Genomic DNA, 72,089 nt, shown 5'->3' on the forward strand with positions numbered 1-72,089 from the left:
CATAAATGTTTAATACAAATTACAATTAGTTTTTCAAACCATGAAAATTTAATTTTGTAATGCATTCATGCTGAAATAGAAAACTACTGTTCAACAGAATGCTTCTTTTAAAATCTTGTTATAAATCCACATTTACTCTTAATAGAAATGTACGTTATTATTTAAAATTGGTCAGAAAGTCAGATTTGTAGTAGGTAAATGTAAACATGGAATATTCAGATAATTAACCATCGGTACCTTCAATTGAAGACCATCTTAGTTCTAGCTTAAAACATTCCTTCTTGGAAATGAGAGACAGACTGGTGCTCCAGATTTTGAACTTGGAACAAATGGCATAGGGGGTTTAATAGCACATGACTATCACCTCATTCCTGTCATAATTCAGATGAAGTCATTCGGATTACAATGTTTCTCATGTTTTAGATAATGTTATGTTTACTTTGAAAACTGAATGAGTTAACAAGTTTGTTTTGCCTAATTAAACTACCTACCAGAAAATTGACATCATGTGTGTTTAACAGCATTCAATATTTGTTCATCTGTGCTCAAAAGTGATAATTTAGCCATCATTTGACATCCCAGGTAGTGATCAGCAGATTTTGTCAGCTGACATCAAATGAAATCACATAGCACTTAAACATAATTTGCAATCATTTAGCATCATTTAATTACCTTCAGTGCTCAGAAACATTCAACTGACATCAAAAGTGATCATAGTGTTTGTTTGTGTGGAAACTCCCTAAGTTATAGTGATCAAGGCAAAATTTGACTAAGTTTCCACATCAGTTGACATCAATGATATTGTGCCATGGATTTTTCTAAAGTTCCAGCTGATGCAATATGTAGATTGTTTAACATAGTGCACAAATCACATTGTGGGGGTGCAAACACTCTTCCCTTCTCATTTTCCAATTCCTATATATAAGTGACCACATGTACATATAGCTTATAATACCTCATTCCACTCGACAGAGAGAAAAATGCACTAGAAATAAATAGTTATGCACTTGGAGTTAATTTACAAGTACATGTTCCTATGGTTTTAGTTACTGTCACAAGCAGTTTGGTTATAAAGTGAATACTTAAATCTAGGTCTGATGTACAGATGAACTTACACAATTCAGCATTGTTGGGGGATAGACTATTTTGGCCAAGTTCCAGGAAGGCCGATTTGTACGGAGAAATTGGTTTACAATACGTCAGGTAATCAGCATTGAGCCAAATTGAGCTAATTGACTGCGGAGGTGGTGGCCTGGTTGTATTGTTACTGGACTCATAAACCAGAGGCCCTAGTTAATGCGTTGGGGACACAGGTTCAAATCCCACTATGGCAGCTGGTGGAATTTAATTAGTGATTGCAAATCACTAATGATTTGTGAAGTGAGAAAAAACTTTTTCACACAAGTGGTTTGGGTCTAGAATTCACTGCCTGGAAGTGTGGTGGAGGCAGGTTCAATGCAGGCATTCAAGAGGGCATTAGATGATTATTTGAATAGAAACAATGTGCAAGGGTACAGGGAAAAAGCAGGTTAATGGCACTAGGTCATAATGCATATTTGGAGAGCTGGTGCAGACACGATGGACTGAATGGCCTCCTGTGCAGTTAAAATTGTGAGATTCTGGTGGGTTACAAGATGCCAAATTGTCCAAGTTCATCTGTAGTATGATATCCTGTTTTTTGGGACTCGTATACACCCTCAATAATCTGCAAGGCAACAATTCTTCAAAGTAGATGTTTCATAGTTGGGCAGAATTTGGTGATGCCAATGCTGCCTTAATATATTTTCAATCAACTCCAACATGGGGGCAATAAATATAAATTCAAGATCAGACGCGTTGCCCCTGGTCTTACCAACACTGATGTACACACAAACAATTTTTATGGAACTTATAGGAATTGCTGCAGGCTGATCAGATTTCCTTTGCACTAAACATATCTAAAGTCTAATTCCTGTTAATGCACCATTGCAGAGTTCAACTTCCACACACCAAGCAACAGCTAATCTTCTTACCACAGCAACATATACACAGCCGCATTCACATTCTTAGGCATCAACACAAGCAGCTTACGCATCTCAAAAAATACTTCTACCCAGGCAAAGTTGCCATCTTCTAAAAAAAACTGATGATATTTTACTCTTGTAGTGTGGAACACCAAAGACACAATCAAATCATGAATCTTGGCATGGAGACAAGAGGGGTTTTTGGAGCCAACCCTGCATTTCCACAGCAGATAATGCCTAATCAGTTACTGGTGTCATGCACATAGATGTGCTCTGCAATAGCAGTTTCGCTTAGATGCTTGGTTCCTTGATTTAGCAAGTGATTGTAGAAGCTAGCAACCTTGGAATCAAAAAGCAATTTCATACTATATTTAGGAATTCTAAGCATAGAGGTGGTAGCATTTGCTTTCTGCACGACAGGTTTGTTTACACCACGGACAAGTTTCAGTAAATTTGCACTGAGCCCTTCAAAAGAAAAGCGGCTGTAGACCCAAAGTGGTCCCAAAGCCTGAATGACATCAACCTAATGAAGTAATTGATGCACATTTACTTTCATGTGTCAGTGTACAAGGCTCCAAAATTTGTACAGTAGTGAATGATCACCTGTCTACAGTGCATTTTCTATTCTGTCCTTGCATAGTATATAAACAGCTTCAACTAAAAGGTGGTAGTGTTGGTCGAAATCATTAGGTAGAATGCCATATATCACAGCGACAGTGCAGTATAAAAGCCATTCCCTGCATTCATTCACTTTCCAGTATACCATATCCTGGGTGATAGACCATGGAAGGCAAGTGATGAAGTTTGGTGGCTTTATACGGAGTAACCTCTTACAAGTATGTCAACATATTTATTAATGCTGAATGTGTTCAGGTGACATTTTGACTCAAAGCAGAGCCCAAGTAACTGCCTGACAACTCCTAGAAGGATACCATGCATGTAGTCAATGACAGTTCTTTGTATCAAGTCAGTTTTCCAAAGTTGAAACTCTGAAGGACCCTGTATTCCTTGCGCTGTCTTTCCAGTTGCTTCGGCTTCAATTGCATATTGCACAGTTTCTCTATGATTCCTGTGAGGTCCAACTTTCTTGGGGTCAAAAGGAAATACCCTGGCATGACCCCTACCAGCTTCTACAACTTGGCCTGGTTGCCTGCCATTAGGACAACCAAATTCACCATTGAATCGTGTCATGTTCACGATGCTAGCTTTTGCAGACCAATCAGTCTCCACACAAAAGAAGTACCTTTACATTGATTTCATCTCTGCAATGATTACAGCTCACATCAGAACCAACTTTGTACAAATCTTTGAATGAAACATGAAATGTCTTCAGGTAAAAACCCATACATGGTTTTCCTTCATTAAACCAGAGACTGCCAAGGATGATATTGTCTTACTTTTCTTCATTCTTTTAGCGTTTGGAGTTCATTTATTGTGAAATAAATAGCCTCATCAACATATCACATGAAAGAAATGTGATTTGGATTGGACAAGAATCCCCCAGGCTGATAATGTCGCTGGTACAGAGTACCTTCATAGATGTCACGTATGGTATCTGAGATTTTTCCTTAGGAGCGAACCTATGAGGGAGATCCTGATGAAAGTTAGGTTTTTTTGAATAGGTTCTTCAGCTTTTCTTCCACTGGGCCTTCAATAAAGAAAGGCAGCTGCTCACCATTTTCACATACCTTTCCATAGCCAGCATTGGTGCACTGACTAATATCATTACTGTCACCCATATACATGACAGGAATCTCAAAACCTGCGGCACTTGAGAGATTTCCGCCCAGTGAAGTGATTTTGTAACAAGCACAGGGGTGCATTGCCTGAGTTTAGGGAAGGACAGTGCAATTCAATCAGGCGTAGCTAATCAGCCAGACATTGTCCAGAAAGTCCATGCCTGAGCACAAAGGTTCATGTCAATAATGCACATCCTGAGACTGTAATGTGGACATCTGCATAGAGAAATGGGTCGTTTTCATCAACTGTGCGATTGGAGAACTTTCATCTACAGGATTCGGGTCTTCTTCTAGCAAAGGAAAGTTGTCTTGTATTGCACTAAGGTTGCAGAATCATAGAAAAGTTATAGTGCAGAAAGAAGCTGTTCAGCCCATCGTGTCTACGCTGGCCAAGAGAGAAAAAATAAACCAGCTGCTCATTTTAATCCCACTTTCCAGCACCTAGTCCATTGCCTTGCAGGTTACAGCACTTGGGATGCAAACCCAGATACCTTTTAAATGAGTGTTTCAACCTCAACCATCATCTTAGGCAGAGAATTCCAGATGCCCACCGCCCTCTTGGTGAAAGATTTTTCCTTTATGTCCCCTCTAATCCTTCTAACAATCGCCTTAAATCTATGTTCCCTGGTAACTGACCCCCTCAGCTAGGGGAAACAAGTCTTTCCTGTCTACCCTATCTAGGCACCTCATATCTTCAGTGTTGACTACTGTAAAAGAATTGGCTGACAATACACATGAATACACATACATATTAAGAATTGTACTGGTCAGTAGCTGCTATATTTCTGCCAGAAAAATTGTCAAGGGCTTAGATTTTATTCAAGAAAGAAATCTTGTGCACCAGAAATTCACATATACGCAATTTGTTTTCCAGTTTAGAAAAAACACCATTTCAGATGATGCCAGCCTCCTGTGATATCAACCAAGGTGCAATTCCAAACCTAAAATGGGATCATTTTGAAATCATTGAATGGTAGTGATACATGTCAGTATATGACAACAGTCTTACATTGTTCCAGGAAAGATAGAGGATACAGAACATGTTCTTCAGTGTCTTTCATTCCAAAATGCCTTTGGAAGTGGGCTATAAGGGTTTGACCCCAGGTTTTTCAGCTGTGGTATTCATCTCTTTATGAAGCATGCAGTGTCCTAACTTTTTCTGGTGGGTGATTGAGGAAAGGAATCTGACTGTGTCTTGAATGTCACAAGAGAATCTATCAGTCTGCAAGTAAAAGGTATGAATCAGTGTAATCTATTCATAACATAAAAAAGGCACACAGAATAATGATTGTGCATGTGAGTAATATGGTCAAGGACTGGCCAACTTGCCTTTTTTAAAGTACACTCTCATTACAGTCATCAGGCAGACTAGCAGAGCACCACAAATGCTGGTTAGGGCTGGGCCCAGTCTCCCCTTCATTCAACTTCTGGCTCACAACGAGAGGAGTCATCGTTGTTACCAACATCCGCCATTATACTTTCTGCATCCATGGGCATACTGCTGGCAGCCAGTAAACTTGGTGAATCTGCAGTCATAGCAGTGTTCCAGGTCATCATACTCCTAGCTCCATGATTCACAGGACCAAGGAAACCTGATGAGGCAGGGAAGTACTGAGCCCTCAGCCCTGGCATCACGGTTGCATCACTGCCTGCAGTGTCAGCGTCACTGTCAGGGCTCAGCCTGCCAGAATCACAAGAGTCGTGTTCACACGAATTAAGACACTTCCTTATTTCATGAAGATCTAGGTGTAAGTCCATGTCTTTGCCTGTATCACCAGCTGCCAGCTAACTGGCATCTTCATGTCTAAAACGCTAGTTATAAAATCCTCTTGGCTTCCTTTTGGTCATGCTTCCTTGGCTACTGAACCAGACAGATCAAATTTGTACACCATAAATGCAGCCTACAATGGGGAAGCGGAATTTCCTCCAGAGTCCGACTTTTTGGATCATGAGATTTCACCTTTTCTCCCCTTCCACCTAGCCCAGTGAACCCTTGATAAGCCCCTCCCACTTCCATCTGCCACCATTTTGACCTGCCTTTAACTGCTTTAGCATTCGTGCATGTGCCAAAGCCACACCCCCAGTAGCTGCTGTTCCCACGTGCAACCTAAAAAGGCACTTCCTGCGCTGGACTTCCTGTTGCTGCCTTACCTGTGTAAGTCACAACTGCTGGGAGAGCGTGGAAGAGCGAGACAAAAGATAAGGCAAGCTGGGGAGGGGATAGCAGGTCAAAGCACCAGGGAAGGTGCAAGATTGAGAGCAGGAGAAGGACTTTGGGGGGTGGGGGGGCGAAGAAATGAGGTGGAGAGATCAAAGTAAGGAGAGGGTGGAGAAGGAGAAGAGGATGTATAGTCAGTGGGGATGAGAGGGAAGATAGGGGTGTGTAGTGAAGTGGAGGAGCTGGTGTGTGTGGGGTGGTGAGGGGTGCTTCCCATGGAAGCGCTACACTGAAAAAAGGTGATTTAGCTAGACAACATGGTCTCCTTGGCTAACGTTGGGAAAGCTAATCTCTCAACCCACTTGAAGTCTAATAATATTGCCCCTTTGAAATGGCCTAAGCACCTACATTTCAGTGCAGATTGTAAAGAGTGCTATAATTACCGATTCCTTGGTACAATGAAGTTTCAGACCTTTTTTTTTGTCTTCGACCACTCTCTCCTCTCAGCAGTTTATCATCACACTCTCTAACTGTCCATTACATACATCTGGATGTAAGTGACCTAACTGCTTCTGCTACGCATTAAAACAGCCCCACTGGAGCCAGCCAAAATGAGCTGAATGTTGTGTTTGGTGTTGTGGATAGGTGAAAACTTAACCATTATTGAGGTAATGTCTACTATGCCCAATGAAAATGATCAGAGAGAAGAAGTAACATGTCAGATGAAATAGAAGGAGTTAGGAGAGTTCTTAGCCAAGATTTTGAAAATAAGCTGTAATTTTTTTCCCATCACTAACACACTGTAGTTAGGCATATATATCGACTGGGTAAAATGAGGCTATTGAATAGGCCTGGTGACCTCGAAACAAAATATAGATTGTTTTGTCTATTGTGCATGTAATAGGTAACAATAGACCAGGGTTATTTTAATATTGCTTCAAGAGCATGAGTTACATTCTCAACTGCATGGGTATAGCTCTAGTGATTATTCAAATGCTGGACTACAGAAAAAGTGAATTGAAGTTGTGATAAGCATGGTATGAAACTAGCCTCTTAGTCAAGAAAATCTTACCTATTCAATATAAGCTGAATTATTTCTGAGGTGTTCCCATATAATTTTTTCCCCAGAGTCAAGGAAACAGCTAATTTCAGCCCAGCAAACTGTTACCTTTCAGCTGGACTCCGCTGATGATCAAGACGACAAAGATGCAGTCGCGCTGACAGGGAAGAAAGCAAAGGTTAACAGCAGTGTGAAACCTGCTGCCACTCGGCAATGTGGATGGTCCAGCGCAAAAAAGGAAAGGAGAAAGGTCAGGGTCAGTTAAGCCTAGGCTGGAAGCATGATGGCTTATCTGTGTGGCAATAAGAGCTGGACAACAGCAAACACCATCACTTATTCAACATCCAGGCCCAGTATAGCAGACAACATTGAGAAAAGCAAGCACAACACAACCAGGCAATGGAAAGAAGGCAAGTGACCATGAATGAGTCTGAGGCTCAAACTGTAGCCTCCAATCAAAGTGACATGATTAAGCCCAACAATATCCAGAAGCCCACTGGATCATCTTCATTCTCAAAGTCACAGATTGACCTTCCACTCCCAGCTGAACCCACATGGGTGGGTTATGGCAAAGCACGGTCCAGTAACAACATCCCAGCTCCCACACCACTCTACACAGCTCCATACATGCCGGAGCTGAATTATCTAGCTGTGCCGGGGGGGGTATTTTACTCAACTACTGTAAATGCTGGAACACACACAGCCTACTTTTCCTCAAGAGCCAAGACAGGGGAATGAATTTCTGCAGGCAGGAATTCAGAGACTTCAGGGCCAACTGAATAGTTGGGCGAAGCCAGAGGACAGGTCCATTGAATAGCAATCTAGGTAAGGATTTCTGTCCCTTGCTGCATTTCACAAATCAGTGGATCCCCCACAGCTTCTGAATTACTAGCCCTGGGCGTAGTTATTGCTCCTTGAAAATGGCAATTGTGTTGTTGCTTTCTTGGAGGACAATGTTGGTATTGACAGCAGGCCTGAAAGTGAAGATGTGGTAAATACTTGTAGAACTCCCTTCTCCCTCCCTGATGTAAACTCGAGTCTCACAGAAGCCACAACATGGTGCTGCAGAACAGGCCTAATACATATAAGACGATGCAGTCACCCTTAACTTTTCTATCGACATTCCCCATTATTAAAACTTTTTCTTTTTTTTTTTTAAACACAAGCAACCAGTGCCCTGCATCAGGATAGTCATCATGAAGAGATTAATAATCACCAGGACATTCATGATGACAGCCCTCCCCATCCCACCGACATGCAGCAGGACGCTCAAGATATCACCACACACAGAGGATATAGATTCAAGATGAGTCACAAATGGGACTGGGAAAGGAGAGTTGATGTAAGTACAGTTCATAGAGCAAATAATAAGATATGGTCTGGCTTTTCTTGTGACACAACCACTGAGTTACCTTACTTTGGCAGCCGCACACATCTCCAATCATTTGTATTGTCACATACTCAAACGAGTTTCTTAATTTTCGGAGCCTTGGTCAGGAGAAAGTGGAACCTTTGCCCTCCACAAATGTTTCTATGATCCTGAGCAACTGGTGGCCCTCAAGGATGTTGAAAAGCCAAACCTGGCGTTAACGTGTCTGTTGCTGACGCTGTTCCCAAGGGACCTCTAGACCAAGTCATGCTGCAGGAGTACAGCCTCTGCAGGAATGGACAAGAAGAAGCCTTTGCCCCTAAAGGTTGTTCAAGCTGTTAAGTACATACATTTACCAGTAATCAGGCATATAAAAGCAAGCACATGTATTGCATGTAGAGTATTCTCAGGGAAGACCTATAGGTAGGTGGTGAAGTAAACAAATTCAGTTCTGGGATTTAGGATCGAAGTATCAGTGACAGTCTAATCATTGCTAAGCCTTGGCACCAAGAAAGGCTGGGCAAGCAAAAAACTTGAGAGCCTATGGAGGTAACCCTTTATCTTAAATGGTGACAAGGTGTCCCTGTAATGAAATGTGGCATTTTAAAGGCAGGAGTCTCAGAATTCTACATTTTTGCCCATAATTGCATTCATCATAAAATGTAACCAGTCACTAGAACTTGCTTTAAAACCATGCAATCCCATTTGATGTGCTCATTCAAAGATAAACTCTAATCTCTAGCAATTTTACCAAATACAAATGCTATTTTTCCAGGGTTCATGAGCCACAGTTATGAGCAAGTCCGAGCTCAACCACACCATTAAAGGGGGCTGGTGTAATAACAATGGTTAGGTACTTAGAACAAACAGCAAGTACAAAGCTGTGCTAGGCTTTTCATTTAACCTTTCTTAATTAAGATGATTGCCAAAGTACACCAATTCATTAGTGCGTGCAAATAGAAGTTACTTTACTGAACAATGCCATGGTTCAACAGCCTGTTAAGGAATAAGAACACGAATGGAATGGTCATTATGAACAACTTGTTAACAGGTCTTACAAACAGGCCTGAGACATAAATAACCGATAGTAGAATAGATGCAAATAAAGAAACTTTTGAGAGTTAGTTTGGTGCTGGAGATGGAATGTTACTGGGAGAACAAAACTGGTCAGGGAGAACAGCTTGAGATGTGGTAAGGAAAAGATGAGGAAAATGTGATTGATCAAGGCCAGATGTATGTACGAAAGCTCAAGAAGTTAATGTCAGGTGACTGGCATTAAAAGGACAATTAATGGGCAATTGATGCATGTAGCAAATTAAGAACTGATGGGAATCTGGTTTTTTAAGGTTTTCTCAAGCATGTAAAAGATCCTGAAAAGGATTTTTTCGACAAAATGAAAAATTTAATAAATTCAGATATTTAAGTAATTGTTTTCCTTGTGTTTTACAATGCATTGAGTTGCTGATCATTTTTGATGCCCAATGATCACATTTGTTGTCAAAAGATGGCAAGGAGTGCTGCTGACTGATGAAAAACTGGTTCTAAGTTATATCTTTTGATGTCAAATGATCACCGATTGTTTTTGAGTGCACTTGAATGCAAAATTAGGCAAACTTTTCTGGTAGGGGCTAGTAATAGTGTCTCTCGCTAACAGACAAGTTTCAATCTCTCCAAGAAGACAATTCTACAGAGCTAATCTACAATTCCTGATACCATATAGTTCATACATTTCTCTTCTGTAATTTTCTACAGGATAGGATATATTATATAAACTAATGGGACACGACATATCTCATTTTGACACTGGCTAGAATTCACAACTCTTGTGAACTTTCCACCTAGTTCCTTCATGAAATATTAATCAGTCATTTTTACAATGCATCAACTGTATTAAATATTACTGAATTATTAAAACAATAAATTAGGCTCAAGTTTCTTTTAAACCACATTCAAGCCTGCAGATTTGGATTATTTATGCTCCTCTTTTGATCCCACTTAGGGTAGCAAATCCGTGCAGAACTATGCAGAGACACACCGGAAGCATTCCAGGCTGTTTACCAGTCACAAGTTTGATGGCTGATTCTTTCTTTTCAAGGCAAACATTTGATAAAGCAAATAGACGTTCAGCTATGTAAAAGTTATCCTCTTCATTTAAGAGCAGGAGGTCTGGATTATCAATAGGAAACATTCCGTCATCAGGGGTGTGATTAATCTGTAAAGAGGAGACAGTCTGTCAATGAGTGATTTGTGTTTTCTATAACCTGTGTCCCCTTATATGGAGCGACATGCTGAACTGGCAATCTGATCCTCTGCATAATCTCAGTTTGCATAATGCAAGCATTATAATCCTTTAAACTTTCTGGAGAAGGCACTTCTGATTGTAATTTCTTTTCATTACTTGACCATTTGTTACAAAAACAATTACAAATACTAAAAGAGATAGGTGCACTTTAATGTGTTGTGGCACTGAAGGGGAAGCCAGCCAAGCAACTGCCTCTTCAAATTAGTTCTAATCAGTTTAACAACAACTTACATTTTGGGAGGTGTCAGCTGTGGCTCAGTTCATAGCACCCTCGCCTTTGAATCAGAGGGTTGTGGGTTCATGTCCCACTCCCGGAAACCAAGAAACTGTGATTGTACTCGAAAGAGTTGCAATCTGTGACTGTTGATAACTCGAAAGATTTTTTTTTGTCCCCTTCACGGTTACCTGGCAGGGGAGAGACCATGATCATGGTTCTGCCAAGGCAAGGTCGGGAAGCAAAGGCTATAACCAATCGAAACCTATACCATGGGTTATCTAACACCGTCCGAGTCACGGTGAAGGACAGCGAAGGAGGATCACCTATGGATCGGGCCTTCTTTGCCAGGAGGATCCTGTTGAAGGCATGCGGTTTTGAAGCTCCGGAGATCTTCACCCTGCAGGACTTCCCTAGCGCTGGATTTTTCGACGTGACGTACAAGCGGGTGGCAGACTGCGTCCAGCTCCTGAGGGTGTTCGAGGAGAAGAGAGACCTGCCGGAGATGAAGATCCTGACGGTGGAGCCGCTCTTTGCTCTGCCGTTGCAACAGGACCGTGTGGTGATGGTGCATCTGTACAACCCCTTCGTCCCTGTCGCCGACATGGTCCGATAAGGTGGGGAGCGGCATCGAGATTTGAGACGACTTGGGGATCTGGACAGGCAAATGCCAGTTTAAGGTTACGCTAAAGACCGACGGTAAGGGAGCCATTTTCCACCCTCCTTCCAGATTCGCTATCGGGGGAAACCGTGGCTACCTGGTCTACGCTAGGCAACCCAAGCATTGTCGCTCATGCGGCAAGGCTGGTCATGTGGCGGCCAACTGCAGCGCCTCCCTCTGCAAGATCTGCAAACAGGAAGGGCACCAGACAAAAGACTGCAAACAGGCCAAGTGCTGCAACCTGTGTGGCGAGGCAGGTCACCTCTACAGGACCTGCCCCAAACGCTGCCGTACTTACGCACAGGCAGCCAAAGCCAACGAGGGGGAAGCAGAAGAAATGCTTCGTGTCACTCCAACCACCAAGGCCCCCAGGGAGCTCAACGGGACAAAGGAGGACACAGAGAGAGACAAGGTGGAGGAAGAGATTGAGGCAACAGATAGCCAATCAGCAGCACTACCCCCTGAACCTCCCAGTCCTCAGGACAGCGAATCAATGGAGGAGGAGGCAGCAGTGGAAAAGCAGCAGGGGGAGTGGCAGACGGTGAAGAGAGCCAAAAGGAAGAAGGAGCGAAGAAGAAGCAAAGCCACTTCCCAGACAAGTGGCAAGGGGCGTCTCCCATCCGACATGGATGACAAAGGCAGCAGCTCTTCGGATGAAGAAGTGCCAGGGCGGCACCGACAGAAGAGGCGGCAAAGCTCCAGGGTATTGGAGGACGAGACACCCGAACTCCAGAACATTGGAGACAACAAGGAGACCAGCGCACCCCAACTTTGCCTGCAACCTGAGGAGGCCAGTGCACCACAGCCCCTGGAATCTGGGAGCAGTGAGGCAATCATCGCACCCCAGCTCCGGAAAGCCAGGAACAGCAACAACCCAGAGGGGGTGAGTTTTGGAGAAGCTTCTCCAGCAAAGGTCATCTCAAAACCCGCTCTCTACGCGAACCCCCAGATGCCACCTGAGCAGAACACTGCCAAGGAGAACTACCTCAGCCCATCCAAAGTGAAGCAATTTGAGCTCACTACGGGTATGAAGGAGCAGACTAAAGGACTGGGACTCTCAGAGACAACGGGTTTGGTAGGAGAATAAATGCTTTAAAATGGGTTTAAAGATTGTATCCATAAATGTGCGTAGCATTAAATCTACTACGTGATGTGTTGCGACCTTACACTACCTTGCCAAGGTCAAAGCTGACCTGTTGTTTCTGCAGGAGTGTGCGATACCGCACCTCAGCTCCTACAGGCAATGGTCACGATGGTGGTCCCATGGGCCATCAATCTGGTCGGGCGGAAATGACTCTCGTTCCTCCGGCCTGGGTATTCTGCTGCGGGGAGGCAACTTTACCGTCTCCGAGGTTAAGGAGGTGGTGGGCGGGCGCCTCCTCGTAGCAGACGTATTGTACAAGAACGCTCCACTCTGGTTAATTAACGTGTATGGCCCGTCACAAGGGGCCGAGTGGCTGGAGGTTTTTCAGCAGCTCCCACTGCTGCTGGCGACCTCCAGGCCGGTCATTATGGGCGGTGACTTCAACTGCATCATCGATGCGGCTGGACGATCCAGCAGGGCCGACAGCAGATTGGACGCTACGTCCAGATCCCTGATGGAAACAGTTAAGGATGCCAAGCTGCACGACGTCTTCAGCAACCCTGCAGACGGAGCGCAGCGTAGATACACCTGGTCGCGGCCAGACGGGTCCATTCGTTCCAGGATAGACTTCCTGTTTGTGTCCCGTGCATTCACAGTCAGATCCACTGACGTCAAGCCGGTGTTTTTCTCTGACCACTGCCTCCTACTGGCAGACTGCCACTTAGAGAAGGACCTGAGGGTGGGCAGGGGGGCATGGAAGCTAAATGTGCAACTGCTGACCCCAGAGAACATTGAGGAGCTCAAGAGGGATTACGAAGGTTGGAGAACCGTGAAACCCCTCTTTAAGTCCCTGACACACTGGTGGGAAGCGATCAAGGGAAACATCCTCAAGTTTTTCATCCTCAAAGGCACCCAGAAAGCTAGAAAGGAACAGAGGGAAATGTCTCGACTCCAGAAAAGCATGCAGAATATGCTCCGGCTGCAGTCGATGGGGGTCGATGTCAAGGAGGAACTCCAAGAGGTGAAGAGCCAGCAAGCCTTGCACTTTGCCTCGGAGGCCTCCAAGATCATCTTCGGTTCCAGAGTCCGCTCCGTGGAGCAGGATGAGACGTGCTCACGTTTCTTCTTCCAAAAGGTACACAGAGAGAGCTCTGTGATCAGCAGCCTGAAGGAAGAAGATGGCTCAGTAAAGTCATTGCAGTCCGACATTTTGAGGATCAGCAAATCCTTTTATGCCGGATTGTATGACGTGAAGCCCACGGACAGCACGGCCTCCCAGTCCTTCCTGTCCTCTATCACGGAGGTCTCAGACAACAGTACGCGGGAGAGCCTGGACAAACCGCTAACTCCTGATGAACTGACTAAGGCCCTTGAGTCCTTCGAGAAGAGTAAAACTCCTGGAAGCGACGGCTTGCCGGTGGAGTTGTATTCGGCTCTGTGGGACTTGATCGGCCCAGACCTGCTAGGAGTGTACGAGAGTATGCTCCTGGCCGGCAGTATGTCAGAATCCATGAGGAAAGGCATTATCACCCTCATCTACAATCACAAGGGGGGGAGGAAATTAGAAATTGGCGACCCATTTCACTGTTGAATGTGGACTATAAGATTCTGTCCAAGGTCATCGCCAATCGGGTCAAATCCGTTCTGGAATTGGTGATTCACCCTGACCAGACCTGCACTGTGCCGGGCAGGAAGATCTCTGACAGCCTCGCGCTGCTCAGGGATACAATTGCCTATGTACAGGACAGGGGTGTGGATACCTGCCTCATCAGCTTGGATCAGGAGAAGGCCTTTGACAGAATATCGCACATCTACATGGTGGATGTGCTCTCCAAAATGGGGTTTGGGGAGGGAATTCGAAATTGGATCCAACTGCTCTACACTAACATCAGTAGCGCAGTCTCAATCAATGGGTGGGAAACAGATAGCTTTCCTATTAAATCTGGAGTCAGGCAGGGCTGTCCTCTCTCGCCTGTTCTTTTCGTGTGTTGCATAGAACCCTTTGCCGAGTCCATCAGGAAGGATCCGGGCATAAGAGGAGTGACGATCCCAGGCAGTGGAGGCACTCAGGTAAAAGCCTCCCTGTACATGGATGATGTCGCCGTCTTCTGCTCGGATCCGCTGTTGGTGCGCAGACTGATCCACATCTGCGACCAGTTCAAACTGGCCTCGGGAGCCAAGGTAAATCGTGGGAAGAGCGAGGCCATGTTCTTCGGGAACTGGGCTGACCGATCCTTTGTCCCCTTCACTGTCAGGGCTGACGGCCTGAAGGTGCTGGGGATATGGTTCGGAGGGACCAGGGCATGTGTTAGAAACTGGAAGGAGCGAGTGTCTATGGTGAAAAGGAAACTGGGCATGTGGGAGCGACGCTCCCTCTCCATTGCGGGTAAGAACCTGGTCATCAGGTGTGAGGCACTCTCGCTGTTGCTGTACGTGGCGCAGGTCTAGCCCATTCCACACTCCTGCGTGGTGGCAATTACCCGAGCCATCTTCCGCTTTATCTGGAGGTCGAAAATGGATCGTGTCCGCAGGGACACAATGTACAAGCCTCTAGATAAAGGGGGGAAAAACGTGCCCAACATCGCCCTCATACTGATGGCCACCTTTGTGTGTGGCTGCATCAAGCTGTGCGTAGATCCTCAGTACGCAAACACCAAATGTCACTACGTGCTGAGGTTCTACCTGTCCCCGGTGTTGTGAAGGATGGGTCTGGCCACGCTGCTGCGGAACGCTCCAAGTAGTTGGACCGTGCCGTACCACCTGTCCCTCGTGGAAAAATTTATGCAGAGAAACACCTTTGACCACAAGTCCATCAGGCAGTGGTCGGCACATAACGTTTTAGAGGCCCTGCGGGAAAAGGAGGGTGGATCATGTGGGATGGTTCCCCGAGCAGACTGTCAAAGTCATTTGGCAGAATGCCTCATCGCCAGAACTTTCCAACAAGCACCAAGACGTAGCTTGGCTGGTGGTGAGAAAGGCCCTCCCCGTCAGATCCTTCCTACACGCCAGGAGTCTCACCCCCTCTGCACGTTGCCCTTGAGGTGGCTGTGGTGGGGAAGAGACCGTTGTTCACCTCCTTGTAGATTGTGCCTTTGCAAAGAAGATCTGGAGAGAGATGCAGTGGTTTCTGTCGAGGTTCGTCCCGAGCAGTTCTGTGACACAGGACTCTGTGCTCTACGGGCTGTTCCCAGGGACACATAGCGAGACAAACATCAACTGCAGCTGGAGGATCATCAACTCGGTGAAAGACGCTCTTTGGTCTGCCCGAAACTTGTTGGTCTTCCAGTGCAAAGAGTTGTCCCCGACCGAGTGTTGCAGACTGGCACATTCGAAGTCCAGGACTACGTGCTGAGGGACGCACTAAAGCTTGGGGCAGCTGCCGCAAAGGCGCAATGGGGCAGGGTCGCTGTCTAAGACCTCTCTGCCACAGTGCACCGAGGGACTGCGAACTGTTTAGAGCCCCTCGGGCTGTACAGCTCAAAATGAATGTCTGCAAATGATTGTAATTGTCATTGATTGTATTGATGCACCTCGTGATACATGTTGTAAAAGTTGAACCTGATTGTACTTTTGTAATTTTGATTTTGAAATGGTTTGGAATGATCTTCCAGATATTTTATGAATAAAGTATATTTTTCCAAAAAAAAAATATATAGCACCTTTAATGTAATAAAACATCCCAAGGTGCTTCACAAGGGCATTACAAAACAAGATGTGACACTAAGTCACAAAAGGAGATATTAGGTCAGATGACCAAAAGCTTGGTCAAAGCGGTTGGTTCCAAGGAGTGTCTTAAAAGGATGAAAATGTGGTAGAGAGGCAGAGGAGTTTAGGGACGGAATTCCAGAGCTTAGGATGGAGACAAATAAAGACAGATTCACCAATCATGGGGCCACTAAATCAGAGATGCTTAAGAGGCCAGAATTAGATAAGTGCAGATACAGAGGGTTGTGGGGCTTGAGGAGGTTCCAGAATAGAGTGGGGCAAGGCAATGGAGAGATTTGAAAACAAAATGAGTATTTTCGAATCAAAATGTAGCTTGACTGGTAGCCAACGCAGGTCAGCGAACATAGAGGTGATGGGTAAATAAGGCTTGGAAACAGTTAGGACTCAAGCAACAGAGTTTAGATAAGTTCAAGCTTATGAAGAGTAGAATGTGGGAGGCCAGCCAGGGGTACACTGGAGTAGTCAAGTCTGGAGGTAACAAAGGCATGTTAGAAATTAGCAATATATCTATAGATATTCATTTAACCTTGCTTAATTAAGATGCTTGCCGAAGTACATGAGTTCATTAGCATGTGCATGTGGAAGATTACTAAACACCACCACGGTTCAACAGCCTGATAGGGAATAAGAACATGAACTGAATGGTCATTATTAACAACTTGTTAACAGGTCTTACAAACAGCCTGAGACATAAATAACTGATAGAGGGGATAGATACAAATAAGGAAACTTTTGGGAGTTAGTTTGATGCCGGAGGTGGAATGTCCCTGGGAGAACAAAACCGGTCAGGAAGGACAGCTTGAGATGTGGTAAGGGAAAAATGAGGTAAAAGTGATTGATCAAGGCCAGATGTACGTACAAAAGCTCAAGAAATTAATGGCAGGTGAATGGCATTAAAGGCAGGAGCTTCAATCCAAGGTTCAGTCAGAGCTCAACACTTCATATGGTATTTCGAAATAAAGTAAATCTTTATAGGAGCATAAGACCCTATCAATAATCCAACTATGTATCAGCCATTGAAAAAGGGAAATAATGTAAAAGACTTTGGGAGAGTTCAATGCAGTAGACGGTAGTAGAGAACTCTCAAGGAAGACTCTGGTCAAACACGCCTGGCAGGTTTGAGAAGTCTAGAAGACTTGGCACTGAAAAGAGAAGTGGAAGAAAGAAAGAAAGAGAGAGCTGTTATCGCAGTCCATCTATCCTATCCTATCTGGACCATTATACTCAATACTCATCATGGCCATATGTGTTTTGCTGTACACCTAGTGCATCATATCCAGTCTTAAACTCTGATTAAACTCAACATCCCACCACATTGGTTGCACTCAATCTTGATTGACTGATTGATTGATTGGGTAGTGATAACTCTCAACAAGTATCTTTCAAATATTAAAATTAGTCCCTTTTCAGGTGCTAATTTGTATTTTTCTGAACTCAGAGGAGAGAGGGCAATGAGAGTTGATTTGCAGTTTGAAATCACCAAGCATAAGTCGCCGTTTGGTAGCAAGGCTACGGGGGGGAAAGCAAGGAAAATATCTTGGTGAGAAAATTTTTAGCGTACTCAGTTCAGTCAGACAATTAAATTGTTCCTTTGTGCTAAATAAAAGAAAAAGTGGTCCAGATCACAAGGGGATGCTACTGTTACACTTCGAGTTAAGCAATCGTACAAGTAGATATTGGGCAGTGCGAATCCAGTTCCATAAAAGCAACATATTCACACTTTAAAGGAGCAATTGATGTCAATGAATCAAAGACGACATTTAAGGCATCAAAAGCACACCTGAATTTGTGACAGTGAGGTACTGAAAGTCTTATGATGCTTGAGGGAACAGTGACCTCACCAAGTCTATGACTATGAGGGGAAAAAAACCAAAACAAAAAAATTAGGAAGTACACAATAAGCCATCAATTATGGAAACTTACCAAATAAAGCAATATTGGGAGAATTTGAATTTCACAGCAAATACCCAAAACTGCAAGACTTTCTTCAGACATGCCTAGACAAATAAAATAGGTACATTCAACATAAAATAATCCAGATATTGTTTTAACTTTAGCTTTAAATCAATTACAAAGCTTGGTAAATGCGACAAAAGTAAAGGTTCCTTTAAGAAAATACTGTTCCCATTGATAAAAACTTCCCTTTGGTAATTATTCCACACAAAAAAAAACTTGGTTGAAAACAGAAGTAATTCTTTGAATTTTCTGCTAAAATTTAAACCAATTCATTTAACCACAATTACTTGTTTAGTTAAATGTTTTTTTTAAACAAGTGTTCTTGATAAAGACCTGTTGGTTTTGATAGTAAACAAAATTCAAATCATGACATCTTTTCATTTATAACATTCATTATAGCCATGAATTTCTGCAGTTCTCCTGTTCTCCCAGTGTAACTTCAGCAAAACCCCAGGAGAAATGGATTATTGGATAGTTACATTGTTTTTCCGGGTTTTTTTTTCTAATTTCCGACCAGGCAACCTAGAGAGAAATTCCAGGCAAATACACTGTGAAAAATATTAACAATGAGAATGTTATTTGTTTGCTGATTAATATTTCAAAAATATTTCCAGGCATGAAACTTCGTTCTTACCATCTAAAGCACTAAAAAGGCAGAATGCAGCTGTAAAAAGCCCAGGTCTTGTAGCATCTTCGTTCTTTGAAGAGCCATCGTCACCTGGGCAGTTGTAGCCTAAAATGTGCAGCAGATCTTTAACTTTTTGTGCCTGTGTTGACTCCAACTCTTGTAGTCCCATTAGATTTGGCTGCTCCGCTGAAGAAAGCTTATCCAGCTACAGAATACCAAACAAATAAAACTGATGTTGCATAAAGGCGAGCACTTTATGACCAGTGATAGGTACAACCATATTCATTATTTGAAAGTGGTTCAGCCTCACACCATCTCACCTGGCCAAGTGATGGCGAGACTTTGATCAAATGGGGCACACTAGAATTCATCTTATTACCTGCCTTCAGATCCAGCATTTTTGGGCTGAGGCTTCAGAGGCCAGGGAAAATAACCAATTTCATTACCCACTCAGACCCGTGCCATTGCTCATGCAGTTCTCACTGACATCAGCAAAATAATGTACGCTGGTTCTGACTCTTCTACAATAAACCTGTGAAAAGCACTTCAGACGTTTGCCAACTGTTAAATGGAAGCTATTATGTTTCTGGTTATATTCCAACCAAGTCTCCTGTCAGTGGTGTTAACTGAGAGTTCATGTTGAACTTGGACAGATCAACAAAACCTCAAGAGGAGCAGAACGTTGTCAACTACAGGCCACCTTTCCAAATACAACTGCAGATCTATCGCCAATTTGGTACACCCAGTAAACAGTATGCTCCAATCCTGCTTGCCCCTGCTCACTCTACAATCACCATGTGAAAATCATCATTTCCATCCACATGTGGTGTGATCCATCTGATTGAATGGGCTGGATTTTGCCATGGCGACAGAGACAGGTTAGGAGGCAGCTGTATGGTATGCCAGTTGCCGGACACGTTGCCGCCTCTGCACCATTTTACCCAGAGGCATGTCTCATTGAGGAGGGTTACCACTGCAGAACAGTGGGACATCAATAAGTTTTATTATTAGTCCAACTGAGTTGTCTATTTCCTCACCATCACCCTGCCTGTCCTCCCACCGACGGAAACCAAAGCCCAACTGTTGCCTTGAGGCCACCTCACAGTAGCAGCCAAAGAACAGTAAGATCTCCTTTAAATTCCACCCCCCTCCCTCAGCTACAGGGATTATCAGGACACAGCAGGGCCGCAGGCCATCCTGTGGGTGCATTTCCCCCTCCACAATTATGGCCCGACAGCTGTACCCAGCAGTCAAGAAAACATCGGAGGACGCCTCCATCTTGCAGCACCTTTGCTGTCGCCCATTTATATCGACATCATCCAAGCCTCCCAGTTGGGCAGCGGGCCACTGAAAGCCTGGGGCACTCCAATTGGCCCTCCTGCGCAGCCCACATGATGTCCTTAATTAGACAGGGCTCCAGAGGCATCCTGTTAATTGGTCACCTCCAGGAAAATCGTGCAGGTGGGCAGGACTCAGACACCATCAGAATTGGGACCTGTATATGGTCCTGATGCTCATCCGAAAATTCAGCCCTGTGTACTTGATTAAAACAGAACTAAATGTGTACCATGTTAAATCAAGATATTCAAACAGTATAATTCACAAATACTCAACTATGTATTCAAAAAATATCTTCAAGCCATAAGCGTTCAAAGAGAAATGAAGGGAAACCTGCAGCAAGGTGGGACATGGGAAGAAATTCAGGCTTGGCTCCTATCAAGGCTTATAACATAAGAACAGAAATAGGAGCAGGAGGAAGCCATTTGGCCCTTCAAGGCTGTTTCACCATTCAACAAGATCATGGCTGATCTTCTACCTCAACTACACCTTCAAGCACCACCCCATATCCCTTAATTCCCTTAGTACCCAAAAACCTACTGACCTCTGTCTTGAATATACTCAATGACTGGACATCCACAGCTCACTAGGAAAGAGAAATCCAAAGATTCTCAAGCTTTAGACCATAAGACCATAAGACATAGGAGCAGAAATTAGGCCAAACGGCCCATCGAGTCTGCTTCGCCATTCAATCATGGCTGATAAGTTTCTCAACCCCATTCTCCCACCTTCTCCCCGTAACCTTTGATCCCCTTAACAATCAAGAACCTATCTATCTCAGTCTTAAATACACTCAATGATCTGGCCTCCACAGCCTTCTGTGGCAATGAATTCCATAGATTCACCACTGTCTGGCTAAAGACGCTTCTCCTCATCTCTGTTCTAAAAGGTCTTCCCTTTACTCTGAGGCTGTGCCCTCGGGTCCTAGTCTCTCCTACTAATGGAAACATCTTCCCCACGTCCACTCTATCCAGGCCTTTCAGTATTCTGTAAGTTTCAATCAGATCCCCCCATATCCTTCTAAACTCCATCAAGTATAGACCCAGAGTCCTCAAACGTTCCTCATATGTTAAGCCTTTCATTCCTGGGATCATTCTCATGAATCTCCTCTGCACCCTCTCCAGGGCTAGCACATCCTTCCTGAGATACGGGGTCCAAAATTGCTCACAATATTCAAAATGTGGTCTGACCAGAGTCCTATAAAGCCTCAGCAGCACATCCCTGCTTTTATATTCTAGTCCTCTCGAAATAAATGCCAACATTGCATTTGCCTTCCTAACTACCGACTCAACCTGCAAATTAACCTTAAGAGAATCCTGGACTAGGACTCCCAAGTCCCTTTGCACTCCAGATTTCTGACTTCTCTCCCCATTTAGAAAATAGTCTATGCCTCTATTCTTCCTACCAAAGTCCATGACTTCCCCACATTGTATTCCATCTGCCACTTCTTTGCCCATTCTCCTAACCTGTCCAAATCCTTCTGCAGCCTCCCCACCTCCTCAATACTACCTGTCCCTCCACCTATCTTTGTATCATCTGCAAACTTAGCCAGGATGCCCTCAGTTCCTTCATCTAGATCATTAATGTATAAAGTGAAAAGTTGTGGTCCCAACACTGACCCCTGCGAAACTCCACTAGTCACCGGCCGCCATCCTGAGAAGGACCCCCTTATCCCCACTCTCTGCCTCCTGCCAGACAGCCAATCTTCTACCCATGCTAGTACCTTGCCTCCAACACCATGGGTTCTTATCTTACTGAGCAGCCTCCTGTGCTCATTCCTAAATGGCTACCCTTATTCCAAGACAGTGCCCCCCACATCTAGATTCCTCAAACAGGGGAACCATTTTTTTTTCCAGAATCTACCCTGTAAGCCACTGAAGAATTGTTTCAATGGTATGTTTCAATGAGATCACCTCTTCTAAACTCATAGGGCTGAATTTTATGGGTCAACCAACGGCAGGAAAAAAGGTGGGTATACCCCGTAAATTGGGCTGCCATGCCATCGACAACGTGCTTGCCATCAGCCTGTACACTCGCAGTCCCGCCACGATCTTATGTGGAAAATTAATACCCAATTAAGGTCTCATCCCACCGCTGCTCCAAGTTAACGGGTGGCAGGAGAGGCTTGTGCCAAACATGTAGCCAGAAAGTTTATCCCTGCTGGTCAGTGAAGTGGGGGGTGGAATTGTGTGCCTCTTCCTTGGCCTCCTGTCCCAATGGGAGGCCCCCCGGTCCACAATCTTGCCTCCCTGCATCTACCCACCCCTCCTGCACTGTCAAAGATGCCCCCACACCACCCTCAACAGGGCCTGCCTGCCAACCCAGTCCTGGCAAGACCCCAGGCTTACCTGTGCATCCACAGCTCCTTTTTCTCCCAGGCCTCCAGTAATACCAGCAGTGGCCATCAATCCTGGTGTGGTGCAGAGCTGCTGGTCGTCGATTGGCTAGCAGCTCAATGAGACAGGACTTCCTCTTGGAGGCTGGTGGAAATCCTGCCTCACACTAGCTAAAGGGGCGTCGTCCAAGCGGAGGTGGGCTTACAGCCAAAAATTTATGCTGGGGTGAGTGGAGCCTGCCCTCCAACATGTAATTGACCCTATATAATCAGAGAATGCTAACAGCAAAGGAGACAGCCATTCAGCCCCTCGTATCTGTGCCGGCTCTCTGGAAAAGCAATTCACCTACTGTCACTCCCCTGCTTTTTCCCTGAAGCCCTGTACATTCTTGCTTTTCAGGTAATGGTCCAATTCCCTTTTAAAAGCTACGATTGAACCTGCCTCCACCACACTCACAGGCAATGCATTTCAGATCCTAACCACACTGCATGGAAAAAGCTTTTCCTCATGTCATTGTTGCTTCTTTTGCCAATCACCTTAAATCGGTGCCCTCTGGTTCTCGATCTTTCCGCCAACGGGAATAGTTTTTTTCTATCTACTCTAACTAGACCCCTCATGACTTTGAATATCTCTATCAAATCTCTTCTTGTTTCTCTCTTCTCCAAGGAGAACAGCCCCAGCTTCTCCAATCTTTCTACATAACTAAAGTTCCTCATCCCTAGAACCATGGTCATAAATTTTTTCTGCACCCTCTTCTAACGCCTTCACATCTTTCCAAAGCTCAGAAATGGATGCAATACTCCAGTTGAGGCTGAGCCATAGGTTAATGTAACTTCCTTGCTTTTGTACTCTATGCCCGTATTGATAAAGCCCAGGACTCCATATGCTTTATTAACCACTCTCTCAATCCCCCCTGTCACGTTCAATGATTTATGCACATATGCCCCAGGTTCTCCTGCTCCTGCATCCACTTTAGAATTGTACCCTTAATATGTAATAGTCTCTTCACATTCTTCCTACCAAAATAAATCACTTCAAACTTCTCTGCATTAAATTTCATCTGTCATTTGCCTGCCCATTCCATCAACCTATGTCCTTTTGAAGTTTAATACTATCCTCCTCACAGTTCGCAATACTCCCAAGTTTCTGCAAATTTTGAAATTGTGCCATGTACAAAGTCTAGGTCATTAATAGATATAAGAGCATGGGTCCTATCACTGATGCCAGAGGAAACCCACTATAAATATTTCTCCAGGCCAAAAAGCAACCAATCACCACTACTCTCCGTTTCCTGTCACTCAGCCAATTTTGCATCCATGTTGCTATTGTTCTTTTTATTCCATGGGCTTCAATTTGCTGGCAGGCTTGCTAAGTGACACATTATCAAATGCCTTTTGGAATTCCACACACACATCAACCATTCAAGCAAGTTAGTTAAACACAATTTGCCCTTAATAAACCTGTGCTGGCTTTTCTTAATTAACCCACATTCATCCAAGTGACCATTAATTTTGTCCTTAATTATTGTTTCTAAAAGCTTCCCTACCACTTAGGTTAAACAAGCAGTCCTGTTGTTGCTGGGTTTATCCTTACACCCTTTTATTTCAACAAGAGTGTAACATTAGCAATTCTCCAGTTCTCTGGCACCATCCCTGTATCCAAGGAGAATTGGAAAATTATGGCCAATGCCTCTGCAATTTCCATCCTTACTTCACTCAGTATCTTTGGATGCATCTTATCAGGTCATGGTGACTCATCAACTTTAACCTATCTAATACCTCCTCCTTGTCAATTTTAAGCCCACCAAATGGCTCAGCTACCTCCTTTTTCATCATGACCTGGGCAGCATCTTTTTTTCTTGGTAAAGATGGATGCAAAATACTCATTTACTACCTCAGTATGCTTCCTGCCTCCAGGGAATATAGGTCTAGTCTACTCAATGTCTCTTCATAGGATAGTCCTCTCATCGCTGGAACCACTTAGGCAAGCCTTCATTGCAATCCCTCTGAGAAAATTCTGTCCTTCTTTAGGCAAGACGACCAATACTGCATATGGTAATCCAAGTATGGCCTCACCAATGCCCTGCGTTATCACAGTAAGAGTCCTTTACTCTTTTATTCCAATCCCATTGTAACAAAAGCCAACATACCATTTGCCTTCCTACCTGCTTCCTAAACTTGCATGTTAACATTCTGAGATTCACACACAAGGACACTCAGATTCCTCAGAATTCAGACATTTCCCAGTCTCTCACTAATCAAACAATATTCTGCCTTTTAAAATTTTTTTCTACTAAAGTGGATGACATCACATTTCACCATATTGAATTTCATCTGCCATGTCCTTGGCCACTCAACCAATCTATATCCTCTTTTTGTCCTCCTCATCACTTACCTTTCCACTTTGCATCGTCAGAAACTTGAATTGTAATCGGAGATCTGTAAGATTGTAAGCAGTTGAGCTGAAATACTGATCCATACAGTACACAGCTAGTTACAGTCCACAACCTGAAAATGTCATCCTTATTCCTACTCTAGTTAATGGACAAAAACAAAACAATCCTCAATCCATGTTAATATATTACTTCCAATCTGAAAAATTGTGTGTAATAACCTCATATCTTATCAAAATACTTTCTGAAAATCCATATACCCTACGTCCATAATTTTCAGAAGATTCTAACAGTACTGTGAACTCAGGATGAGGATAGGATTTACTTCAAGCAGACATAGACATGCTGGTGGAATATGTGGCAGATGAAATTTAATGCAGAGAAATATGCAATGATGCATTTTCAGAGGAAGAATAAGGCAAGGCAACATAAAATAAGGGATCCAATTCCTCTGCAGGAGCAGAGGGCCCTGGGGGGATATGTACACAAATCACTGAAGGTGACAGGGCAGGTTGAGAAATCAGTTAATAACATGGTTGTAATTAACAGGTGCACAGATTTCAAATTCAAGGATGTTATGGGAAACCTTTACAAAACACTGGCTGGACCTCAATTGGAGTATTGTCTCTAAAGCTGGTGCCACACTTTAGAAACGATGTGATGTAATGGAGAGGGTGCAGAAAAGATTTGTGACAATAATTTAGGGACAAGAGACTTCAGTAATTGGACAAATTGGCAAAGCTAGGACTGTTCTCCTTGGAGAAGAGAAGGGTGAGCGGAGATTTGATAGAGGTGATCGAAATCACAAGGAGCCTGGACAGTGTAGATAAGGAAAAAAAACTTTAGGTGAGCAGAGCGGGGAGGGCTGTAAGAGCGAGGCTTCAGTGAGCAGAGCGGGGCTTAAATTTAAGGAAATAGTCGATTAATTAAAAACAAAAAGTGTGGCAAGGGTGCTCAGTCCCGTGTGTTCTACAGCCTGCAGCATGTGGGAATTCTTAGACACTCCTTGCAGTCTGGATGACCACATGTGCAGGAAGTGCCACCGACTTGACCAGCTTGAGCAACGGACTTTGGAGCTTGAGCATCAGCTGGACACACAGAGGTGCATCCGTGAGGCTGAGGGTTTTGTGGATGACACGTTTTTAGATGTGGTCACTCCGCAGTTTAAGGAAGTGCAGCCAGAGAAGGAATAGGTGACCACCAGTCAGATGGAGGGAGGCAGGCAGGTAGTCAGGAAAGCCCCAGAGTGCATCTCACTCAAGAACCGTTTTTCTGTGTTGGAAAACAGTGAGGGTGAAAGTTTCTCTGAAGAGTGCAGCCAAAGCCAAGTTCACGGCACTGTGGGTGACTCAGCTGCACAAGAGGGGAGGAGTAAGACCGCAAGAGCAATAATGATAGCAGACTCAATAGTGAGGTGTGCAGGCAGGCGGTTCTGCGGCCGTAGACGTGACTCCAGGATGGTATGTTGCCTCCCTGGTGCCAGGGTCAAGGGTGTCACAGAACAGCTGTAGGGCATTCTGAAGGGGGAAGGCGAACAGTCAGAGGTCGTGGTTTAATTTGGTACGGATGACATAGGTAGAAAGGGGGATGAGATCCTCCAACAAGAATTTAGGGAGCAAGGTAGCAGATTAAAAAGGACCTCAAAGGTTGTAATCTCTGGATTACTCCCTGTGCCATGTGCTAGTGAGTATAGGAATAGGAGGAGAAGGAGGGTGAATGCTTGGCTGAAGAGATGGTGCAGGAGGGAGGGCTTTAATTTCCTGGGTCATTGGGTCTGTTTCTGTCAAAGGTGGGGCCTGTACAAGTCGGTCGGGTTGCACCTGAAATGGACGGGACTAACATCCTTGCTGGGAGGTTTGCTACTGCTGCTGGGGGAGGTGATTTAAACTAAATTGGCAGGGGGGTGGGATACAGAGTGGAGGGGTGATGCACAGCCAAATATAGAAGAGAAATTAAGTCAGTCTGGAAGGCAGAGCAAATATAGGCCTGTTAAGGCACAAGGGAATAAAGCAAGGCTGGATTGCATCAATTTTAATGCAAGGAGTCTTACAAGTGAGGCAGATGAATTGAGGGTGTTGTTTAGCACATGGGAATATGATATTGTTGCTATCACAGAGATGTGGTTGAGGGAAGGACGGAACTGGCTGCTCAATATTCCAGGGTATAGAATCATCAGCTGTGACCGGGGTGGGGGGGGAGGAGGTGCATCTATTGATCAAGGAGTCAATTACTGCAGTAAGGAGGGATGGTATCTTAGAAGGTTTCACAAATGAGGCCACATGAATAGAATTTAAAAACAAAAAAGGGGGCAATCACTTTGCTGGGAGTATACTATAGGCCTACAAACAAACAAACAAACAAACAAACAAACAGTCAGGGGGAGATAGAGGAGCAGACATGTAGGCAAATCTCAGAAGTGCAAAAATAATAGGGTAGTAATAGTAGGGGATTTCAACTTCCCCAATATTAACTGGGATAGTCTCAGTGTGAAAAGCTCAGAAGGGGCGGAATTCCGAATGTGCATCCAGGAGAACTTTTTGAGCCAGCACATAGAAAGTCCTACAAGAGAAGGGACAGTACTGGACCTAATCTTAGGGAATGTAGCCAGGCAAGTGGTAGAAGTGTCAGTGGGGGAGCATTTCCTGGATAGTGACCATAACTCGAAGATTTATGGTAGTTATGGAAAAGGACAAAGATCTACTGGAAATAAAGGTCCTGAATTGGGGGAAGGCCAATTTCAATATAAGACAAGACAGGATCTGGCCAAAGTGGACTGGGAGCAGCTACTTGTAGGAAAGTCTACATCAGACCAGTGGGGGTCATTCAAAAAGGAAATAGTGAGAGTTCAGGGCCCAACATGTTCCCATAAGGGTGAAGGGTAGGACCAACAAGTCCAGGGAACCCTGGATGTCAAGGGATATAGAGGATTAGATAAGGAAAAAAAGAAAGGAGGCTTATGGCAGATACAGAGGGTTGAAAACAGTGGAAGCCCTAGAGGAGTATAGAAAGTGTAAGGGGGTACCTAAAGTAATTAGGAGAGCGAAGAGGGAGCATGAAAAGACACTGGTAGGCAAGATAAAACATTTTATAACTATATTAAGGGCAAGAGGATAACCAGGAAAACAGCAGGGCCCATTGGGGACCAAAGCGGCAATCTGTGCATGGAGCCGGAAGACGTAGGTGAGGTTCTGAATGATTACTTTTCATCTGTGTTCACTATGGAGAAGGATGATGTAGGTGTAGAAATCAGGGAGGGGGACTATGATATACTTGAACAAATTAGCATTGAAAGGGAGGAGGTATTAGTGGTTTTAGCAGGCTTAAAAGTGGATAAATCCCCAGGCCCAGATGAGATGTTTCCCAGGCTATGTGAGGCAAGGGAGGAGATTGCAGGGACTCTGACGCTAATTTTCAAATCCTCTCTGGCCACAGGAGAGGTGCCAGAGGACTGGAGGACAGCAAATGTGGTACCATTATTCAAGAAGGGTAGCAGGGATAAACCAGGTAATTACAGGCCAGTTAGTCTAACATCAGTGGTAGGGAGATTATTGGAAAGAATTCTGAGGGACAGGATTAATCTCCATTTAGAGAGGCAGAGATTAATCAGGGATAGTCAGCATGGCTTTGTCAGAGGGAGATCATGTCTAACAAATTTGATTGAATTTTTCGAGGAGGTGACGAGTTGTGGAGAGGAGGGTAGTGCAGTTGATGTAGTCTACATGAACTTCAGTAAGGCTTTTGACAAGGTCCCACGTGGGAGAATGGTCAAGAAGATAAGAGCCCATGGGATCCAGAGCAAATTGGATCCAAAATTGGCTTAGTGGCAGGTGGAGGAGGGTGATGATCGAAGACTGTTTCTGCGATTGGAAGCCTATGATGAGTGGTGTACCGCAGGGATCAGTGCTGGGACCCTTGCTGTTCACAGTGTACATTAATGATTTAGGCGTGAATATAGGAGGTATGATTAGTAAGTTCACAGATGACATGAAGATTGGTGGTGCTGCAAATAGTGAGGAGGAAAGCCTTAGATTACAGTACAATATAGATGGGCTGGTAAGATGGGCAGAGCAGTGGCAAATGAAATTTAATCCTGAGAAGTGTGAGGTGATGCATTTTGGGAGAACTAACATGACAAGGGAATACATGATGAATGGTAGGAGCCTACGAAGTATAGAGGATCAGAGGGACCTTAGTGTACATGTCCATAGGTCCCTGAAGGCAGCAGCACAGGTAGATAAAGTGGTTAAAAAGGCATATGGGATACTTGCCTTTATTAGCCGAGGTATAAGAACAGGGAGGTTATGTTGGAGCTGTATAATACGCTAGTTGGGCCACAGCTGGAGTACTGTGTGCAGTTCTGGTTGCCACACTACAGGAAGGATGTGATTGCACTGGAGAGGGTGCAGAGAAGATTCACCAGGGTGTTGCCTGGACTGGAGCATTTCATCTATGAAGAGAGACTGTATAGGCCAGGGTTGTTTTCCTTAGAGCAGAGAAGGCTGAGGGGGGACCTGATAGAGGTATACATAATTATGAGAGGCATAGATAGGGTAGATAGGAAGAAACTTTTCCCCTTAGCGGAGGTGTCAATAACCATGGGGGCTTCGATTTAAGGTAAGGAGCAGGAGGTTTAGAGGGGATTTGAGGAAAACCTTTTTCACCCAGAGGGTGGTTGGAATCTGGAACACACTGCCTGAGTGGGTGGTAGAGGCAGGAACCCTCACAACATTTAAGAAGTATTTAGATGAGCACTTGAAACACCATAGCATACAGGGCTACTGGCCATTTGCTGGAAAGTGAGATTAGAATAGATAGGTGCTTGATGGCTGGCATGGACACAATGGGCCAGAAGGCCTGTTTCTGTGCTGTATAATTCTATGACTCTAAAATACTTTTCCCATTGGCTGAAGGTTCAAAAACCAGAGGACCTTGATTCAAAGTGATTGGCAAAAAAAACAGAGGCGACATGAGGATAGCTTTTTTTATACAGCGAGTGGTTAGGATCAGGAATGCACTGCCGGAGTGTGGCTTTCAAAAGGGAATTGGGTATTGTTTAAAAAGAAAAGATTTGCAAGGCTATAGGGAAAAAGTGGGGTTGGGGAGATGGCTGGCAGATTGGGACTAGCCAAATTACTCTCGTAGTGAATTGGCATGGACACAACGTGCTGAATGGCCTCCTTCTGTGTTGCAACCATGCTATGATCCTGGGTTTGTCAATCACAATCTGCACTATTTCCCTGTTCAGGTTCAGGGGCTTTTTCACCATTTAGCCCCATTAATTTCTCCAGTGCTATTTTTTTATTTATACTGATTAACTAATACTGATTAGAGAAGACCATCCCTCCAACAAGTAACTAAACATCCTTTCAACTTCATTTAAAAATCAATGTACACCATAATGTTACAGAAATTCATAGTGACGCTGAGGACCTGCCTCTTCAAGCCAGTTTTGAGTATATTAGTGATTGTTTATTGTCCAGGGTTACCAAGGCCGAACAAGATGAATACTACTGTAGATCAGTGTCTTGGAAATTACCTTGGGAGGGACCATCAACATGTTGGTCCAATAGGTAACCACTGTACAATGATAGTAAACTCAAGCTCTCCTTCGTGACTCTGACTCTACTTTGTCACAGTGTAACACGAGAAGATATACTTCAATATTCAATCTGCTAACAACATAGGTTCAAGGAAATAATCAATTGCCCATATTGAAGAAGTTCATTCATCCTATCTTAATCAAAGACTACATCACTAGGTGACACTTGACTTCACTGGGAGGAACGAGGTGCTGGATAATCTAATTACATTGTGATTTCCTGAGAATGTTGAAGTTTCTCAATACTGGATCACTTTGATCACTGGCAGAATGCAGGGGGTGAAGGGGAAAGAGAAATTGAGAGGGAAAGTGTTATGTTCCCTGCGAGTGACTAATACATTCATTTGGAAGTGTCATAGGCTCATCCATTTCCAGAGGGGAAATAAACAGATCCTAAATTCCCTTTACTGCCTACTTCAATATTTTGGGTGCTATGAACTACTACTGACATTTCACCCAGTACTGTACAAGTGAAAAGAGGAAGCCACTTAATTTGCAAGACCAATGCTTGAAAAAAAATTTCATTAGCATCACTGAAAAGCAACTGCTGGATTTATTTATTCCTCAGATAGATGTGCTTTCGGTTCATTAGCAGCATGTTCCACTATTCCAAACTATCAGCAAAAATGATAATAAAGTTTTACTCTAAAGGAGGATACCATTCAGCCAAGATAATTTACTTACAATATTTTCAAGAAGGGAAATCACATCTTCATGGTACAAGAACTCACAGTAAAATTTAAACAGTTGTTGACACTTTTCCTCTGAAAGTTCACTGAATGGCTGGAACTGATGGTTAGCCTCTTCAATAGCTGCAAAGTATTAATGATATGAATGCTGATTTCACTATTGTGTCAATGTTAAACCAGTTTACATAGAATATAACTGCTTAGATTTGACTAGAAAGCATTTAAAATCATTACATTGAAATGAAAAAGGAGGATGTTAACATATTTAGCAAGCTCACTATCATTGAGCAAATGCATTGTACTAGAATATGTGGTATTCTTTTGTGCTTTTAATATATAGAACATAATATAGGAATTAGACACCCCAAAGATCAGGCCTCAACCTCCAGTTTTTCATAATCAGGCTGCACGAAATTTATCACATGAATGCCAAGCAGAAGCAAATGGACTTCTGAATCATGACATATAGCATAAGTGCAATAGAGTACAAACGTCTATTTTCAATAAAACAAATGTGACACTTAGCAAATGGATATGGACCCATATTACAAGAGGTATGTGCTTTCCAGCTTCTTTAAAATTATGAATGCTTGATGCCTGTGTAGGCACAGATAAATTCCAATTTATAGTTACACTGCTTCTGAGCCCTCATTATTTTATAACTATCTGCTACTAAAGCAATTAAACCAGGAGTTGACGTATAAACTCAACTGTACACACAGCTTTATATCAATAAACTTTGTCAAGAAATGTTGAATCGGGTTTTAAATTATTGCTCCGCAATGCATCAATTGGAGAGATTTGTTGAATTCAGTAAATTAAAAGAACACAACCAAATTCACAGCCTAGATTCTCACCTTGATAGCATGCTTACTTCTCTATTTTTGAGAGAATCTTAGGTCCAGCTAATACCAGTGAGAACAATTTCCCCCGAGAAATGCTGTAAGTAATCAATGCTGTCACAGAGACATAGGGGAGAATTTTCTCCCCGTTGGGCAGGCCGGTTAGGAGTGGCCCGATTGCCGCCCGCAATTGGCTCCGCACCGCCATTTTACATGGGTGGGCCAATTAAGGCACACCCAGCGTGAAACACAGCTCCCAAGGATAGTGAGAGTGGGTGGGCGGCAGTGGGACTGCAATGGCCACTGGGTCCAATGGCAACTGGGAGGCCTGTTTAAAGAGCGCTCCTGCAGCCTTGCAAAGGCTGTGAACCATAGCCAGCAGAAGGGCTCCCTAGAGCACTACTGGTGAGCAGGCGAGGCAGGGGAGCAGGTCAGCGGGGCACTGTGCCCCTCGCTTTTCGGACGAGTGCCTTGCTGCCCTCCTCGAAGAGGCACGAGATCCTTGTTCCCAGGTACAGGAGGAGGATGCCCCCTCACATGACCAAACATGCCTGGGAGGAGGTGGTAGAGATAGTGGTTTCACACAATGTGGTGCGACGCACCTGGGTTCAGTGCTGCAAGCGTTTCAATGACCTGGGAAGGGTGAGTACTGTGTTGGCATGGGTCACTTAACACAGCAGTTAGGCTTCCCCCCCCTGCCCCTGCCCCCGCCCCTGCCCCCCAGCTCTGAATGTGGTTACTGCATTGAATCATTCACAGCATGAGTCCTTCGCTGGGTGGGCCAGCATTTATTGCCCATGCCTAGTTCACCCTGAGAGGATTGTGCTGAGATGAGTTCTGCACCCACTGCATGTATTAGACTGCTACCTCAAGGGGGCTACCTCAAGGATCTGCACCTAGGCGCAGAGCTGGAACTCCAAAACATGTCAAAGTCAGGCTGCTGACATGCTGGGAGGGGAACTTCCAGGTGGCGAGGCTCCCATACATCTACTGCCCTTGACATTCCACGTGCTTATGCGTCCTTGCTTCGCAAGGTGAAACTGTGTGGGTGGCAAAAGTGATGGAGGCAGCATGTGGGTAAGGTGAGGGGGTCAGTCCTAGCTGCTTGGTGTGAGTGTGCGGCAGCTGCAGGGTCACAGTTCACAGAGTCCTGCAATGTTTTACTCAGGCGGGAGTGGCAGGGATGCAATGGCAATCCAGGTACAGGGTGGACTAATCAATGCTCCCCTCTCCTTTTCAGGAGAAGACTGCACACAATGCCGCCGATCGGATGCAGACTGGCGGAGGCCAGGCACAGTTGGCCATTATAACCAGATACGAGCAGGAGGCAATGGAGCTGGAGAAGCGCCATGCGCCCAGGTCCACCAGTGGCAGTGAGGCTGGGGTACCAGGGGGAGGTAAGAGTGCCATGTACTGAGGTCACCATGTCTGTCCTTGCAACCATTCCACTGTTGAATGTTTAGTGATTTAAGCTTCCAACATGGGTGTCCCATTGATTATGGAAGGAAGGATGAGCGTTTCCTGATTCAGGGACCAGGTATGCACATTGACATTAGTTCAAGCCGAGACAATCAAACGTCCTTGTTCTTCCTTTCAACATCACCGGAGCAAGGCCGGGACAAGGAGGCAGAGGGAACGCCACTAACACCTGAGGGCCCAGAAGAATTACAACCACCAGCGACACACGATCTCTGCCAGGCAGGCACCAGTGCAGATACTAGCACCTCGGTGGGGATTAGATCGTCGGCTAGTATCCCGGGGCACAATGGTGAGGGCACTTCATACTTGCCTGAGGAGCAGGTGGAGACAGGTCTGCAAGAGGATCTGGCAGAGATACATGAGGCTATGCGTGGCATGGTCTCCATGCTGGAGGAGTCCATGCAGAGCATCAGCAATGCATTGACCCTCATGGCTGAGCGCAATGCTTCTCCATGGAGAGAAAGTGTCGACCCTCATGGAGAGGCTCCTCAAGGAGAACAATCAGGGCTTCCTGAGGTTGCACTTGGACCTGCAAGCCCTCACAGTGGCATTGACCTCAGCTGGTCAGTGTCAGTGTGGGAGATGGATTGGGCACCAAGTATCCAGCTCAGTGCCTGTCCATCAATAATGAGCAGGGAGGTCCAAAGCGACCTCACGTCGGCGCATGAGCTGCCTGCCGTCTCTGCGGGCTCCTCTCAGGGCACTTCAGATGAGGGTAGCAGCTCCTCCACCCCTCTGCCAGTGGCCGTGGGATCTGATGAGGCTGTGGCGACTGGGGAGATGCCAGCCATGGAACTGGCCGCTCACTCCCTGGCAGGGCCATCAAAGGCTCCACAGGCCAGAGGACACCCGCCAAAGTTGAGACCAACAGGACAGCAGAGTGAGCAGGCTGTCTCGAATACCAGTGCCAGCAAAGGGGGCTTACCTAGACGTAGCATCCAAAAACATAAACTTAAGGCACCTTAGGCACACCATGGGCTTCTCACTGGTGGTTTTATGTTGCCCTACTATTAGTTGATTATAATTTGGTGTGATGCTCAACACCTTTGAATTAAGTTTCTTTTCTGTTTTATTTTGTGAATTCATTAAATGCTTCATATGTGAAAATGGTTCAGGGTGATTCCTTACTTCTGCAGGTGGACGGGAACCCATGACGTTATAAGTGACTTGTTTGTCATTGAGCTTTATTGACAAGGCACATAGTTAATGTTCCTAGCCAGGCAGATGTTGCTCTCAGGTATCGAGTATGGAGCCTCCAGCCCTGGCATGGGTTGGAGGTCCATCTGTGGTGGGCTAGCTGAAGATTCATTGGATTAAAGCCTCCCAGGTGTCCCTGCCTCCCTGGAGGTTGCCCGGGTCAGCGTCTGTCCCCTCAGCATTCTCCTGTGTGTGCTCATCCTCAGACTCACTACTGGACTCATTGTGTGCAGCCTGAGCATCTGCGTCTACATTTTCTTTGTCCACTGCATCACCCCTTTCCAGCGCCAGATTGTGGAACCACTATCACGCAACCACTATCAGCGACACATGTTCTGGGGGTTATTTGAATGCGCCCCCTGAACGGTCCAGGCATCGGAAGCACATTTTGAGAAGACCGATGGTTCTTTCTACCACAGCCCTTGTGGAGGCATGGCTCCTATTCTACCGCTGCTCAGCCTCTGTTCTTGGATGGCGGAGGGGCGAGATGAACCACTTTTTGAGGGGCTAGCCCTCGTCACCCAGCAGCCATCCATCCAGCCGGGCTGGAGCACTGAACAGCCCCAGCGCCTGGGGGTGTCTCAGGATGTAAGCATCATGGGAGCTGCCAGGGTACCTTGCACAGACTTGTAGAATCTGCATCCTATAGTCACACACTATCTGCACGTTCATGGAGTGGAAGCCCTTCCTTCTGACAAAGGCACCCAGCTCACCAGCTGGCACCTTGACATGTGTGCTGTCAATTACACCCTGAACACGGGAGAACCCAGCAATCGCTGTGAAGCCTCTGGCTCGCCTCGTCCCAGCGGTAGTGGATGAAAGTCAATGCATGCCTGAACAGAGCGTCTGTCACCTGCTTGACACAAGTGTGGACAGCTGACTGGGAGACTCCGCAAAGATCACCCATCGACCCCTGAAAAGAGCCGGAGGCATAGAGGTTGAAGGCAGCTGTGACTTTTAACGCCACTGGCATGGGGTGTCCACCCATACTGTTGGCGCAGATCTCAGGGCCTATGATCTGACAGATGGAGGCAACTGTCTCCCTTGGGACACGGAGCCTCCTTCGGTACTGCACCTCGGATATATTGAGGTAGCTGCTTCGCCACCTGTAAACCCTGGCAGCAGGATAGTGCCGTCTTCTGCAGCCCCTTCCTGTTGGCCCTGTGCCCCTTGTGCCTTCGCCTGGCTTCTTCCCCTTCTGGCCCTCCCTTCCTCCTCAGAGGAGGTGCCTCCAGTGGAGAGCATAACTCCCATTCCCAGGGTAAGGGAAGGCTTCCTGAAACCTGCAAGGCCCTAAAAATGTTTACTCCAGGGTCCTGACCTGAAGCCTGTTATTCCTGTCCAAGCAGCTGTGAAGAGATTTGAAGTTTTCCTGCTCTCACAGGCAAGTAGCTGTAAATTTAAGCATTAAAATGTTTACCAAAGACCACTCACGACCCCACTCACCCCTCTTATCCTGCCCATGGATGAGGTTTTTAAAAATGTGGCCTACCAGCCTGCCCGTCGTGCCTGTGCGACAATCTGAATATCGTACGGGCCCCGAAAAATCGCGTCAACTAGTGGCTCAAGGGCCTTAACTGGCCCATTAATTAATCGCTGGCGCACATCGGAGATCATCGCATGCCCGCCCACCTATTTTTCGCGACGGCGCGCGGTGTTGTCGGGACGCACACCCGACATCACCGCACGTCATTTTACACGCCACAAAGCCATAACTTCCCCGGAGTGGCAATGAGCAATGGATTGCCACACCGTGCCCAATTACTTACATGAAATTTCTTCCATGCCTGTTTCGCCTGACCTTCCGACTCGCAGTCCAGTGGAGTTTAACTGAAGGAGGACATGTCCCCTAGCTGCCGTAAATCAGGTAAGTTTAAAGGTCTCATTGAAATTAACAGGCCAGGGAGAAGGTAAGTGGACAGGGTTTGGGGGGTGCAGGGAATCAGGGGTTGGGCGGGGTTGGGGGGAGGTGGTGCTGAGCAGTTGGATTTCTGGTGGTGGGGGTGGGGTTGGACCTCAGGAGAGGGGACGTCGGGGGAGGTGGCAGGATGTTGGAACAGGTCGAGTGTATTGGTTGGGGGGCGGGGTGTGTGTGTGTGTGTGTGTGTGTGTGTGTGGGGGGGGGGGTGACCCCAGTGGGAGTGGGGGGGCTGAGTCCCGTGGGGAGGGCAGGCTGTGTCTTTACAATAGGTACAAACAGGTTTTAATTTTAACTTTTTCTGAGTAACTATGTGTGTAACACAGGACCATAGAAGTTTGCGATTTAAATTGTGTTTTCGGATGGTTCCCAGAGCAGGACAATTGCCCAGAGGAAGTTTGTACTTCTGGGCAACTGCATGCAAACCCTTGCCTTTGAAGTTCTGAGATGGGTCCCCCAGCACATCTTTGCGATACCCCTCAAATCCGGTGCTGGGGAGCTTGGAAGTTATGGTCCATAATTCCTAACTCATCCTCTGGTCTTATGTTTGAAATGGCAGCAGAGGTGAGGCCAGATAAATATTGGCCTCATTTCCAAAGCACACCCCCAACTTTCTGAATCTTTACAGTTCATGGCCTCCGCAAGGGAGGGCTGTTTTAACCACAGATAGAAATCCACAAGTCTTTTATGTTGCCATCCAGATGTCAATTCGCCTTTCAGTCAGACTTTGTTCTCTTAGGGCCCATGCTTCCCACAACTCTGCCAGAATCCAGCTGGTAGTTTACATCATTAAACATTTTTTTCAGTTGTGTCAGCTTTAACAGAATGGTACTTAAGCAAGTTTTCTGCAGGTAGTTTGCAGCAAATATCAGGCAGAAACAAAAAAGGGACTGTCTACCCTTCTCCTTCAAAACAGTGAAAGCTGACAGCAAAAAGAAAAGAATGAGTGGACAAAAATAAGGAACATTGTGGAAAATGTGAGCAGTTAGGGAAAGGCTCAGGGAGAGAAGATAACAGTAAGCACAATGTGACATATCTAAGGGAGTGATACAGAATGAAGAAAGAATTTCACTCAAGCCAAAGGATATGCTAGAATGTGATATGAAGATACATCAGCAATGGTGCAGCTGAAAATAAACGTGAAAAAGGATGGTAAGAAATGAAATGCATGGAAAAGTGTAGTGTACAAAAAGCAGATGATCTGAAAGCAGAAATCAGAAAGTGGTGACGAGAAACAGGAAGCACTGAAAGACAAGGCAAAGGGGAAAAGAATATAGTGTATATGCAAATAAGGGGAAACAATTGGAGATGAAACAAGAATAGTGAATAGGAATGACAAGAGGATGCAGCAGTTAGACAACTTGTAAGAGTGCAATAGCCCACATTCTCCCCCAAGCCATGAGAGCAAAGAAATAAAGGGTACAATGCACAAACAAAAATAAAAGTGAAGTATCAGTCTAATAACTTCAAAACATAGAAGGCAACAAAAGAAAATAGCAATAACTTGGAGATAACAAACAAATAAGGCATAGGCATATCTAAATTTACCATAAGCACTGCCAAATTAGAAATGTGCTTAGAATAAACATATATTCATTAGTCAGCTTGAATAGGTAAAATGATAGCCTTAAACTATGGGTTTCATTTTCCTGAAAATTGTTTAAGTTTTGTTTCACTAAAAACAAGTGAGACGTGTATCATCAGATAAGGGCAGTTCTGGTCTGGTCAGGAAAGGGCTTAACCAAATGAGGCCGCTCCTAATGTGAGAGCAACTGGATTAAGCATACTACAAAGCTGCGTTAGGTTATCCCCCTTGTCCTCACATATCACCCCACCAGCCTCCGCATTCAAAGGATCATCCTCCACCATTTCCACCAACTCCAGCATGATGCCACCACCAAACACATCTTCCTTTCACACCCCCTGGCGGCATTCCGTAGGGATCGTTCCCTCCGTGACACCCTGGTCCACTCCTCCATCACCCCCTACTCCTCAACCCCCACCTACGGCATCTCCCCATGCAAACGCAAAATATGCAACACCTGCCCCTTCACTTCCTCTCTCCTCACCGTCCAAGGGCCCAAACACTCCTTTCAAGTGAAGCAGCATTTCACTTGCATTTCCCCCAACTTAGTCTACTGCATTCGTTGCTCCCAATGTGGTTTCCTCTACACTGGAGAGTCTGGGTGACCGCTTTGCAGAACACCTTCGGTCTGTCCGCAAGCATTACCCAGACCTCCCTGTCACTTGCCATTTTAACACTCCACCCTGCTCTCTTGCCCACATGTCTGTCCTTGTCTTGCTGCATTGTTCCAGTGAAGCTCAACGCAAACTGGAGGAACAGCACCTCATCTTCCGACTAGGCACTTTACAGCCTTCCAGACTGAATATTGAGTTCAACAACTTTAGATCTTGAACTCCCTCCTCCATCCCCACCCCTTTCCGTTTCTTCCCCCTCCCTTTTGTTTTTTCCAATAATTTATATAGATTTTTCTTTTCCCACCTATTTCCATTATTTTTAAATGTATTCCACCCATCGTTTATTTCACCCCACCCCCACTAGAGCTACCTTGCTTGTCCTGCTCTCCACTCTTAATTAGCACATTCTTTTAGATAATAACACCTCTTTGTTCTTTTGTTTGTGACATCTTTTGGTTATCTCCTCCTATCACTGCTTGCTTGTCCCAACAACCCCCCACCTTCTTCCCCCCACCGCCGCCCCCCCGCCCCCCAAACCAGCTTATATTTCACCCCTTTACTATTTCTACTTAGTTCTGTTGAAGGGTCATGAGGACTCGAAACGTCAACTTTGCTCTTCTCTGCCGATGCTGCCAGACCTGCTGAGTTTTTCCAGGTATTTCTGTTTTTGTTTTGGATTTCCAGCATCCGCAGTTTTTTGTTTTTATCTCTGCGTTAGGTTATTATAGGAGTTAATTTAATGAAATACCCTAAGATTCAATAATCTGATAAGGAATTAGAACATTTAGTCTGGGTAGCTGGCATTATGAACAGCCCTAAGCATAAATAACTGATAAACAGGCAAATATGAGCAATGAGGCTCTTGAAAAGTTGAGTTGAAGGAGGGAGGTGGGATGTTTTGAGGGAATTGTGAAATTAATCATGGGGAACAGCAGAGGAAGAGATAAGGGGAAATGCTTAAGGGTATCATTGATCAAGGACAGGAAGTATGTGCAATGGGAATGTCTATAGGATCTCATGGAAGGTGGAAGATAACAGAAGGGTAGGCTTTTACCCCATAATTGAGACAAAGAATTTAGCATACTACTGACATTTTATTTTAAAGGGAATCTTTATAGGATAATTACATTTTCTCAATTAATGAACTCCAGGTCCACCCCTGAAAAAGGGTATAAAAGATAAGATTTGGAAGAACTCCAGTGCAGTAGATGGTGGAATGGAAGGCTCCCTCGGAACTGATCCATACTGCCTTTGCTTTTTCTAATGCTTTTCCTTGAACTGCCCAAGAGTATTAAAACTAAAGTACTGACAAAAGAGGAAAAAGAGAACAACTTATCATGGATGTCAGCCATCCTGCCTGATCTGAATTAGTCCTCACTACTTGTCACAGTCATTTGCTTTTGCCATACAACTAGTGTGTTAACCATCTTAAACTCTGATTAAACTCAACACACCAACCATATTGAAATAACAACAAATGGTGCTATATTAAAAACTCAACACAACAGAAGATTCACAAGTATCCAAAAAAGTACTAAAACAACAACAGAATTTGACAAATGTTGCCACTGGCACAAAGCTCGAGTACAATACCTGGTTGGACAAATATTTCAAATTACTGTCAAATAATTTTATGGTGATATTCATTTACCTGGTTTTAAAACACTTAGTGAAGTTTCACTAGGGACATCCATCATGACCACACACTCCTGGCTTTTATTTGCTCCATCAACGCAGGTCAAGGAGGAGCACACTGTGCTGTGAAACGCTTCTTTATTTTTGCCAAGTAGGACTTTATCAAAGCCTCCACATTTGTGTGAAAGCAGGCATAGCTCTGACATAAAAATAAAACTTAAAAAATTAGTAACAGTTTATATCAGGATCAGAACTATGTCAGCTACAACAGTAGTATAAATGGTATAAAATTGAAATAGTCAATTAATAGCACTGGAAATAATTAAAATCAGACTGAAGTCAACAACTAAGGTACTGAATATATATCAGCTACATTCCATTCTAGAGATTAGTGCTATGTCCCAACTCAATTGAAGACAGACTTGAACGTGAGTAGGTATAAATTCATTCCTAATACTATGATTTACACCTCTCCTTATCCTTTAGCCTGTTGGTTTAGCTTTGGTTGCATCCTCACTAATGTCTTTATAAAACTTCTATTTTGAAAGAAGCTGTAAACTTCCCAAACATTATATTCCAACTGACTTATACATTCCCTCAGACTATTCTTTTAAAGCATTCTCAAATGTGCAGAAGGGTGAAAAAACCTGCACAATTTAATATTAAATGACAGACCACTAATTAGGTCAAAATTGTAGAATTTTGCAGCACTGAAACAAGCTATTTGCCAATACAATCTGCAGTGGCACTGTCCAGCTGAGCAGTCACCATTTTAATTCTACCTTTCTGCTTGATCCTTATACTCAACTATATGCTCTGTCAAGAAACCATTTAAAAGGTTTTACGATAATAGCTTCAACAGTTGTGGCTGGGACTTTCACATTCTAACCATTCTTTATATAATTATTCTTCTGATCAGTTTATGTCTTCTCATTACTTCATCTGACCAATGCAAACGCTTCTACTATAAACCAAATCTACATTCTAATATCAGAAATTGGAAGCATAATTGCTGTTTGAAAATTAAGATACCAGAATTTAGACAAGACCTATTATTATACTATTTGGCTTAAATGTCAAGATCAATGCATACCAAACTGCCCATTCTGGTTTATAAAAAGTTCTGTGACACTGTATGCAATAACAGTGCGAGGTGGGATCTCCAACACAACCTCAGTATCCTCGGTAATAGTACCATCATCGCTAGCTGTAACCTACAAAACAAAACCAGCTTAGAAAATTTCCCCAATTCACACACATTGGAGACTGCAAAGTTGTTCAACAGAATATGGTTTGGAACAAGACTGCAAGATTGCCGTGCACAAACAGGTGCAAGAGTGTGTGTGGAAGATGGCTTGAATGCATGTGGTGACCCAGGGAAGAGGAACATCGGAATGAGAGTTCAAAACTCTGGAGGCGAACCCTTGCGGAAGGCGTCTGAGAGAAAGTGTTTAGGAGAAGATTCCAAGGCAAGGTCTTGGAGTGGAGATTGGAAACCGTCGTGTGAAAGATGGAGTGCAGTGAGACTGGTTGGCTCATGGTGTAACAAGCGTCTGGAGGTTGGAGTTGAGGAGAGATTCATAACATCTGACTGGGGTGGCATCTGTTACTTGAGGTCAGAGTGTGGTGTGTCTGACCACAGATCGCCATAGGTTTACATGGACTGTGTATTAAAGTATAAGGTAGCTTATGTAGCTTGTGCTATCCTTACAAATCTGGATATATCTGTAAAGATATAGTTGTGACTGAAAGAGTATTGTAATATAGTTCATCTTTTCTTGTTGAATAAATATCTTATTCTTTTGTTAAAAGTTCATTAACTGACTCCTGTGACTCTGTTCAGTAGCTACTCTCCACATATCTAAAACAAATAAATGTTAGGATTTATCAAGCTAGGTTCCACTCTGGGATCAAGCTGGTCTCAGCTGGGGTCGTAACAGCTGAGGCAGCAATGTGGCACGACAATTTCCCTCACTGTCCTGTAGGCCTCAGGAAAAGGATTGAAGGAGAGGACAAAAGAAAACCTGCCTCCTGATTACTATTTAGTGAATCTTGATGATAAGGTCATATAAGGGGATAATACTTCAGGCGCGGAAATTGATACTTCAATTACTTGCATTGTTGACGCATGAAGGATGGATGGTGTAACCATATTAGTGTGACAATTTTCAAGAGTAAGAGGTATGTTGGGGGCTGGGGGGTGGAAAGTGTTGGAAGCCAAATACTCTCAATGGTTGTGTAGATATACAAAAACATTTCTCTCTGCTGCTCTGTGTCTTTCACTGATTGGTCCCTTCAAGGGAATATGGGAAAATGATATGCAGCAAACTGTTATAGTCTCAGAGCCCAGTAATGATTATTTTTAAGAATCTGAAAACCCAGGTGTTTACTAAAAGAACAAAGGCACAAGGTACACCACAGGCTTAAAACAAAAGAATTGTACTGCACCAAATTCAAAGAGCATGAATCCTAATAACTACATTATATCTTAAATAGGCAGTAACGTTAAAGATACTTAAAGCGCAATGAACTCAGTTACTTATTATCTAAGTCAAACGTCTCAACTCAATTTCCTTTTAAACTCATTTGACTTACGCCCAAAAAAACTCAAGTCAGATACTTATTAAAAACTTGAAGATTAACCACTTGGTCTGGGTGCCGTTTCAACAATTCTTATACAGGCCGAGATATCTTGGACCTTCCGTTTACTTCTGGCAAGGCTGTACTTTCAAATCTCCTCCAAACGTCCTAAGTTCCAAACACCCCGTTCAACATAAGTGTTTTTAGCATCTAAAGTATAGCCACCTTATGCCAGAACTTTCCTGGTTCTAATATTCTTCATTTCTGGGAGTTTGCATTTAAAGCACGATTGCCTATCAGCTTGACTACACCAGAAATTCAACTCAGTTAGCGGAGTCCTTCAATTAAGAAGAGCGTTAATTTTTAGCCAACACCCAAAATTTCAACCAAGTTCTGCTGAAGATGTTTCCATCACTCAAACTTGTTCTAAGCTCTAAAACTAAACTGCTTAAACAGAGTACCACCCTCCAGAAACCTGCTTATCCTATAATTAACTTATTGACCCTTTTGTTTCTATTGCCTATACGCTAGAAGCTAGTGGCTGCTCACCAGAAATTAAATCCTAGAGAAACCTAGTTTTTAAAAGGGACCATCACCCCAAGATGAAATAGACTTATTTTCCCCCAAAAGCACATGGGCCATTTGGGTCAAAATCCTGGAACTCCCTCCCTAACAGCACTGTGGGTGTACCTATACCACACGGACTACAGCGGTTCAAGAAGGCAGCTCACCACCATCTTCTCAAGGACAATTAGGGATGGGCAATAAATGCTGGCCCAGCCAGCGAAGCCCACATCCCATGAATGAGTAAAAAAAGACAAGATCTACAAAAGTACTGTACAATTATTCTTGTATCAAAGGTAGTAATAAATATATTTTAAAATTACCACTTGCCAGAAGTCCAAGTAGCATTCATTTTTCATGTTAAAAATAAAAACACATCCAATAGGTCTGCCCATCCAAACAGTTTATTTTGTTTAAAAAGGTTGCTCCTTGTTGAATAAGCGAACTCCCTGCTTTTGTTTTTTAAGGCCATTTCCTCTCCAGGGACCAAACGTGATTTTGCACACTAATGCAACAAAGTACGGCAAATGCTTTTACAAAGTTTGATCCTGCTTTTGGACCATGGCATACAAAAAGGATTAATATATCTGCCCCATTCTAAAATAAATAGAATGGCCCTACAGCTGAACCACTATTTTACATAAGTTACACCTTGTTGATCCAGCCCATTATATTACTTGCCTATGTTTTCCACTGTTTATGAATTTGCAAATGCATTTCCAAAAAGGCCGATTCTAGATTTAAAAAAAAAAATCAATGCAGAGGGAGAAAGATTGGATGAGCTCCTGAAATCCATGTGCATTTAGCTAAAATATTTTGGCAGCTACAATGAGAAACAAACTTGTATTTCGTTGAATATATGTACCTTCAATATTTTTGTTTTAAGTCCCAGTGTGCCACCACACTTTTCTTCAATCTGCAAATGTTCAGAAATGGAGCACTTTTGGGATGTGATAACCTTTTCGTTTACTACACACAAAATTTCATTTCTTTTTTCACAAGTTTGCTGGACAAATGAGTGATCCAAATGTATAACCCTAGAAAAGTGAACAAGTAGATCAGATGACTGTTTAACCCTTTCATTGCCTCAAGCCTTTATACAGGTTTGACTAAATATCATCAGGCCACCATTAACCTATTGGGTATTCTGGAAAATAGCTGCTTATTGCAGTCGGTTGACTTGGCTATAACAGCAAGTCAGAGGCTGGGAATTCTCTGGTGAGCAATTCATCTTCTGATCCTGCTGCCCACCATCTACAAAGCACAAATCAGGAACGTGATGGAATACTCTCCACTTGCCTGGATGAGTGCAGCTCCAACAACACTCAAGAAGCTCAACACCATCCAGGTGAAGCACAGTCCACTTGACTGGCACCCCTACACCATCCAAAACATTTACTGCCTCCTCCACCAGTGCACAGTGTGTACCATCTACAAGATGAAATGCAGTAACTTGCCTTAGATTACATTACTGTCCCTTCTCTGTTGCTGGGTCAAAAACCTGGAACTCCCTTCTAATTGCACTGTGGTGGTAAATACCAAATGGACTGCAGCATTCAAGGTGGCAACTTACCACCACCTTACCAAGTGCAATTGGGGATGGGAAACAAATGCTGACCTTGCTAGCAATGGTCACATCCAAAAAAATTACGGTAAAAATTAATATTTGATGAAATTAACGCTTGCACTTACAGCTAACAACTGAACTTCTTTACCCCAGATTACATAATGCCCAAGGGAGTTAGCTTGGGGACAGAGTAGCAAAACAGCAGCAAGAGCATCTTAAACAGCCTTAGGGTGTATCAAAGCACTTTACAGCCAATGAAGTACTTTTGAGGTGTTGTGACTGCTGTAATGTAGAAATGTTGGCAACCTATTTGAACACAGCAAGCTCCCAAATACAGTAATGGAATAAATGACCAGATCATCTGTGTTTAGGTGTTGGTTGAGGGATAAATATTGGCTAGGACACTGGGAGAACTCCCCTGCTCTTCTTCAAATAGTGCCATGTGATCTTTTACATCCACCCAAGGGGAAGAAGGGACCACAGTTTAATGTCTCATCCAAAACAAAACACTTCAAACAGAATGGTGCTCCCTCAGTAGTGCACTGCAAAGTTAACCTAGTTTGTGTGATCAAGTGTCTGAACTGGGGTGAGTTAAGAGGTCAGAGTGCTACCACTTAGCCAAGCCAAGGCTGGTAGATAAGCCAAAATTGGATAGAATTTTGCAATGAACAGTCTTCAGAATTGAGAAAAACTAAATAACCTGCAGGTATATCCAGCATTTATTCATTAAAAAATTTATTTGCCAAAAGAAACAAAATAAAATTTAAAAACATTACGAAACAATAACACAATAGACTAACACTTATTGTTACAAAGATGAGGTTTAAAAGATTATGTTTCAGGACTGTGTCTTTAATTTAGGATAAAATGAAAGGGGTCATGTGACCTGTTGAGACCTGCCTAACAACAGGCCTGGGTGACAAGGCTGATAAGGATAAAAGAGAAGCCCATGTGGTTTTGCTGGAAAGTGGGTCTGAGGTGTTCACACTTCAAGACAATGGCAACAGCATGTATTTTACAATTGCCAAAATCCCAGGAAGGTATTGAGAATGTTGGATTGTAAACAGTTATGCTTTAAACTATCCATTTATTCCAAGATATGAGAGGTTGAGGTCTTAAGGATAGCGAATCAGCATTTCTACCTAGATGTAAGGCCCATGTGATTCACACTGCAATGGAAATGGGAAGGGTTTCAAAGATATCCCTGAAAACTCTCAGACACAGGCAGTCTGCAAGGATCAGGGAGAGAGAGAGAGAGAGAGAGCAGCTAAAGGCCAAAAGTCTCTATGGTTCACCACAGAGAATGCAGGTGGTTGCTTGTGCTTGGATTGAAATGACCAAATTATGAGGATTTGAAAGAAGACTGGAAGATTTGCCTAGCCTCCATTAAGGGGACAATCTCCAGGAAAAACCCTCATCTCTAACGCAATCTGGGGTTAAAAGTTATCAGGCTGAGAGAGGAAGAGAATGGAAGTATACACTCAGGAGCGAAGAATCACTTTGGACTAGTTGCAGGAGAATTGAATGTTTACCTAAGGGATAGTGCAAAGTATAACTGTGTAGTGGCATTTTTGGCTATGTTAAAAATAAAAGGGGAAAGCTCTGTTCTGTAGTTCAAAATATAAGTTACCTACAAAATAATGTTTAGTCGAATTTGCTTTTAGCATGCCTGTTACACTAAAAGTCTTAAAACATGAAATCTTGTTGCATCATCCTTTCAGCTATTAACTGGAAGTTCAACTTTATTTTTTTTAAAAAAGTTATTGGTCTCTACAGGGATCATAACACTTATACCTTTAGGACCAGTCTATTACATGGTACATTTCTGAAATTTTTGACTATTTTTAGAAAGTTTGGAAAAAAGATTTTAATGCTGGATTTAAAAAATTGTTTATGTTCCCAAGTTATTAAAAAAAAGGAGACACACAGAGACAAAAGGTGAAGTATGCTATCGGCATACTTCTCACACAGACTAAACAATAAGTGATTCATTAGTATATCTGGGTAGTCAGAAAGACACCCCTCATTGTAAGAGAGAATAATTCGGTATGAATTGGTCTGTGACAGGGACAGGGTTCCCTGACACCGATTGTGAAGCTTTAGAAATAGCACACAGAGAAAAAAAAACTGCTGGGTTTTTAAAAATCAGAGAGTGTACAGACAGGCACGCAGTCGATGTCTGTGATAAACATGGGGATGCAGGAAGTGTGTTTCTAGTTGATCTGTTAAGACAGGATGCAGAAGGTTTATTTAATTTAAATAAAGTAAGGCTACCCACTGATGTGGGGATAACATTGCATGTTGCTTGTTTTGTACTATTACAGAAAGTTAAATTGTGTTACTTGAACTGAATGACTCTGATCTTATCTGTTGCTCAGTATATTTTATGATTGTATGAAGATTGGTTTCAATCTGGTGTTAATTTTGCCCACCTTTTAAGAGAATGAAGAGAAAAACCTGAGGGATCATGCATTCAGGATTACAATGAGTTGCTATTCTTACATCTCAAGTTATGCTGTTCCATAAGTAGATACAGGGAGGTGTGGTGCAAGGTACCCAGACAACATAAGGGATTGACTGCTACCACTGAAGCTGAAAAGTTACCCATGAAAGACCTACTTTCACTGGTAGGCAACAGCAAATAAACCACCTTGAGTCCAATATTACATAATTGTGAAATTCAAATAATTACTGACCCTGCACCGACTGGCTGGGACCAAGTTCCATCCTGTTAACATTTCAGAACAGAAAAGCTGGCATTTATAGTTAGCACATTAAATTCACTAATCTAATCTCCCAATGATAAAGATAAATGAAGATGCACTTCTTTTTAACTAATGTGTGAAAGTACTGCTAGCTTTTAAGAAAAGCAAAAATATTATTTATGATAGCAAGTAAAAATGTTTTTTGAAGATACAGAACACTTGAGGAATGTTTTCTTTACGGCTGCATTTAATAATATCTGATAAGTTTAGAAATAAGAAAATAGGGTAAAGCTCATGTATTATTGAACATTAAAGTCAGTGGTAACAACTGGATAGTCTTATGTAAATGATTAATTTAAATTTGGAAATATACACTTGTTCCTTTCTTACTTAGGCCATGCTTTAACGGTTTGCAGTATCATTTCCTCCACAAAATGAACAAATGTTATCTATTCCTGTTAACAACTTAAATGGACTTTGTTTAGGCCATTCCATGAAAAACATGAAGAAGGTGAGAGCGATGTACTTGCTGTCATTTACCTTTTCTCAGCTATTTTCAAAAGCTGATGCAAATCAAATTCTTGTTTCTTCAGGTTTCCAAAGGAAGATTCTAGTGCCACCGAGTCCTGACCTTCCAGGCTGAAGCTTAAATTAGCAATCTCGGCTCCCGTACCCGCCGCCACATTGTCTCCAAATTTTGCTTCATACTTGAGAAAGTCAGATTCAGTGACAGCTGCAAAACAAGAACCTTTTCAGCTCAATTACTGAAAGGACAAGTGAACATTGTATCAGTTACTAACATGTGACTGGTTCCTAGCATGCTTTAAGGCAATCGTACTTAAGCCAATTGTTCTACTGAGGTCTGATGAACATTTATCCAAGTTTGTGTGAATTATAAAAGTATGGCCAGAAAAATACACACAATGATCAATGCAGTAAATCTATTTTCAATGTATAGAGAACATGATTGGGGAGTCATCTATCAAGGTCGAGGTGAATATAATGAATTTTCAGGCTTCTCCATAAATCATAGTGTACAGAAGGAAGCCATTTTTCCCCACTATGCCTGTGCTGACTTTCTGCAAGAGCAATTCACCTAGTGCCGCTCCCCCATAGCCCTGCACATTATTTTCTTTTCAGATAATGATCCAATTCCCTTTTGGATGTCATGATCGAATCTGCTTCCACCACACTCTCAAGCAGTGCATTCCAGATCCTAAACACACACACTGTAAAAAAGCTTCTTCTCAAGTCAGCATTGCTTCTTCGCCAATCACCTTAAATCTGTGCCTTTTGATTCTTGATTCTACCGTCAATGGAAAGTTTATCCAATCTTTCTACTCTGTCCAGATCCCTCATGATTTTGAAAACTTCTCTTTTTAAATTTCTCTTCTCCAAGGAGAACAGTCCCAGCTTCTCCAACCTATCTACATAACTGATGCCCCTCACCGCTGGAACCATTGTTGTGAATCTTTTCTGCAAATGCCAATTTGCAACTGGCCACTAGGTGGCGAGCAAAAGTAGTTCAAGAGTCCTCAGACTCAGGCATACTCATTTATCCCTGGTGGAATTTAAATTTGATTAATAAATCTGGAATATAAAGCAAATCTCAGGAAAAGTGACCATGACAACTATCACTGATTGTCATAAAAACCCATCTGATTCACTAATGTCTTAGAGAAGGAAATCTACCATCCTTACCCAATTTGGCCTACATGTGACTCCAGATTCACATTAATGTGGTTGGCTCTCTTAACTGCCCTCTGAAATGGCCGAGCAAGCCATTCAGTTCAAGGGCAATTAGGGATGGGTAACAAATGCTGTCCTCACTAGCGGCATCCATATCCCAAGAAAAAATAAAAACAAAGAGCTTGATTGCAGGAAATATTCAAAGATTTGTTGCTCAATTTTTTAATGTAATAAATCAATTCAATTTAAAATAGGATTCATAAGGAACTCCCAGTCTGTGCTATTTTCCAAATAAAGTGTTCAACAAAATATCTTAAATTCTGTGAAGCTTAACGACAAACTGGGTTCAAATTAAGTCCTTTTATCTGGCCAATCTTTTCAGAAAATTAACTTTACCATCATCCTGTTATAATGTAAGCATAGGTTAAATTCATATTAATTTTAGTGGTTTTACTGTTCTCGTTTGCAATGTTCAGTTGGTAAAAGGGTTTCTCGTCAGACAGTGTTTTAGATGAATAAGCAGAGGTCACAAACTACCTTGTTCACTCAGCCTCAAGATCACTCAGCCTCAAGATCTCTCAGCAGTTTTGGACATCAATTCAGGAAACTGTGGCTTTAGTTAGTGACTCTTCGGAGGACAGCTGTGTACTATCCCTAAAGAGGGCCTTTGTTCTCTGCAACTGCTTTCAGTTGAATGATTTGATTGACAGTGCAGTTAAGGTGAAGGTTTGAGGTTTTACTCTTGTTAAAACTGTAGTGAATAATGGGATGAGGTAATTGTTTAAAACATAGAAATCTGCATAGGCTGAAAGAAAGGTACAAAGTGTGTTAAAACAGATGCTTCAGAATTCAAGAAGGCTTGGCCGCCTATTATATTGAGTTTGACACCTGTAATGCAGTGAGTTCTCCAATACTTGGTAGCTTAAGTGTTTCAAAAATATGTGTAATTATTAATAAGTTATCATTGTATATGTGTAGTTATTGGTAATGATGGTTAACATTGTGTGCTTAATTCCACAAGAGCCAATGAATACCTTTCAACTCTACTGTGGAGTAACTTATAAATATAAATAAGAAAATCCATTGCCTAACAATAGCACCCAGCAGTTTCTTAAATACTGGACTGAATCATCATTTCTGTAAACAAAAACTTCTTGAATTTAGTCCTGAAACTTGCCCTAAATAACCTTGATCTGGTGTCCACTTTTCTGCCATTCTGGCATATCTGAAAGTACTGCCTTGCGTTTACTTCCTCTGTTTTGTTAAGGATCTTAATACTTCTAAGCTCAGCACAATATAGTTTAATTCATTCTTTTTTAAGGCTGAACAGCTGTTTCTCCACAACTTATCATACTAATATGAAAAATCAAACTGATACTTTGTGCACTAGCCCCAGGGCCTGGTATCTTGGCTAGCACTTGAAGCAAGCCAAGGAATCCCATCTCATTCACTCGCTTTCACAATTTTCCATTTCCTTTGTGGTCTAGTCTAGACCTAAATGATCACAGAAATGAACAAATTAGGAGGGTGACCATGCTAGTCTTTGAATATTATGTTTTTTTAATAACTAAAGCACCTTAACTTACTAGCTCAACATAACTTTATAACCAGCTCAAATACCTTTCGCAGGTTTTTATAAAGAAGAAAAATTATTCATTTGGGCAAGTGCTGGAAAAATAGCCTGATCATGGATTAATGGCATGTTAGTGAAATAAATAAATGGCCACCAAGCTATTCTCAGTGCTCTCAATGTCTCAAGATGGTTACTGGGAAATATTAGTCCAGGATGGGTAAAGATTCTTAGCAAAGTCAATGAATCGTTGCTGAATCAAACAAACTGGACACATTTCATTTACAACTCTATCACTTCTCGCCATAGGAAGAGAAATAGTTATTCGCTGTTACAAATCTCACTATACTCTTTGCCATATGTCAACTGACTTTTTTGAACCCACTTCAAATGTATAATGGCATGTCTAATCACGCCCATGCATTAATTAAATTTATTCTTGCTCCTCTTTAGAGTACTAGAGTAGCAAAAAACAGCTCTTTGCACATTTTAAATTAGCAGACCAAGTCATTTTCAACCCTTTCCCTTCACAGAACAATATTCACAAGACTAAGTCTGCACACAGCATTTATTCTATTTTTGCTGTGAATAAAACAAAGGCCTCAAATTGTTCTGTTCACATCAGAAAATCTCTAGTCATAGAAATGTCTCACTACCCTCATGCTTGACATTTTATTAAGTTTTGCAATGAGCACTTATAAGTCAACAAAACTCCATACCAGCTTTGATGGGAGTGTCACCAGTCAATATGTCTTGAAGGCTAAATGAAGAAGGATAATATTTTGGTTTCTGCCAGAACCACCCCTTCTTCCTCTTTGTTACCAGGTTTAGAAGCTGCAGTTTATCAGAATCATTCAGGCTGCTAACAGGGATTAGGTCACCACTGCTTTCAATCTGTTTTACAAAACTGCTGGTTGCCTTTGCAAACATCTTCAGGGGTTAACCATAAACCTAAGAAATAAACATGATTAAGTCTATGGTGATAAGAGTTTTGATTGTTATAAGTTTGAGGTAACATATTACAAGTTGCCTCACAATTGTAATGCTTTAAAGTTGCATCCATTTGCAAAATACACCACTGTCCCAGATGAATCTTAAACACCCACATTCATATAGAAAGGCTGAATAAAACAAATTTATCTCCATGGAACTGTTAGAGGACAATGTCTTAATGTGGATATAACAGCTTTGCATTTCTAAAGGAAAGATAATTGGCAAGAAGTAATTTCAATATAACAAATATTCTTAAAATGCCTCATCAATATGTAGAGGTTGTAAAATAGCCTTTCAATAAATTTGTCAGAGAGTGTATTTTATAAAGCAACGCAGTGTAGAAAAATCTGGTGCCTTAAGATGCTTAGAAGTAGTTTACTATATGTCATTTTTAATAATAGCTACCATTTAATACTTAACTGCCTTATCTAACTTAACTGTGTTTTTTTTTTAATCGAAGATTCTGGTACTTACAACATTATATCTCCCAAGTACAGTGAGCAGAGGCTGCATTCCCCAGGCTAGGCAATGCAATTTATAAATACCAACATGTTTAATATAGAGGCTGCATTCAGAGCTCCTGCAAACAAAGCTGATTGGAAAACTGAAATCAATTTGGGTTATTTGGGGAGGATTGCCCAGCAGGTAGAGGGCACAAAGTGTGAATCTTAACACAGAGATTAACACAAGCTGGAAAGGGCTAAGGATGGATCAAATGATCTTGGAACATAGCCCAGAGGAAAGAGAAAAAGATGGACAGATGTTCAAGAGTCCACCTTAATTGGACAGAGAACCTGTCTCCATGCCAAATAAGAGGGTACCCCTGAGAAAAGCCCAGGTCAGTGACAGTTTCCCCTCGGGGGTGGGTTCAGGGCCCAGGAGCAGTCTCAACTTCTCTGTTTCCTATCCACTGAGGGAAAATCCAGCTCAGGTTGTTTGAGTGCAGGGGCATTGCAGCCAAGCCTGACCCTTCTCTATCTATGTGTATGCAGAAGCTTCCAGTAGGACTCATGCAATTAGGGCCACTGTTCCCAACTATAGGTTTTCAGATCCCTGCGCGGCCTCGCCGACAGCAAACGCAAGAGACACCCACACCTCACTAGAGAAACTCATTAAGTTATAAGGTCATATTTCATATTTCACTAATTTTCTGAATTGATTTTTGATACTTTGTTAGTTTGAGAGAAAAAATAGATCAAAATAGAAAACTGTTCTTCAAAATAAAATTAGAAGCCAGAGCGTACATTGTCTCAGCTGATAATTTCTTCATTTTGCTTTAATCAATCCAATCCTACATGTAGAAGCATTTAGTCTGCACTGGATTATGTTAACAAAGATTAACAATAGTTACCATTATGTAGCCAGTTAGCTAAACAGTAAACCCCTTCACATCACAGTTGATGAGAATATGAGAAATAATAAAGCCAAATAGCAGAGTTACTTAAATTGGTGTGTAGGCAGAGCCAAGTGTATTTAATTATACTAGGACTGTGTTTTCCCTTCCAAGAGACTGCAAGTCATTTGTCTTCTGGGATAATATACAATCTTTCATGACCTTTTCAGAGATTTAATATAACATACTGAAAACTATGTACTTTAGAAAGTTTTAATTATATTCAATGCAAATTCAGACTTGTACTAATTAAATATCTAGTTGCTGTTTATGTAAGGCCAAAGGTTGTAAATTATGCCCTTTACCCCATTTGTTTCCCTCTTCTCAGTACTGAATTGTGGCCCTTATTTACAGAAGTCTAGTGCAAAGTGGCTTCAGATTCAGTGACCCAGGCTTGAATTGTACTTTAACATGAAATGGTTCTAATGAAGGAATCATTATCACAACAAAAACAGAAAATGCTGGGGGGAAAAAAACAGAAACAGGATAAAGGCAGAAACTTCGGAGATCAGGCAACATCTGCGGAGAAAGAAACAGTTAACTCATAAGGTCCATGACTTTATATCAGATTTTCAGCGTCCCCGTTTGCTTTTGTAGCAATCATTATTTTCAATTTCTCTTGTGGACAAGATCCGCCCAGATTCAGGGTGCGTTGCAAGGATGGGGCAGGGAGCGTTGCAAGGATGGGGCAGGGAGCCGTGCACAAAAACGTCATACAAAACTTCCTGAAATACACAAGACTTGTCAGGACAGAGAATTAACTGCAGGCAGATGTTCGATTTATTTCCGGGTCGGAAATATCATTCTCCTGTTCTTAAATCCTAGTTCAGTAAATACAGAAAGAACGATATTACCCCAGCAGCAGAGCGGAAGACAGTTCTATTTCTGAATGATGAAATTCTCCACCAAACGCGAGTGAAATGGATCTTCCGCTTAATGCTCGACAGCTAATTTTTCATGCAAAAGAAAACCTCTCGTCACCGAGAGTATACCCCACCGAGTACAGTTTGATACAGAACAGAGCACAGCAGGCAAACAGACCTCCCAACAACACACAAAGAAGCCGAACGTCCGGCGCCCTCCACAAACCCGATAAACCCTAACGGGGAGAGGCGGGCGACAGCTTTCACTGCCCGCACACCTACCTAAGCTCAGCTCAGCTCGCTACACTGGGACAAAGCCCAGAATGCTGCTACTGTCCCCGCTAACTGGAGTCTATGGGCGTGGCTGGGCGGGGGCAGACAGTCATAAAATGGAGACAGGCGGTGGGAGTGGGAATGTCCTTTGACGCTCCGTAAGAGCAAATGAACCAATCTCCACTCTCGTGCCCTACATTTTTTTTTCTATTCAGGTAATTATCCAATTCCCCTTGGAAAGCCATGACTGAATCTGCCTCCATCACACTGTCATCCAGATCCTAACCACTCCACTGGTAAAGTGGTCTGCACAAACTTTCCATAGTTGGGAAAAGGTTTGGGTCAGATTCTGGTTGTGACCCCGCATGCACATCCTCTAAGGTCGGCTCACCATTGACAGACGGAGGGAAAATTTGTTTTCCCTTTTCCCTCAGTATTTTTGTTGAATCAGGGGCAGGTGTTCGAAGGGTTCTGAAAATTGTCTCATTGTCTGATAGTTTGTGAACTTTGGAGATGCCTGTTGAGGAGTTGGGAATATTCTGACAGGTAAGTATTAAATCTGTTGACAACTTTGAATGTTATTAGATACTGTATTATAAATTAGAAGTGTTTTAACTGCAGTGATTGATCATGGGGCTGAACCCTGCGAAGGTAAGTTGACCATTATATGGATCAGCATTGTCTAAGTGTTGACATGCATTAAAGTACATTTTCCCATTGGGAAAAGTGCTATTATGCATTCAAAACCAAAGAAAACAGTACCTGGGAACTCTACTGTCATTGACCTGAAGTGATTTAAATGTCCGCAACTCAATTTTGAAAACAATGGGTCTCTAGCTTTCTCTTCGAGAGAAATAAAACAACCACCTGTTCCTAGACTGCTTTGATTTACAGGCCATCTGGTGTAGCTTAGAAAAAAACATAGCTATCTGTTTTTGCAGTTTCAATAGGTTCAATTATCTGGAGTTGTAATGGCATGTTTTGACAGCTGAGGCTATTATGAATGCTTAGCTGAGTTTCAAAACCCAAAGAGCTATTTATCTCAGCAAGGGGATGTATAAACAGTTTGACAGCTTTAAGAGGTTGTTAAAGGATTATTTGTCTTTGATGTGCTAACTAAACAGATGGATGTTTGTGTTACTACTGAATAACTGCTTGAGGGGATTTTTATTTTTGTCATTGGGTCAAGATTTATTTTAACATGAATTGTGGTGTTTTTTCAGTCACAGCTCTGTTAGAATGTCAGAGGTGTATATTTTAATGTCAATTTCAAAGTATTCTCACTACTATGACATGGCTCCTGGGGACTGTACATGGTGAATATTGGGTGAGTGGCTACAGAGAATATATGAGGGCATGGAGGGGTCCTCGGGAATATGAGAGGAAATGAGGAATATGAAGGCACATGGGGATGGGTGGAGGGATGAAGAGTGTGAGAGGTGACAATGTGGAGGCATAAGAACAATTTTGAGAGCTGGGCCTTCTTACCAGTCTGCCTTGATACCTGCACTCCACTGATGTCTCTGGACTCAGGAAAAACCAAACCATTCCCACCCATGCATCCAGGAGATGAAAATACAGGGGGTTTGGGCAGAGGTAATGGGCTTGGGTTTCCAAAGTTGGGAAATGGCCCGACTTGCGATTCCCATGACCAACACAAACATCCAGCCCCATGTCATCCTCCAGTTGGATAAATAACTGTTTACCACTACTGTTTCCTGTCACTCATTAGCTTTGTATCCATGTTGCTTCTGTCCATTTTTATTTCCTGGACCTTAACTTTGCCGACAAGTCTTTTATGTGACACTTTATCAAGTGCCTTTTGGAAGTCCGCATATACCACATCAACAGTATTACCTTCAACAACCCTCTCTAATACCCCATCAAACTCAATCAAGTTAAACATAATTTGCCTTTAACAGATTTGTACTTACTTTCTTTATTTAATTAATATTTATTTAAATGACTGTTAATTTTATCCCCGATTATTGTTTTTAAAAGTTCCTTACCAATGTTAAACTGACTGGCAAGTATGTTGCTGGACTTACGCTTACAGTTTTCTTTTTTAACCAAGGGTGTAATATTTTGTCAAGAATAGGAACTTACCTGACTCCAGGCAAAAGCCAAGGACTCAATTTCCTGACACAAATGGTTGTCCAGGGCAGGAGAAATTTCCTGGAGTTCCCACATGGAACAGTATGTACACTCCACAGGTCTGAGATGCCCTGCCATGCTTCTATTTATTAGATGATTAAACTTACTTAACAGAGATAAACCTAAGACACGTATAAATAAATACTTACCAGACACTCGCCAATCATCTGCTCCCCTTGTGCTGAAGTCAGTTTATTTTAACAGGAGGTTAATTTAAATAATCAGGAGGCTTACTTGGATTTAGGCCTACTTAAGCTACCAAATTTAAAGTATCAAAAACTATTAGATGATTAACTAAACTTCTTTACAAAAACAAAAATACTTGGAAAAACTCAGGGTCATTCGGACTCGAAAGGTTAACTGTGCTCCTCTCCGCAGAAGCTGCCAGACCTGCTGAGTTTTTCCAGGTGTTTTTGTTTTGGGTTTCCAGCATCCGCAGTATTTTGCTTTTAACTAAATTTCTTTGTTTAACTCATCACCCTCACTTGGAGAAATAAAGACAATGGTAATATTCACCAACCAGTTAACTACCTGTTGCCCTGTGACTTGTTGCTTTTATCACTGAACACACGATGGCACCACTCGCCTCCCACTCAGTGTCCGGGTCCCCGCGTCCGGGGCCCCGTCTCCCCGCCCCGCGCGCGCATCCGGGGCCCGATCTTACGCTCTATTCGTTGCTGATGCTGATGATCAGCTCTGCAGTCTGTGTTGGGATGCAGCGATAAATTACAGTCAACAAGCACAAACAATCCGAGCTCTCCCCATTTAACACCCATCATTCAGGGCCCAGAGCCAGGGCAATACAAGTAGCCGCAGGCACACTAGAGATTCTCTCAAGGGTTCAAAGTGGTGCTAAACGCTTTCCCGGAATTTTACCCCCTCCAACGAACGGTTGCCAACTCCAGTTGGAGGTATGCCTGGGGGCTTAATTCCATTGTATTCCGCCTGTCTAATCATGTGTGATCATCGGATGTTGTTGGAGTTTACCTTATAACGGTTGAGAGTGCTGCAGTGGTTTGGTGCCAACAGCTGTTGGACAGGACGTTTCACCAGCCAGACGACTAGCAGATGAAGACAGGAAACTGAGGGCAGAAGCCATTCGCAGAGAAGAGCTGGGAGAATGTTTGATTCCACCCTAACCAGCAGTAACACTGAAAGTGTACTGATAACTAGTAGTAATATTGCTAATACTCAGACGGACTCCTGCAAATTGATCAGGCAAATTCAGCCTCTCATGATTTTGTGACAGCACTCTGAAATCTTGGGTTTTCTACCAGTCCTTCTGCACATGCACACTCAACCATTCGCTCCTGCGCGTGCACACAGACTCCAGAAAGCAGAGTGTGGAACAAACAAAACATGTTGCTTTGCCAGACCTGGGTCCCGAAGCTACCACAGATGTGGGGCTAGCATTGGCAATTTGACATGTCCAGACTAGGATAAATCTTTGTCAATTCTAGTGTCATAATTTAATAAGCCTTGGGACACTGCTAGCAATATTAAGCTATCACGACATAAGGATGTCAAACACTTCTCTCATCATCAGCCTTGTGTGTTGTCTCATTGTACCTAATTTGTTTTTAATTATTTTATGGGATGTGAGCATCACTGGCAAGGCCAGCATTTATTGTCCATCCCTAATTGCCCTTGAGAAGGTGGTGGTGAGCTGCCTTCTTAAACTGCTGCAGTCCATGTTAACGTAGGAACACCCACAGTGCTGTAAGGAAGGGAGTTCAGGATTTTGACCCAGTGACAGTGAAGGAACAGTGATGTTGTTCCAAGTCAGGATAGTGAATGGCTTGGAGGGTAACTTGCAGATGGTGGTGTTCCCATTCATTTGCTATCCTTCTCACACTGAACAATTTCTCCTTAAACTCCTCTCACTTCCTCCAAATAAAAGGTGTGGCTATGGGTACCCACATGGGCCCCAGTTATGCCTGTCTCTTTATGGGGTATGTGGAACATTCCTTGTTCCAGTCCTACTCAGGCCCCCTCCCACAACTCTTTCTCCGGTACATCGATGATTACTTCGGTGCTGCTTCATGCTCTCATCTGGACCTGGAAAAATTTATTTATTTTACTTTCAATTTCCACCCCTCCATCATTTTCACATGGTCCATCTCTGACACCTTCCTTGACCTCTCTGCCTCAATTTCTGGTGATAGACTGTCCACCAATATCCATTACAAGCCAACCGACTCCCCAGCCAACTCGACTACAGCTCCTCACACCCCGCTTCCTGTAAGGACTCCATCCCATTCTCTCAGTTCCTTCGCCTCCGTCGCATTTGTTCTGATGATGCCATTTTCAAAAACAGTTCCTCTGACATGTCCTCCTTCTTCCTTAACCGAGGTTTTCCACCCACGGTGGTTGACAGGGCCCTCAACCGTGTCCAGCCCATCTCTCGCGCATCGGCCCTCACACCTTCTTCTCCCTCCCAGAAATATGATAGGGTCCCCCTTGTCCTCACTTATCACCCCACCAGCCTCCGCATTCAAAGGATCATCCTCCACCATTTCCTCCAACTCCAGCATGATGCCACCACCAAACACATCTTCCCTTCACCCCCTTGGTGGCATTCCGTAGGGATCGTTCCCTCCGTGACACACTGGTCCACTCCTCCATCATCCCCTACACCTCAACCCCCTCCCACGGCACCTTCCCATGCAACCGCAGAAGATGCAACACCTGCCCCTTCTCTTCCCCTCTCCTCACCGTCCAAGGGCCCAAACACTCATTTCAAGTGAAGCAGCATTTCACTTGCACTTCCCTCAACTTAGTCTACTGCATTTGTTGCTCCCAATGTGGTTTCCTCTACATTGGAGAGACCAAACGCAGACTGGGTGACCGCTTTGCAGAACACCTTCGGTCTGTCCGCAAGCATTACCCAGACCTCCCTGTCGCTTGCCATTTCAACACTCCACCCTGCTCTCATGCCCACATGTCTGTCCTTGGCTTGCTGCATTGTTCCAGTGAAGCTCAACGCAAACTGGAGGAACAGCACCTCATCTTCTGACTAGGCACTTTACAGCCTTCCAGACTGAATATTGTGTTCAACAATTTTAGATCATGAATTCTCTCCTCCATCCCCACCCCCTTTCCGATTTTCCCCCTACTTTTTGTTTTTTCCAATAATTTATATAGATTTTTCTTTTCTCACCTATTTCCATTATTTTTAAATGTATTTCCATCCATTGTTTTATCTCTACCTTTTAGCCTTTTTCGATTCCTTCACCCCACCCCACCCCCACTAGGGCTATCTGTACCTTGCTTGTCCTGCTTTCTACCCTTAATTAGCACATTCCTTTAGATAATATCACCACCTTCAACACCTCTTTGACCTTTTGTCTGTGACATCTTTTGGTTATCTCCACCTATCACTGGCCGTTTATCCAGCTCTTCTTGTCCCAACACCCCCCTCCCTTAAACCAGCTTATATTTCACCCCTTTTCTATTTTTCCTTAGTTTTGTTGAAGAGTCATGTGGACTCGAAACATTAACTGTGCTCCTCTCCACAGATGCTGCCAGACCTGCTGAGTTTTTCCAGGTATTTTTGTTTTTGTTTTGGATTTCCAGCATCTGCAGTTTTTTGCTTGCATCTGCTGTCCTTGTCCTTCTAGATGGTGGAGGTTGAAGGAACCTTGGTGAGAATGCTTTAATCTGCAGTTCAGGATCTGCAAAATCTGTGTCTGACAAATTTGGTAAGAACTGTTTCAGCCATTGTCCTATTCTTGCCAATCATCCTGCTGGGATTATTATGTGACACCAGAATGGTATAAACTATAATCCATTTTATATTTCATGAATATTCCAGGTACCAGGATATTACATTTACAGCGTTGTATCTTCTTGTCGTTTACTCAAATTGGATATTTTTGCACTTACCCCTTCTGAACCGTGAAGCTTATTTTGAAGAAATCATAGAGTCATAGAATGTTTACAGCACAGGAGGTAGTGACTTGGTCTGTCATGTCCGAGTCTGCTATCTGCAAGTGCAAATCATCTAGTCCTACTCCGTCTCTTACCCACAGCCCCCTGCAAATTTTTATGTTCAGCTGATTATCCACTTCCCTTTTTAAAGCCACGATTGAATCTGCCTCCACACTCAGAGTGTATTCCAGATCCTAACCATTAACTACGTAAAAAAAAATCTTTTCTTCATGTCACCCTGGATTCTTTTGCCAGTTACCATAAATCAGCATCTTCCTGACAATGGGAATGGCTCCTGACATCTACTCTGCTTTTTAAAAGTATATATGTACAAAATTACATTCATGTTTTTTCCCATCATTTGCCTATTGCAGTATTAATGTGCTTCAACCACATTTCAGACTCTCTGCAGGTACAGAACATGCCTGGAGATAACTACCTGCAGGTTAATGAAAGCTTGTGTCACAGTGATTGGGGTAACTGTTGGTTATAACATCTTATCTCAAAGTAGTTTACAATCAATTACTTCTTGAATTGCTGTCACTGTTGTTATGTAGGCAGAAATGGCAGCTAATTGGGCACAGCAAGATCCCACCAACAACTGAGAGACTGAATAGGTGTTGGTGCTGTTGCTTGAGAGAAGAATGTTGGAGAAATCCCTTGTGCTTGTTTGAAGGCAAAACTGGCACAAGATCTTTATATTGAGCTGAGCAGGTTCATCAGAATGATAGCACCATTCTCAAATACAGCACTACAGCATGTGAGTATAAGCTTAATTCTCCGGTAGTGGGGTTTGAACCTGTGACAGTCTGATTTAGTTGCATGTTAACTTCAATAATAGCCAGTGGTAGCTACTAGTACAGTTAATGAGTTGTTTTCTTGCAATTTGTTGCGCTGCGCATAAGTTAATGGGGGGTCAATTGCTGCATTAATCACAGTAGTGATTCGTGGCTTCCTAATAGTTGCAATACTGCGATGCAGGTTCCAGGCAAAGCAGGGCAGACAGCAAGGCAGCTTCAGGATCAGACTTGGCAAAGGAACATTTCAGTAGGCCCCATTTCCATACTCCTCGACTTTCTGGAGTCCAGGCACGTGTAGGATTTTGGACTTGGGAGCCATAGCTACCTAAGATAGGCAGTTGAGTATTCGTAAGTAATTTTAAGGTAGTTTATCAAGTTTATTAAGAAGCAACAGTTTAGATATGATGTGCTAGCAAAATAGACAGGACAAGTATATGACCCATGACAGTTGAGAGCGGGTCACTGATCCAAGAGAACGTACGGATGGTTGGTACAGAACATGTTGAGCTCAGTACCTTGTGATGGCAACATTCTGCTCCATAGCCAAAGTGTTAGGAACTCTTCCCCCGACTTCCTCGTTCTTTCCTTGTCCATCTACAGTCTGAAGGCGGCAGCTGCCTGACGAGGGCTGCCGCCTGACAAGGATTGCCTCCTGTCGCTAAGCACTCGGTAATATACTTTACTTCCAGGGGCTGGTAGCTTACCCTATATCAATCACTTGTTTGAACCTTTCTAACCAATGAATTCAGGACAAGTACCCAAGATGTCAGGATGGTCACCTCCTCCCACCTCGTCCATCAGTTAGCTTGAGGTCACGTTTTAGTTTACCTCATGCTGAAGGCCATTTGCTAGCCCTTACCAGACATTCGTGTAGATAAAAGGCACCGTCCTATCAACTTAGGAATCTCAACATGGAAACCTGAACCAAGAGACCTCGACATTTCTAGGGGCTGTTCCATAAGAATTCTGTACTTATTCAGAAAAGCATCATTTAATAATTCCTAGAATCAACACGAACCTGGAGTGGAGCATACCACATGATGAAATTAGGACATTTTAGCTGAAAGCAAAATACTGAGGATGCTGGAAATCTGAAATAAATGCTTGAAACATTCCAGCAGTCAGGGAGCATCTGTGGAGAGAGAGAGAGAGAGAGAGAGTGTTAAAGTTTTAGCTTCTGATGAAAGGTCATTTACCTGAAACATTGATTCAGTTTCTCTCTCCACAGATGCTCCTGACCTGCAGAGCATTTCCAGCATTTTTCATATTTGAGACAATTTTCTTAAGACCTGGCCACATGCCCATTCTTCAGCCAGGTCAAATCTGTCTTTGATTCTTCCAGAGAATCATAGAATAATTACAGTACAGGAGGCAATATTCAACTCATCAAGCCCATGTCAGTTCACTGTGGCATAATTACAGAAGTAAATAACCTTAAAATTGATGTGTCTTGTAAGGAAAAGGCTTGGGAGAAGTAAGGAGTAAAACAGAGTGAATAACATACGTAGCCATGACTTATCATGTTAAGGCTGTTTGTATTTTGTATTTGAAAGAATTAAACAATAGTTTGAGGTTTTTTTTTGAAAAGTATGGCATTGTTTTATTGATTAAATCGCTGGTTGTTCTGATTTTTCTTTTGAAGGTTAACGGTCCCTAAGCTGATCATTATATACCACATCAACCTTCTAAAAGTTTCCCCACCACCAAGGTTAAACTGACTGGACTGTAGTTGCTGGGTTTATCCTTATAATATCCTTAACCTTTTTTTAAACAAGGATGTAACTTGTGCAATTCTCCAGTTCTTTGGCACTACCCCAGTATCTCAGAGGATTCGAAGATTATGGCTAGTACCTCTGCAGTTTCGATCCATATTTCGATCCAAGAATTCTTGGATTCATCCCATTTGGTCCTGATGACTTATCAACTTTAAGTGCCGCCAGCCTTTCTAATACCTCCTTTTTTTAAAAGCAATTTTTAGCCCATTCAGCATCTCAACTACCCGCTCTTTCTCTATGACTTCAGCAGCACCTTCTTCCTTGGTAATGACAGATGCAAAGTGCTCATTTAGTACCTCAATCATTCCCTCTGCCTCCATGAGTAGATCTCCTTTCTTCATTCCTAATTGGCCCTAACCCTCATGTTACTACTCTTTTGCTATTTATGTGCCTATAGGAGATATTGCCATAAGATACAGCCTCTTTTTCCTTTTGTCTAAAGGGGCTGCTCCTCAATTTCTGATCGCAATTTATACAAACGCTCCTTATTTTTGATCATTGAGTATACCAAGAGGTGAGCAGATAGGAGGGAAGGTCTAGTTACAAGGCCTGGTCAAATCCACTGTCTGCAAATCAAAGATATATTGGATCATTGAAGAGGATTTCTCCAACTGCCTGTTGCTCTTCTGAGCCCTGGTGCATGCTTGGGTAATGCTTGAGCAGATTGACATTCTGCCCACTGGTTTACTCAAATATTTCTTTTGTAACTGGTCTATGTGGAGGATATTACCTGCTTTATTGATGATGATAACCAAATTGTTATTTAGTGTTACTCACCTGCACCTTTCGTAAGACTGGGCTGCTTGTTAGCTAAGGCAAAAATTCTGGGAATCCCAGTGGAAATCCAGGAAGCCCTTTCTTAAATTATAGGCCAGAATCTTACATCGATCGAACGGGCACACACCCGACCCGAACACACGTGAAATGATGTCGAGCATACGTCTCGACATCATTGCGCATGCGAGCAACATTGAGGTCGGCAGGCGCACGTGGGAGTCAGAACCGTGCCCGCCAACAACTAAAGGAGTGATTAAGGCCATTACAAACTCTATTGTCCATGATTTTACGCTGCCCGTGCGATTTCGCACTTGTTGCATGGGCAAAACGGACGGGCAGGAGCCCGTTTTTAACGAAACCTCACTGAAGGGTAGGATGAAATGCCCAAGCTGAAATATTATAAAAATGATATATGGGGACTGAGGTTTTTTTTTAGTTCTGCTGTCAGGTGCTTGAATGTGCTGCACAGACACAGTTTGCTGCATTTTTTTATTCTCATTTAATTTGTACAGGTCTGCAGCTCTCTGAGGCAGCTTTGCTGCAGTTGTCTGCCTTCAGGGAACTTGCTAGAGGCGCCCACCTGCACCCTCACTTTTGTTGGCACTCGCCCTCTCTCTTCCTGACCCCTCGGCAGCGCTGAGGCTTTCTCAGCGTGTGTTTCAAGCTGGCTGGCCATTAATTGGCCAGTCAGTGTGAAATTTCATTTGGGGGCCAATTGCGGGAGGAAGCGCATTTCGCATCCGCTTCCAGGCCCACCGACTTGGCACACATGCCAAGCATAAAATTCAGGCCATGGAATAAAAATGAGGCTGTTTTTGTACTGCAACACCAGGGGGAGTGCTTTCTACACATGTGCGGTACCAAGGCAGCTACCTTGTGTTGGGAAGTTTCCCGATGCAGCAGACCCACCTTGGTTTAAAGGACCTTGAAGTGGGCAATTATCACTCCAGGGAGGCGGTTGCAGAATGGAGTCAGGCCCACCGACCCTGGAAGCAGAACCTGGATGGCCTTCGGAGTGGGCAAGTGCCAAGTCAGGCTGATTAGAAGGCATGACTCGGTTCTCTACAACTTTGTCCCAGTAGTGACAAAAGCATTTAGGCCCTCGAGCCCTCAGCCTTTGTACCCCCTCACCCTTCACTCACTCCCCATGGTGTCTCATACTGTCCATACCAACTTAATGCCAACTTGTGCCCCAGCCGCTCTCCATGGACCTTCAGACTCCCCATGCCAGCTCATCACCTCCCCCGCCCCCCCCCCCCCCCCCCAACCCCCTAACCCCAGCCCCTAACCCCAGTCACTCCCCATGGCCTCTCATACACTCCAGGCCAACTCAAGCCCTTCCATGACCACTAACCCAGTATGCACTATGTATATAACCAATGAGCCATATAATGGCAATGGAAAGTGGAACTGCTGAGAAAAAGAACATCCATTTGAAATGTTCTTTGAAAAAGCTGCTGTTCCTGCAAAGTGTCAATCAGGCAGACCATTAAGTTATCAATACCTCTTAATCTTGTCCAAATAAACATTGAGACATTGACAAAAGAGATCGACAGAAAGAACAACTGCCCTTATCATGCATGCTTGGCTGAGAACGCAGCCCAAGAAAAGCATGAGCTCAGCACGATTTCTATTTTGACAAGTGACCAAAGTCATGCAACATGCCCCTCGCTGCCAAATCTCCCTTAATCTCACATCCTGAATTACTTGCTTTTGCACCACCACACACCAGCTCAGACACTTCTTTAATGGAGAGAGGGTGGAATAGATAATTGGCTGAATTTAAGGAGCAAAAGCACCTCGTGTGCGCTGTTGGTTAGAATCATAAAATTTCACAGCCCAGGTGGTGGTGAATTGGCCCATCATGCCTGTGCCAGCTCGTTAAAAGAGCTGTCCAATTAAACTTCTCCCCATAACCCTGCAAATTATTCCTCTTCAAATGCATGCCCAATTGTCTTTTGAAATTTACAATGGAATTCACTTCCACCACTCTTTCAGGTGGTGTGTTTCAGCTCACAACAGCCTTCTGTATGTCGTTTTCTCTTCATTCACAATCGAGTTATTTTGCCAATTATTTTAAAACCATGACCTCTGGTTACCAGAAAGAGGAGTGTCTCCCTCCACGTTCCATCAAAACCCATCATAATTTTGAGTACCTCTATTGGGTCTCCCCATAACCTTCTCTGTTCTAAGGATTTGCAACCTTAGCTTCTCCAATCTCTCCTTATAACTGAGGTTGCAAATCCTTGGTACCATCCTACATACATAAGAACACACAAATTAGGAGCAAGAGTAGGCCATTCGGCCCCTTGACTCTATTTTGCCATTCAGTAAGATAATGGTTGATCTGATTGTGGCCTCAAGTCTACATTTTGCCTAACCCCCAAAATCCTGGTAAACCTTCTCTGTGCCATGTTCAAGACGTTGACATCCGTCCTGATATGTGGTGCCCAGAATTGTGCACAATACTCCCTTTGAGGTCTAATCAAGTGTCATGCCCATAAGACATGAAAGAGATCATAAACAGTTTAAATCAAACCTCACCTTCTGCTTTTTTAAAAATGGGCTTTGCTGGACCACAAACATGGCTGCTAGAGGTCACATGATTTGCAAGTTGGCTAAAGTTCTGGAAACGTCCAACAGTAATTACAGGACAAAGCTCAACCCTCATCCCTGTGGAATCTCACACCTCACAGTGTGTGGATCCATTACAATCAACGAAACAAGGGAGCAGCAGATGGTTTGTCTCCCCAGCCTGGACTTAGAACAAAGAGAGAGCAATTGCAACTCATTATCCCTGCAGAGTTGCAAACAGTCACCATCCATCTCTGAAGGTGAACAATGGATTTTGACCAGAGACATAGGGTGGAATTTTTCAGTCACCCCACAGCAGGTTTTATGGCAGGTGGGGTGGGGGGGAGCAATGATGTGTGAGATGAAAAATTGGTTTCCCACCAGTGTAAAATGATGCCGGGAACCTGCACTCCCACCTGTCATGGCGGGTCGCCATTCCTGTCAGAGGCTAGCGTGAAACCGTTTTGCATCCCATTAATGGATGTAGATGAAGGCCGCATCCCAATTTTATCCTCTTCCTGATCATCCATACCGCCAGCGGGATTTCACGCCGGTCTAGAACACATCTGGACCAACATGTCTACATGTCAGGACTTACCTGAAGAAGGCCTGGGGCAGCCTGCGGAGATCAGAATGGAGGTAACTGCGGACTCTGGAACACCACATGTAGCAGCGGGTGGGTGGAGCATCAAGCACGTGGATCATCTCAGTGCAACAGGTTCCAGGAGACAGATCTTCAAACAGCAGCTTCTCCCAGGAAGGGGATCTTCAAGCTGTAAGTAGACAGCTGAAGGAGGTGAAGGAGGTACTGTTGGGCAGCAATGGTCTGTGCTGAGGGGGGAGGGTGGGATTAGGTAGGAGGAGAGCAATGAAGAGGAGGCAGGTGGAGACAGGGAAGGTTGGGATGTTAGGGGAAAGAGAGATGCTGCAAAGTTCATGTAATGGGTGAGGTGGTACGGAGCAGGAGGACGGGAAGGGCCGTGGAGTGCTGGCTGTTGGGTGGGGGGGGGGGGGGGGGGGGGCGCGGGCGGGGGAGGTTGGGGGGGTGGCTGTGCCTGTGTGAAATGGGGGTGTTTAATAGATGGATATCCATCTATCAAATCAGGCAGCAGAAGATATTCTGCGATTCACAACTGTTTTATTGTTAAACTATAGTTCAGTACAAATGCCATTTCCATTCTTTCCTTCTGGATCCTTTCCCTGTCCAGAAGCGAAAACCCACCTACTGGGGAAAAACCCAGCTCTTACGTACAGGTTTCAATGAGCTTTACCTGCTCTCAATTCACTCTGAAGCCTGTCCTGGTTTACTCTTAAAGGGACCTGCATTTCTAACATTGTCATGGGGTGGGGGATGGTAGTGGGAGGGGTGAATGGGCAGGGTAGGTGCGGGATTGAATGTTCATGGTGGGGAAGAGGGGAAAGGAGTTCAGATGGAGGGGCCTGTGGTGTCAATTGATATGTCGATGGGGGCCAAACTCAGGAGATCGGTGATAGGAAGGGATGGTGAGGGTTATAGGGGGCAGTGGGAGCTGGTAGGGTGGGAGGGTGAGGGTCCTGCAATGTCAGGTGAAGGGGCGCTGAGGGTTGTTGGAGGGGATACGGAAGGAGAAGCGGATTCTGGGGGTTAGCAGAATAAGCAGGGGTTGGGCAGATCTACTGCAACAAGGGTGGGCTCCTCGGGAAGGTAGGGGACTTCGACGGGTGATAGGGGAGGGTTGAAGGGTAACCTGGGAAGGTCAAATGTTACACCTAGGGGTCACTGGTTATGGAGGGGGAGGGAGGGTGTGGGTCACAGTGGGAGGGGAAGATGTATCTGCACCTGGAAGGTAAGAACAACCATGGCTGCTCAAAACTATGCAGATCCTCGTGGTGCAGATCTCGAGATGCTGCATGGGAGTTGGGTCATCGGGGGTGGGTGGAGCTACTGGTCAGCTCAACTAACAACTGAAGGGGAACCCCAGCATGTAGTACTTACAATGCTAGGGCATTGGAACAGATGAGTGTGTGAAGGGCAAAGGCTCAGCGTATGGGAGACTTCTTGCACGTGGCAAATACCTTTGCCTCCCTGAACATGCAGGATTCCGGGGTCCATAGACCCAGGCTGGGGTGTCCATCGGAAGATGATTGGCGGGAGGGGGGGGCGGGGGGAGAGGGGGGTTGTTGGCATGCACAGGCTTAAGGATTACATCAGAAATAAAGCACATCAGACCTCATTAAAGTGCAAGTGGACTATATTTACAAACATGTCATAAGATTAGCAATGGTGCGTCCGTGCAACCACATGTGAAATCAAAACTTATTAATCTTGGGTTCCCTACCACTTCTTCTAGGTGCTCCCCCCACATCCACAGTGGAGTGAAGGCAGCCTGCTGACCAGGTTGCCCTGTTATCTTGGATGACCTCGGTGGCCATCTTCTGGAGACCCAAGGTCTGGAGGGCTACGGCTTACTTTGGCTGTCTTGCTGTGGGACAGTCACAGAGGGGGAAGGTGAATGGGTGACAGGGAGGGGGGGATTCAGAAGGGCTGGACACCCTCAAGAAATTCCTAATTTGAGGTCCCAAGGGTCTGCAACAGCCTCTTCCGTTTGAGTCCCCGAGGGCCCTGCCTGACTCCTTGAGGGGAAGGGGCACATGGAGGGAGATGCTCGGGAAGCTGCAAGAAGCAGGATAACTTCAGGCAGAGGTGTCGGAGGCTCTCAACAGAGTGGCCATGGGTCTGTGCGAAAGGTGCCTGTCCCCCTCTTGCGTAGCCTCTGCAAAAGCTCACTCTTGGCTACAGTGATGGACTGCAGGTCTGTGTGCATCTCTGGCAGAAATTGGATGTTCTGCTGGACCAGGTTCTCCATGGCATCTGCCACCCTCCCCCTGGAGACCTTGATTCGTGCACATGTCGGCACCACTTCATCAGCCAGCAAGCAGACAGTCTCCTCCACCTCGTGTGCCATTCTGTTGTGGGCCTCCAACATCTCTACTTGATGTTCCCCCACCTCTTGCAGCTTCCCAAGCATCTCATGCAGGGCCCATCCCAGAGGCTTGTCATCAAACTTGAACGTTGCAGATGCCTCTTCCCCAGCAGCCCTCCGAGTGGTGGTGAGCTTGGCTGACCCTGCGTCCACCTGCTGGAGACATGTATCCATTCAGTGCCCACCAGAATGTGAGACTCTGCCTGAATTACATCTAGTACCCACCAAGGTGTGTCTCTCTGCGCTGGTGGAGGGTGCAGGTTATTGCTGTGATTCCGCTACAGATGCACCTTCTTCCTCCTCCCAGTGTCCTGGGTCCTCCGTGGAGCGGATGAACTGCTGGACAGGGTCTCCTCTTCTACCCCTGCCCTCTTCCTGCTGGCACCTGTGAGAGAGAGAGGAGAGAGCGAGTGACTGCATGAGCTACCTCCAACATAGAGGAATGCATGACCCTTATGTAACTACATTATGCATGGACTCTTACTGGATAGAGGCCGCTCACTGGCCTCTCCATCTGCACAGGCTCAGCTGCTCGGTCCCCAAAATTGGTGGGGTTCTCGGGGATGAGGTCAAGCCGGCCCAGTCCCATCTTCTCCCTTTCTCTTCTGTTGTGCCTCAACTTCTCTTGCGCAAAGAGAGAAGACAGGGTTGAGCGCTATTGGGTTTCAGGTATCTTTCTCATGCTTCCACTCTTACGAATACCCCACTGGATTGTGTGCCATGTGATTGATGCACTGCAGGTTGCCCACAAGGTTTCGGGGCAGCGCCCTCCAGTGTGGTGAGCCCAGGCAGATAGAAGGCTAAGGCTCAGAGGCATGTCATTAGTGGTGCTTGCTGGTGCCCTCAAAGGCCTAACTCCCTTCCCACTGCACCCTGCACCTCCCCCCCCCCCCCCTCCTGAGACTGTGTGTGGGGAAGGGTCAGACACTCTGTGGTCTCTCCATCTGCAGGCTAGATAGATTGCAGTGGGGTTACGAGACAGTAGCTGTTTTAGTGGATGCTACCCTTCCCACTGAGACCCATGTCCCCTCTACCATTCAATGAGATGAGAGTGAGCAGTAGAGGGTTCACTTACCATGGCAGAGCAAATGAGGTCATTAATCCGTTTGCATTGCAAGTCAGTCGTCTGGTGCAGGCCCTGGGCACTGACCTCCCTGCAGACTTGCTCCTATACAGGGTTGGTTTGACGGCTTGGCATTCCCCTTCTATCTTCTGGGTAGAGGACAGCTCCCATCCCACCCCCCCCACCCCCAACTGCATTGAGAAGGACTTCCAAGCAAGCGTCACTGAATCTAGGGGCTGGAGATCTGTGTGATTGGTGGGCCATTTCCTATTTCAATGGCAGGTAAGTGAGATGTCTGGGCACCTTTTAAATTTGGTGCCTGGAAATGATGGCAGGCTGCATGCCATCCAGCCTGCCCTGCCAAAAAAAATCATTAGGAAACCCCTGACTGCGTAATTAACGATACGGCACGAATTCCCACCGGCCTCCGTGGCAGGAAACACTCCCAGTTCCTGCCCCCACCACAAAGTTGAAAATTCCACCCATAGAAACTGATAGTTTCAGGTAAGCAGACTCGTCAATGGGCAACACATGACCTAAGCTCCTCTGGCTTTTGGAAAGTTTTGATGTTACATTCCTGGGCTCTCAGGGCAGTCTGCTGTTAACATACAGCCTGTCATCATCAAAGCCGAACTTCAGTCTGACAACAAAGCCTGCCTCAAGTCTAAACCTCCTTAAAGCCTGGTTCGCTGTAAGATTCCTGCCATCGCCTGTCGAGCGAACCAAGTCTCTGTGTACCAACCTCTTCTCGCGGTGTTATCACCAACTTTGAAGGAATTCGGCAACTGCTGCTTTCAGCTAGCTGAACCTGCCTGAACTTTAACTCCTACATGAAGGAACCCTCACTGGACTCTGACTTTCTGGAATCTCAACAGTCACGTGAATTAATATTCCTATCTTTGGTTCTAAATTATTCCTAGTTGTAAAACTCTTTTTTTCTCTAGCCCCTTCTTGTGCGTTTATGTGCTTGTATATAGTTGCACCAACCATCCCCCGGGTTTGAATGTATGAATAAACAATATTTCTGATTTAACCCTAAAGAAAGTTTGTTGCGAGTCACTTTAAAATTGACTTCATAGAGGGTTTGGGGAAACATGCCACAATCTATTTCAAAAATTAAAACACCTCTGCTTATGGACAGATGGCAAAAAAAAATAAAGGAGCTCAGTTTGCCTCTCTCCCCTGTCTGTCACACCAAGTATTTAGAAAGGTTTAGCAGCATAGCTTCCTTGCTTTGTTTCAATTAATTGCTAGTTGTAAAGCTAAAATTCCCATATATTTTCTTAACCACCTCATCAGCTTGCCTTACTATCTTCAAATATGTGATTATGC

The 72,089-nt window shown here is 43.9% G+C and overlaps 1 protein-coding gene across 3 annotated transcripts; it reads right to left on the reverse strand.

Annotated features, from left to right (window-relative positions):
• Positions 1–9,650: 9,650 nt before the first annotated feature.
• On the reverse strand, positions 9,651–54,802 carry gsdmeb (gasdermin Eb). 3 transcript variants are annotated; one of them, XM_078538979.1, is made up of 11 exons: positions 54,736–54,789; positions 51,919–52,150; positions 48,481–48,673; positions 44,534–44,705; positions 41,618–41,738; positions 40,541–40,723; positions 31,297–31,377; positions 24,969–25,012; positions 18,907–19,105; positions 18,240–18,313; positions 9,651–10,541 (listed from the first exon to the last, which is right to left on the reverse strand). In XM_078538979.1, exons 2-11 carry the CDS (start codon positions 52,127–52,129, stop codon positions 10,302–10,304), a joined length of 1,518 nt encoding a protein of 505 aa, XP_078395105.1. In that variant the 5' UTR covers positions 52,130–52,150; positions 54,736–54,789; the 3' UTR covers positions 9,651–10,301. The 3 variants fall into 3 exon arrangements, with proteins under 3 accessions (XP_078395105.1, XP_078395104.1, XP_078395103.1); XM_078538978.1 differs by lacking the exon at positions 24,969–25,012 and having other exon boundaries at positions 31,250–31,377; positions 54,731–54,802; XM_078538977.1 differs by lacking the exon at positions 24,969–25,012 and having other exon boundaries at positions 31,250–31,377.
• Positions 54,803–72,089: the final 17,287 nt, after the last annotated feature.

The sequence above is a fragment of the Cetorhinus maximus genome, chromosome 3 (genome assembly GCF_964194155.1).
Source record: "Cetorhinus maximus chromosome 3, sCetMax3.hap1.1, whole genome shotgun sequence".
In the NCBI taxonomy this organism is placed as follows: domain Eukaryota; kingdom Metazoa; phylum Chordata; class Chondrichthyes; order Lamniformes; family Cetorhinidae; genus Cetorhinus; species Cetorhinus maximus.

Excerpts from the sequence above, each read along its gene's own strand:
- gsdmeb (XM_078538978.1), bottom strand. The coding sequence starts at position 52,129 with ATGTTTGCAAAGGCAACCAGCAGTTTTGTAAAACAGATTGAAAGCAGT. Across the intron at positions 44,706-48,480 it reads TTGAAAATAGCTGAGAAAAG|GGTTATACATTTGGATCACT; the intron begins GTAAATGACAGC and ends TCACTTTTCTAG. Across the intron at positions 19,106-31,249 it reads TTTCCCTTCTTGAAAATATT|CTGGATAAGCTTTCTTCAGC; the intron begins GTAAGTAAATTA and ends GGTATTCTGTAG.